Raw genomic sequence first — 72,089 nt, forward strand, 5'->3', positions numbered from 1 at the left:
TAGGGTGTGAGGAGAGAGCGTCCAAAACAATAAAGCTTACTGGTCGCCGCTTTGAAAGCTGAATGGCGGAAAATATCGGAGGACCTATACAAAAATTTGGTGAGTGTTTTCCACGGAGAATAGAGGCAGCCATAATAAAGGCTAAAGGTTTCAGCAGACATTAGTTTTCCTGTAAATAAAGGTTACTCGTAGATAGATATGCAGGAGTCCGGATATTAATAGTAAGGCAGTGTATGAAAACAGTTGACAACTATACGTACACTAGTAATGTACAGATCGTATATCAATTGTTCAATTCGAATGCGGGAAGGATCTGACCAAATACACCACTATCACTGTTGTGTGACGTCATTTCGACATGTCTTCATCTCTGTAGTGTTTAGAATATATTTTTACTGAAAGTGTATAAAATTCATACGTTTAATGGTGCTTTCTCCACAGTATTTTTCTTTAATCTAAACAAAAGTTTAGCTAACATTACAAAAGGAGCAACTTTTAGGTTATTTCACGAAAATTAACTCAGTTGCTTCCAGTTATTATGATTTGATTTTAAATCTTACTCACCCAAGGAAGTTCAGGGGGAATCTCATGATAAGAGCGCTGTAGAACGTTATTGCATATTGTACATAATTTATTTAAAACAGCGAATGGCATTCATTTTAAATTAATAGCGACAGCTTGTTTTTTGAAAAATATTCTTTCTATGTGCCCACTTCTTAAATATGACTTATGATAACGACTTTTTAAATAAATTTTGCGTTTGTATTTAACTCTGCTAAGGGTGTTTAGGGAGTTAATTGTAGAAATTAACTCCCTAACCGAGAGAGACAGCACGCGCTTATCTCAAAAAAGATAAACTATTATCAACCTTGCTGAATGATATTCAGAATTCAGAGAACGTGTAGACATGTATAGTATCTTATGTAGGACGGCACCTGGACGTCAGTTCATCTCTGCCTTTGTACACTGTGATGATTACAGAAAACACTGTAAAAGGCCAGAAATGTGTGCAATATTATGTTCGTGTAGTGTATGTGTTGGTTAGTTGTTTCTGGCCGTTTTGTCACCAGGCAGGCGATCACCTGGAAGGCCTGTCCAGTGTCCGTTTACACCATGGGGAGGTAGGCATGCATCGCGGCCGCCCTCCGAACTCTCTGGTTTACCAGCTCTTACTGCCCTAATATCAGAGCAAAAAAAAAAAAAAAAATAAATAAATAAATATATATATTATATATATATATATATATATATATATGTAAGTAAATAATAAAATTAGATAATAAAATCCTGTTCCTCGGGCAGCCCAAACCCAGGGTACCAGCAAAAATAAATAAGTAGATAAATACAAATAAAAAGTGAAAAAAATAAAATAAATAATAAAAAAATAAAATAAAATAATAAAAAATAAATATATATGTATATATGTCTGATCCCGCACTGGACAAAGGCCAGCAGGAATCTCCACTAGGAAGGCTAGGAGGTACAATATTCCGTAGTTGAGTGAGAAGGCGCCTCCGGCGATAAAAAGCAAGTCCAGCAAATTCTTGCAGGGACTGGAAATTTTCTCTGGTGCTCAGGAAGTCCGACTCATTTCCGGGGACAGTGATACTAGAAGGGGGAAGAAGGTTCTTTCGAAGATCTAGGTATTGATGGCAGTGGTATAAAATATGTTCCCAGTCTTCTGGGGTGCCACAAGAACAGAGGTGATTCAGCAAGGTCGAAAGTTGAAAGTTTGGCATTAAGGGAGCCATGTCCAGAGAGTAAGTAGAGAGTGTACAGACCAGGGTGAAACCATTTCTGTGTGGGCTCTAACGTGGCAAAGGTGACGTTAGGGATGAACTTTAAAGTAACAAGACCCTTAGAGGTAGCGGAACATCTGTCTTGCCAGCTCTGCATCAAAATATTCCAACAGCATCTTTTCTCTGCCTTGGGATCCGCAGTGACATCGATAGTAATACCAAGGAAGGTAGGTAACAGGGACAGCGTGCCTAATGTAGAAGCACAGGCTTCGGTACCTAAGAAAGAGTTCGAGGGGCAGACAGCCGTTAAGGACCTGCAAAGCAGGAGTAGACAGTCCTACTGGCTCTGCACATTGCTAAAAGCATTTTAAGTTGATTGCTATGAAGTTTAGTCTGGACTGAAACCTTCTTAACATGCCAGAACCAGGGGGCGCGCCACAGGAACAAATTGGTAGAAACATAGCTTTGTAATATAACAGTACAGTATACAGCGAGAATTAAGACCCCAAGATTGATTGTTTAGAGAGACGCAGAAGTGAGAATGTCAGTTTTTTTATTTTCTCTGAGAGACCTTCCAAGTGTTTACTAAACACAAGTTTACTATCAATGATCAGACCAAGAAATTTTAGAGAAGAAACCATGGAAAGTGATTTGTTTTGAAGTTTTACAACCGTGAAATATTAAGCGAACCCTTAACCAGCATCATTTTAGTTTTCGTGGAGGATATAGATAATTTATTTATAGTGGACCATTTGAGAGATCTGACATGACTAAATTAGCAGTACTTTCAAGGGAGGAACGGGAGAATTCAGAGAACATTGGATAATATAGGGCTCAATTGAAAGCTGAATCCAATTATCCTTCATTTGAAACTACGTATGATTGGATATTCCGATACGAGAGCTGACTTAAAATAAACTTAACCTCAAGGTTAAGTTTATTTTAAGATTAAGGAGAACCACTCTCTTCATTATTATGGCCATTTTAAAAGTACGAAAATTTAAAATCATAAATACTAGCCACTATTGAACTCACTGTATGAAGAGAGAAATACTACAAAGGAGAATATTTTAACCGTTATATTTTCAGCATCTCTGGAACTATTTGGCAACACAACCCTGAGTTTTTGTGATAAGCAGCTGACCTTTGTTGAATCAAAATATTCGAGAAGTATCTTAAAGTTAGAAATATTAAGGCATCGTACAGTATTTTGGACAGTTTCTTTATTGATTTGTGGGGGGGAGGAATAATGTCTTTATTTTTATTTAGTGTAATGTTAAATATTCTTTGTTTATTATTCTTTATTTTGTTCCCAATTATTTACATAGACCTTTTTTTTCTTATACCCCCACTTACACATCTGACTTAGACTTCACAGGAGAATTCAGGTTCAAGGGAACTTCTCAATTACGTATAATTCCCTTCTGAAAGGCTGGATGTTCAAGAATGACAAAAGCACACATTAATTTATAACATAACATAGTGTAAGACACAAAGTCTTACAAATTAAATTAAATGTCTATATAATTTATGATAGAACGCTAGATTGAGTGATATTATAGACCTTACAAGAAAACACTTAAAGTCACAAATATTGTTTAAGATAATGGGTCTCGCGCTAATGGAATTAATTTAAGAGAAGGTTAAATTTAATGTACAAGCAAATATACCTGGAAGATAAACATTAGAAACAGATATACGATCAGCGCCCACTACCTGAAGCAGCAAGTGAAGATACGAGACGGAACAGTGGGGGGGTTAATTGATGGCATGGCAAAAGGGACGGACTGCTCCAGAGATTACAATAGGGGTAACAGGTGTAAGCGTTTTTGTTTACTGCAAACAGAGCAGGGGTGGTCATTTTATAATAAGGCGAGACGAATCAAGAAAATGGACGCAGATGTTTTCCGGATGGATTCTGAGCTCCGAAATTTCTGGTCATTTCCAGAATATTCGAGAATTCTCTAGAAACGGAAGTTCTTTCTACACCGGAAGGAACTCGGCCTTCCTGTCATGTGTCATAGGCAAATGAGAATGGAGACGATGATGGTCGGATAGAAGTGATTGGTTGAGGAAAGGAGGGGTGTTACTAAATTTTGGGAAATAAAAGGGGAAGAGCGCGCGCAAAAGGGATATGTGATAAAGTTTTTTCGGAGGTGATAAAGGTTTTTTTCGGAGAGGTAGGCTCGGGAAACAGTCCCCGGAAGTGATCCACCAGTAGAACCAGTTATGGTGAGTTGACTAAGTTCTGATAGCTTTAGTAAAGTATAGATAAGTTACAGAAAAGGGAACTTTCTCGAGATGGGACATAGAAGTCCGAAAGCGTCCACTGAGAGATATGTTTAGGAGCTCAGCGAGATAATGCTTATGGAAGAACACTGGACCGTCCTGTAGCCTACAGAAAGAAATAAAGTAATGGGAAGCGACTCCTATTGAATGACCCGGCACAGCAAAGAAGGATATGATCGGCAAAGCGAACAGTGTTCCTGGCAGAAGCTAGCAGTCCGGAATCGGAGAAGAGCGTTTCCAAACCAATGGTGGACCCCGATGCAGAGCAGAAAGTCACAGGCCAAACATTGTATTAGCGGTAGGATCCAAATCCCCAGAAGTAAGTGGTTAAACAACGAATATACCTCTATGTAATTGCAAAGGACCTCAGGGAAGATTAGATAAATATTAATTGAGATTTAGGGAAACATACAGTTAATTCAATTCATGTTGTATAGATAAGCAAGGAAATATCATAGAAATAGTTTAATGAAGGATTGTTTACAGGTGTGGTCTATTTACTGATCAATTAATGGAGGGAAAGTAATAATTTTGGACGGGTTATCCTATAGAGTAGGTACAGTTGTATGTTACTTATATAATGTCACTGAAGTAGAGAAATTAGTCGCTAAATGCTGGAGTTTACCTGAGAGAATGAAGAAATAAATAAACCCATGTATATTTTATTAACATGTAACTTTAAAGTGTTGGGGTGAGAATAGAATAGAATAGTTTGTAAAGTGGACATTAAATTCCAGAAGAAGAATTGTGTTAACCATGAAGAAGAATGTAGGATTGTGCTAGATAAGTATGATTAATAAATAAAAAATGTCAATTGTATTTAAGAAAGAGTTAGGTGAAACTGATCCTAGGAATGTGTTAGTTGCCGAATATTAAGAAGATGATGATAGGAGAGCCTAGTGACCAGGAACGTAATCCATGCCATGTACCTATATATGAAGTGAATAATGTGTAATGAATTGCTTGATCTTTTATTTGTAATTATGTATAATAAACTAATTGTATTTAACTTAATGCAAATGGTGTTTGGTCATTTCTGAACACACAGCAATATCCAAAGGAGGAGTGCACTAATATAGGAACTCCCACAGAACCAGAATTCTTCTGTGAGATAACAAGTCAGATGCAAAGTGGGGATTTTTAAGAATATAAATAATAATAAATACTAAAGTAATAATATAAACAACAAAAAAAAATAATAATAAATATATAATAAAACGCCACCCCCACAATAGTTTATTTACGTATATATATATATATATATATATATATATATATATATATAGTATATAAAACAGGTGAAAAAGGTAAAGAAAGGAGAAGAAAAAGGTAAAGAAAGGAAAAGAAAAAGAAAATAGAGAATAGATGTACCTGGACGCGCAAGGCTACAGAACAGGATACAACTATAAAATAAAACAGAGATAAATGATAAAGGACATAGTAAGATGGGAAAGTTATTAACAACAACGTGCCATGCCTAATGGAAGATATGAGAAGAAAAGAATGTTAAGATCCTAATGAATTAAGTGGAAAAATTGGCTGAATTGATAAGCCAAATCATATTTACAAAAGCTAGAAAAAAGTGGTAATTAATGCATATTAAAAAGTAGTAATAAATAGAAATGAAAATAAAAATTGGTACATAGATCAGGTATTTCATCAGGGGACTACACCCGATCATGTACCAAAATACTGCGTTTCTATACAAACCCATGCCGATGGAGGTAGCAATAAATTAAAAAAAAAAAAAAAAAAAAAAAAAATTAAAAATTAAAATTTTATGAAACCTTCATAGACATGAGTGAGGTAGCCCCAACGCAGTGTGTATATTTTAAGTAAACCGTTAAATTTGTATTCTTTTTATTAATCATGTTTATTATGCATTTTACTAATTGATCCTACATAATTTTACTAATTGACGCTACATAATTCTACTAATTGATGCTACATAATTTTAAAGGTATGTAATTTTATACTAGTTTTTTTACATGTGACATTAACAAAATATTTCACAGGCTAGCAGTATTAATTTTCCTCTTCTACTAACACCTTCACAGCCAAGGCCCTCTCTAAGAGGTTGGGTACTTACGAACCCAGCTTGCCTAGTATCTTTAAAATCTTTTCCTTCTCTTTACGTCTTTATACTTTCTATTCTGCTTTTTCCGTCCGTTGAACTATTAGTGCAATACGAGGGTGATTCGGACATTCCTTCTTTTCTTATTCTCGCTATTTCGCCTCCTTTTTTTTACTCCTATCTTTTTTCCCACCCATACCTTGTATTACTTCCCTTTTCTATGCTGCTGCCTGGTACACTTTTAATTACACCTTTTAATTTAACGGTTTACTTAAAATATACACACTGCGTTGGGGCTACCTCACTCATGTCTATGAAGGTTTCATAAAATTTTAATTTTTAATTTTTTTTTTTTTTTTTTTTTTTTTTTAATTTATTGCTACCTCCATCGGCATGGGTTTGTATAGAAACGCAGTATTTTGGTACATGATCGGGTGTAGTCCCCTGATGAAATACCTGATCTATGTACCAATTTTTATTTTCATTATTTTCATTTCTATTTATTACTACTTTTTAATATGCATTAATTACCACTTTTTTCTAGCTTTTGTAAATATGATTTGGCTTATCAATTCAGCCAATTTTTCCACTTAATTCATTAGTATCTTAACATTCTTTTCTTCTCATATCTTCCATTAGGCATGGCACGTTGTTGTTAATAACTTTCCCATCTTACTATGTCCTTTATCATTTATCTCTGTTTTATATATATATATATATATATATATATATATATATATATAACTTGAAAAAATGATCAAACTCAGGCACATACTAGTATTATCCAAATTTGCCTATGTAGCATCAGATATATATATACAAATTTTGTATATATATACAATTTAATACATTGGTTTTGCACTAGAAGGGTTATATTCTTTCTACACAACAAACTTAATATCTTTTACAAAAACTGCTATAGCTTCTTCTTCACACATGAACAATAATTACTTCAGAGGATTAGGTAACACCCTTTTTCCTATGTAAATCAAATTCTTACCTTATAAATTGATTTAGGAATTTCACTTTTAACTTCCGTTTTAATTAGTGCCCCATTTTGTCTTGGAGAATATAATTTCACAACTTTCTCTAATCAAGACAGATAGTACATTTGACATCAATTTCTGGACTAATTCTGGTCCCAAGGGTTAGCTACATTCATAAGGCTATTTCTTTCTCTGTATTTCTCTACCCTTCCCTTCCAAAATATATCATACCTATATGTTAAACAATAACAAATATCAAATTTCTCTCCTTTGCCTTTCTACATATGTCTAATTATACATTAATCAAAACCCATAACTATCATCTGACTTATCTCTATATTTATGTATATTTTTTTACCTTTGTACAACCTTCCCTTGACATCTTTCTAAATTTCTACTAATCTGATATTAGAGTTCCTACAGTCCTTTATATGTAAGTGAGAATACCTTATAACTAGTCACTTACTTAATTTTTCGAATCGGACTTCTCCGTTTTGGGGCCTTCAGCTCCTTGTCTGGGAATGGCATCATCGTTTGCCAAGGGCATTCATCTCAGGACTTCTAGTTTCTCAATGGGCTGTAGTCTACGTCTGGATAGGGCATCGCTGTGTCTCTTAGGAATTTATGGACTCGTCTTCGATACTGCTACTTAACCTTCGGTTCAGCTATTCTGGCGGACTAGAGATTACAACTTTATCTTCTCAGCTCACTTATCTGCGCCTTGCCTATATCACTGCCTTCAGATGATGGACTAGGGTTATTTTTCTCCTTACACTACTTATTTTCACGCTGGCCACTTTCTCTACCTTCCTATTATGGACTAGGTGTATTTCTCCATACACTTCATTCATCTGCAAACGGGCCACTACCCTTGCCTTCCAATTATGGATTAGGCTTATTCCTCCATACACTTCATTCATCTGCATATGGGCCACTACCTTGGCCTTCCAATCACGGACTACTCTTATTTGCATACGGGCCACTACCCTTGCCTTCCGATGACGGACTACTCGACTGTTCTCTTCTATTATGAAACTCCACTAACTTTTCTTAACTTACTGACTGCACTTAAACTTATCTAACCCTTCACTACTCCATCTTAACTTTGTCGGATCTTTCCCAACTGGCTGACAGGACAGGACTTATCTAACCCTACACAACTTATTACTCATTTTCCCACCAACACTGTCAAAAACTCAACTCTGTCTTTCTTAACTCATCTTCACAAAACCCAGTTATTTTTAACCCATTTTCACAAAACACTAACAAAAAATCAACTCAGTGACTTTTAACTCATTTTTTCCCTAACACCGTCAAAAGCTCAACTCTGCGTTTTTACTAACCCATTTTTACAAAACACTAACAAAATCTCAACTGTGTCCTCTAGCTCATTTCCATAAACACACACACACATAAAACTCAACTCTGTGGCTTTTTAACCCATTTTCATAAAACACTAAAAAAACTCAACTCAGTCTTAAACTAACTCATATTTACCGACACCGACAAATACCTCAACCTTCCCTGTCTTTACTAACGCATTTCCACAAACACCGACAAAATCTCAACTGTGTGTCCCCTAACTCATTTCCATAAACACCCACATAAACTCAACTCTGTGACTATTTTAGCCCATATCCACAAACACCGACAAAAATCTCAACTGTCTCCTTCTTGGCTGCGTGCGCTCTCTTTTTGTTTTCCGAATTTGTGTACCACCCTTTTGTGTTGGCCCACCTTCGCTCAGAAATTTAATCACTCATACATCAATATTTAAATTTACATCCCGATTATTCGCTAGTGTGGGTTTCCCATGCTATGTTCATCCCCTCTAGATTCAACCTCCCATTTTAAAATCACTATTCCTTTCCCAGGCCGTCTGTTGATTTGAAGTTCGCCGCCATCTTTCTGTTTCACTTAACACCTTTACTTCCTAAGATGCCAAAACTTGCTATCACCGACAGCCAGACGCCAATCTTAAATCTCATCGGAGCATTTGTCCCGTATTTACTACCCGTCTCGTCTCCAGATGTCACCGATCAAAGGAATGTTCCGACAAACTCAGTCCTTTGCTGTATTGTTCTTTCAGAGCCATAATTATTCACACGTACTCACTATCTGCTACCTGTGTCCCGTTGTTATGGTTATTCCTGTGTGTTGGGAGCTGAAGCGCACCCCCTTCTGCTACTAGTCTCTCATGCTTACCCGCCTACATTGTAACCTTGTCTAAATTTAATCCCTTGCGAGTGGCCCATTATCTTAGTAATATTTGTGACTGTTAATGTTTCGCTGCCCCATATTGCTATATCATAAGCTTTACTTTTAATAAATCTCACTCTTGTATAAAATATTTTACTTGTAAGATTTTATATCTTACAGATTGCAAATAAGAGAGTGCGTGCATTTGTACAATGATAAATTTTCTGTTTATACTTTGGGATGATCACACGGTCAGAGGCGTTTACAAGATAGAAATATACAAGAAACAGCACCGTATTTAGCAGTTATGGGCTTGAACTCCGGTCACTCAAGGCACGTGTACTTATGCACCCTTTCATTTAACCACTCGGCTTCAGCGTCCTTTTGTCATTCAAGTTTGGACATATTCCTATCGTATCTAATGTACGTATTCCTCTGGTCGTTTTGCATATAATTTTTATTTAAGAAATGCACACCGAGGGGTGGCAATATCATGTTATTTTATATATAAATTTTGTATCAAGATCTGTCTTCCTTGAAAAAGGCTCTAGTTGGTAAAATGCTTTACATTTTTGTAATCAGACTATGAATCTATTAGGATGATAAACTGTCCATGCGGTTCTGGTTGCAGAACGTATTGCATCCAAGGGATGACAATATTGGCAAATACTGCAGAGCTAGGGCACATTATGTTTAAGGGGCCATCCTGACCGACACCTTTTCCCAATTTTGGTTAGGCTCTGAAAAGCAAGTCTACATCTTTTTAGTAAGATTTCCACTATCTTTAGATATCAACAAAAAGAAACTTTTAAACTTAATAAACACATTCGAAAGACTTGAACAGATGCAAAAAAGATTAATAAATATTTACTAAATATATGAGTGATTTCGAATTGGCCTATCTTACTGTAGATTCTCTCAACAAAAGCTTCCAAAGAGAATGGATTACTATAATTTTGAAAGGATTTCGATATTATCATAATAAGATAATACTTCATGCACGAACGTGGACACTGTTTTCGATTAAAATCGGTTCTTCCAATAGTATCTAATTGAAAAAACTAAGTCAGACTAATTAAACTAGGAAACTACGTCTATATGATACGAAAATAATCATGATGAACAATGTATGGGGGTGTGAGAGATAGAGCCAGATAAATAACCACTTATTGCTAAAATGATGTACAGAAACAGGTATAGTACTTATCACTCTGACCCTTCACGGCCCCGGGATTTTGTACGAATTGGCATAAATGATTAGTAGGAAAAATTAGATATAAAATAAAATAATATGTTGAATACTAAGCATATGTACAATACCAAATAAAGAAAAAAACAAGTATATAGGATGACATCGAATCGAATAAGTTAGAGTTTCAGATGAAGGCCAGAATTGCTGAAATAAATATGACTGACGATAATCGGCAGAGCTGGTGCAGCAAGAGTTTCTCAAACAAGGCTCCCTTGAAGGTAGCCTTAATTGAGAAATTTGTATTATACACTGTGTATGTGTACAATGTCTTTCTATTATACAGTATCTAGACAAAACAAAAATGGAAAATAGCAATAAGAAGGTGATTTACCTTCCTGAGCTTAAATAACTGGTCCTTTAAGGGGTGACACTGAACCGATAAAAAGTCGAACGTTGTATACGGGAAATCAGGATCAGGGGGGTCCCAGGATTTTCTAAAGGATGGAAGATAAAGCAGAGCTCAGGGAATCATTAAGCTTCAACTTTCGTGTAGAAGTAAAAAATCCAAATTCACATTTTTGTCACAACAGAGGCTTTAGCCCTTACCTGGGATTCTCACTCCCCTGTCCAGAGTTTAGTACTCTGGACAGGGGAGTGAGAATCCTGCAACAATATATGACACAAATGAGATATCAGAGTAGGGGAATTTTTCAGCTACCTGATTATTTTTTCCAGGATGTTCTACATATGCACATTAGAATGGAGATCAAACGATTACATGTCTTAGATTTCACAGTCATAATCTTCGACTATTTTTAGAACTTTTTTTGGATCGATTGGTTTGCAGCATTAACGTTCTGAAGACTCCATCACCGGCAAGATAGAGGGTTATCACCATAGGGCGCATTTGGTCAGATAAGATGTTCGGTTACGATCAGGGAGCGACCAATCAGGAGGTACTGAACATAGTGGCTTTATGAACAAAGTCATCCCAAATCATTTCAGAGCTACCTACCACCTATCTAAACTTTGCTGTAGCACATTCTGGATGCACACTTTCATGTAGGTTCTCCACATTTTGGCCCTGGATTAGCGTGATAACATAAATCTTGATTCGTCAGACCAGATACCTTACTTCCATTTGTCAGTAGTCCAGCCTCTGTGTTTCAGGAAACAGTTTGGCTGGATTTCCTATTTATTTGCAAGATGAGTCGTTTCCGAATAGGACTACTGATGTGAATTTCCGTTTATAGAGTTCTCGACATAATGTTCTAATTGAACTAGTCTCTTTGGATTCTCTCTTAAATTCTGTAGTCAGGATTGCCTTGGCTTGCCTGTTTCTAGTGGCAATTGCGCTAGATATCTATTGTTCCTGTCGTCACGCTTTGTCTTTTATGTGAAAGTTGTCCTTGCGGTTGCACCTTTGTCCTTCCGTTTCCACTTGAGAATCGCCTCATAGGCTGCCTTCAATGATACACCAACTAAATTCGCTGTAGCCTGTAGGATTTTCCCAGATGCGCCAGCATCATTATATGTATTGGTTAGAATTTAATACTTTTAATATCAGATTTCTTAGAGTAAACAATTACTGTACAATAGGTTTGGAATAAAGTAAAAAAAGAAAATGTGTAGTATACAATCTGACAGGAAGCCCCTCTGACGGTGTAGACGGGCTTTCAGAACAAAACTTTGGATTACATTGCATTGATTACATGCAAAACTCTATTTTGCTTTTGATATACAGATTTTTCTGTATTCCGCTTCCTCAACTAGTTATTCTGTAGTTTTACCAGAAGAGACAAACTTATAGTATTAAGTGATCTTCAGGTTATATCTTCTGGTTCATAAACTGCATTTCAGAATGCAGACCTTCTGAAAAGGATACAAAGAAGAGCAGCGAGAGTAATTATAGATGTAAAGAAAGGTGGTCACCCTCCATGCACAAGTCCATGGTGGGTGACCACCCAGGTGTGAACCAACGTAAGCAGAGGTCGAGGTGTGGCGCCTACACCACATGGAGGAATGTCGCCCCTCTATGTTACAAGGCAGTACTAGGTGGTAGATGACGCTAATCAACTGGTGCAATACCACCACTTTGCTTATTGGATGTTTGAAGTGGTGGAACCCATGTTTAGTCTCTAGAGCTAATTTCCAGTCAACCCTTCCCTACTTCTTCCCTCATGCAGTATGATTGATGACTTTTTAGGTTATGATGACATCGTGGCGAGATCCAATATTTCTTACATTTCCGAAGGTACAGCTCTAAAACGGTGTTCGCAGGCCGGCCGCTAGTTAGTGCACTGGACCAATCCTATTGATAACTCTCTAGGAGGCTTCCAGATCAGCTAGTGTATAATCTTGATACCTCTACTCTGCCAGATAGTGACTGGAAGGAGTCCGAGTAGTGTCTATGCGGGGAGCATTGTCGAGGCCACATTATGTCAAGGATCTGGGTATATTCTTACCATGTGTACGCCATATCCAAAAATTTCATTACTTCATACAGTATGTCCCACTCACTTTTTCTTACTATAAAATACACCATGAATTGTCAAACTAAGAGAGAAAGCTTATCTGAGGAAAGATTTAAACCTCCCAAGCACTTTCTAATTCATTTCACAGATATACGTGGTCTCAATTCTAATCTCAACGATGTCCATTTCCACTTGCAGTCTGACAAACTCCATGTACTTTTTCTGATAGAATCTCAGTTATCGGTTGATTCAACTACTGCTCATCTCAGATGCCCAAATTATTCACTGTATGATTCCTTTTGCCACAAAGGTGGTATTTATGCATATGTCCGTTCTGATATTCCCTTTCAGAGACTTGGGAATATGGAATCTCCTCTCTTTGATCTTCTCTGGCTTAAAATCTATCTCTCTACCTCATTGTGTCAAATTTATCTGTTGTCTCTACCGTTCTCCCAACTCCACTAATCACTTGGAGCTCTTTGACTTCCTCTCTTTGCAATTTGACTTTCTCCAGTCCAACTTTCCTAACAGTGAGGTAATTTTCCTTGGTGATTTTAATGTTCACAACTTGGTGATTGTCTCTTCTCTAACTGAGCCTTTATCTCATGGCTATTCCCAACCTCGTGTTGTTTGGCATTACAAGAATGCAAAATGGGACGACCTGGGAGATTTCGTTTCTTCTTTTCCTTGGTCGGATTACTGTTTCAAAACTTCTGATGTCAACGTTTGCTCAGATCGTGTCAGCGAAATTATTCTTGCAGGAATGGAATCCTTTATCCCACACCCAACTTTAAAATCTCGTCCTTTATCTAAACCTTGGTTTTCCAATAAAAGTGCTAAGGCTGTTCAAGAGAAGAATGTTGCATATCGTAATTGGCTTGTTTCTAATTCTTCAGTTTCATTTTCTGCTTACATCAAAGCTCCCAACAATTGTAAAGCAGTTATTAATCAGTCCAAACTAGAGTTTCAACAGACTAAGAGTAGAAAACTTGCTTCTTGCCCTAATGGTAGCCGAGCATTCTGGTCTCTTGCCAAAGCTATTGGCCGCAACTTTTGCCCATCTGTGCTCCCGCCTCTCTCCAAACGAGATGGTTCTGTTGTCACTTCAGCCAAGGATAAAGCTGACCTGCTAGCATCCCATTTTTCTTTCAACTCATGTATTAATGATCTTGGTAAAACAGCTCCCACCATTTCCAACACGCTCCATTCAATGCCTCCTCTGGTCTTCCTTCAAAAGGATGTCAGAAGGATTTTGACGAATTTTGATGCTAAGAAAGCTCCAGGTCCAGATGGTATTTCTCTACTTGTTCTCAAAACCTGTGCTCCTGACCTTACTGTTATTCTTTGCCGCCTTTTTTCACTTTCTTATTCCAAAGGTGTTTTTCCTTCTGCTTGGAAATTTGCTCAATACCAGCCAGTTCCTAAAAAGAGTGAAAATCCCTCCCATTCAATTATCGTCCCATTGAAATTACGTCTACTCTTTCTAAAGTAATGGAGAAATCAATTAACCGCCAACTCTTAAACTTCCTAGAAACCTTCCGTCTGATCAACGATCGCCAGTATGGATTCCGTGAGTGTCGATCCACTGGTGATATTCTGCCTTATGTTACCCATTTATGGACTCATTCAATGGAAAGGTTTGGGTAAACACAAGTAGTTGCTCTTGGCATCTCAAAGGCTTTCGATCGTGTTTGGCATAAAATGCTTCTAAACAAGCTTCCATCTTATGGTTTGCCAACTGTTTTTAGTAATTGTTTATCCAGTTTTCTGTCTGATCGATTACTGAGGGTAATGGTAGATGGCTCTCTGTCTTCTAACTATTCCACTAATGCCGGTGTCCCCCAAGGTTCAGTTCGTTTCCCCACTCTTTTCCTCTTCTATATTAATGACTTTCTTCCATTGACTGGAAATCCTATCCATAGTTTTTCCGATGATAGCACATTGCATTCTACTTTCCATTTTGAGAATCCTTGCCCTGCTCAATCAGCTTCAACTTCTTGAAAATATGAGATTCAACTTCAACTCATCGAAAATCTATCAATTCCTTAAATGCCGATCTTCAGGTATTTCTCCAGTGGGGAAAAGACAACTTAGTTGGTTTCAACTCTTCTAAAACTAAGTCTTGTCTTATATCTCGCAAAAAGGAATCTTCTGCTTCTCTGCTTATCTTTAGTGACACTCCGATTTCTAGGCAAAATGATATATCTCTTTTGGGGATTACCCTGACTTCTAATCTCTCTTGCCACAAGCACATTACAAACATTGCTTCCTCTGCATCTAAAAAACTTGGGTTTTCTCTTTCGCTCTCGGCGTTACGTTTCTTCCAAACAGCTGCTCACACTGTATAAATCGGAAATCCGCCCTGCCATGGAATATTGTTCCCACATCTGGGGTGGTGCCCCCAAAACCTCTCTGAGGTTTGTAGATTCTATTCGGAAGAGGGCAGTTAGGTTAATTAATGATTCATCTTTAACAGTCTCTCCACTCGCTTTCTCATAGACGTACTGTTTCTGCTGCATGCCTCTTCTAGAGATACTTCCATGGCCACTGTTCTTCTGAATTGGCATTTATAATTCCCGCTCTCTCTTTCAAAACAGTCCAAACACGTGCCGCCACCAGCCAACATCCATTTACTGTCCAACGTCAAACTCACAGAACCAACTTTTCATCTTCTTCGTTTATTCATTCAACTGCCGTTTTCTGGAACAACCTTCCTTCATACGTATTTCCTGAAAATTACAGTCTACAGAAGTTCAAGTCCAATGTCAACAAATATCTTTTTTCGCCTTCTCAACCTTCAACCCAAGCACGGTACTAAGTACTATAGGTTCTAATACCCCTCGTGTTTGGCGTTTACATAAAAAAAAAGTGAGGGGGTCTCTTACAAAAGTATTTTTCTGTTATTTGTATAAAGCGTGGAAACAATTAACAATAAGATTACTTAATAGAAGTATTTAAAGTTTGAAAAAGGATTAACGACGTATTACGAGAATTTCTTATATTTTTCGTTGGCAGCGAATTCCAGAGGATTTCGATTTAAACTAAAAATGGCGATTGTTTTCTGTAAGTAAGCTTTCAGTCAAAGAGCAAGAAGCATTAAGAACAAAATGCCATTAATATTTTGGAACTGGAAGGATTATTCAACGTAAAGGAAGGATTACGTAGATGAAATCAATTAATGAAAGTGACATCGCTTTCAATACAATATATTGAAAGAGTATTTTTTTTTTTTCATTTTTGTTCGTTGCTACAAGGCTTTTATTTCCATGTGTTTCGTAGCTAATATTAAAATCCTATATTTAATTGCATAATTTTTTCATAAAGCTCATTTAACGTGTTCTTAGTTTTAATTTCTTTTATTACTAAGTAAATAATTAAGTTTGCAATCTATCTTTTCTTCTAGTTTAATATACTCCATGAATTTTTTATTTTTAATCTGGAGTCTAGATAGCTTTTTTTTTTTTTTTTTTTTTTTTTTTTCAGTGAGAAAACAATTCAATAAAATGTAGTAGAGTGGGTTCCGCTTATAAGAATCATTGGTTAATTGAATAAAAACTTGAAAACCCGAACCCTTTATACGTTGGAGTGTGTAAAACTCTTCTCTTATTAGAATCACAAAATATGACAGAGCTATATAATCTGTGATATTTTTTCAGGTTTTATTTTTGTAATATAATTTTATTGGACTGCACTCTTGTAGTAGTAGAGTTTACGAGCATCAGCGACGAAGGCTATATTGCTCCGTCTATATTGGCTGTAAATTGCGTTTGTTCCGAGGTCGGTTTGCTGGACGAAAAACCCGAGTGTCCGGGAGAAAAACCATGGTATTCTCGCCTGAGAATGACTAACTCCGCTACTTTGTGAAAAAGGCCCATAAAAATTCCTCCTGTCATCGACAGGACTCAACTCGGGTCTTTCCACCCGGTGTGGGGAGGACAGCGATCCTACCAACTGCGCTACCCACGAGGGCATACTGCGCTCTTAAATTATCCGGTATATGCATATTAGCGCTGTTTGTGTGTGTTGTTTACATGTAGGGACGCAAGCAATTTTACCGGACATCTGTGGGAAGTAATCACTTGATAATTATGTCGTTTGCATATTGCTTGTTGTCTGTCCTTTGTGAGGCGCCTCCGTAGCCAGGTGGGAAGGAGCAGCAGTGCGTAGCACACGCTTCTTGATTAGACCGGGGTTCGAGCCCGTCACCACCAAATACGGAGGATGCGGAAAGGTCATTCAGGGAATGACCACCGCATATCCCGGAGCAATATGGCCTTAGTTGCTAATGCTCCTAAAAACCAAATAACAACAACAACAACTGTCCTTTGTGCGAATGAACTGCACTTTGTTGTATGTATGAACAGTAACTGGGTTAGTTTTAAAATGCCAGTGATAGTAGCACCTTCAAAAAGAGCAATTTTTAAAATTCTGACTAACCCTTTATTACTCAGTGAATGTTGTAAGTTGTGTACAATGATTAAAAAAAAAGTGGTTGGTAAGTAATAATTTAAACTTCATTTAAATTTATACATCTTAATAACAATTGCAATACCAAAAAAGTAAGTATTAAAAATTTGCTTTGTTCAACAGCTAACATGCGTACTTTTATTTCAGACCGGTACGAATCCATTATAATATATCTATGCTGTCCTGTCAGAATATTTGTTGATTTTTATTATTACTTTCATTTTTTTTTAAATTATTATTTCTCTATATTATTATTGAAATGAAAAAAATATAATTCCTCAGAGCGGTTAATACTAGAATATACACATAGAGAACGGTTGGTATATAAAAAGAGCTTTCGGCTGAATTATAATTTTTTCATTTCAATAATATGAATCCGGAGATCATAGGCCTCTTTCACCATATTCTATATATTATATATAAATTTTATTATAAATGAATACCGTATATTGTACTGTATTTGCTTCAGTACAGGTAAAATAGTATTAAAACTATCCCCAAATTATCTTCGTAGGATAACGGGTACGCCGGAAATACTAAACTCTCGAGAGGTGTACGTGATTATTTGTAAGTTTGGGAAACATTGATCTAGACCAGGGGTGGGCAACTTTTTTCGTCAGCGGGCCAAAAGAAACTTTCGTATCATGATGCGGGCCGAATGAAATTTTCGCATCATGATGCGGGCCGGAATAGATTGAACGATTTAATAAAAAAAATCAGAACCTAAAAAATGTTAAATTACTTGAATTTCCAAATTATTAATGTATTTTTAAAAAATATATCTGAATGTCCAATTATCATTGAAAATGCGGCATTCGGCATCAATTTTTCTTTTTTTTTTTTTAATTGGCTCATTTTATGGGCTATAAATTATATTAAATTAAAAATTGTAATAATTAGAAAAGGCATAAAACATAAAATATCTCGCACCAATATTATTTTTTTTTTCAATAAGAAGTCAAACCCAAAGGAACTTCGTTCGATCGATGCTACAATAATAATTAGGAAATAACTCTTTGACGCTGCGTAGAATCACTTGGTTACTGTTGTACTGGCCGCGATTCCCGATTGAACCGAATTAAGCCGAACGTTTACGGCGAGTGTAGTCAGGTATGGATTTTCTATATTTATGCATTTACCGAGGGGGCCGGATTCAACATCGTCGCGGGCCGGATGTGGCCCGCGGGCCGGCTGTTGCCCACCCCTGATCTAGACCAACGGTTCCTAACCGGTTCTTCGCACAAAAAAAAATCAGTAATGGCATCTGCTTAGATTTCCATAGGTATATTATTGTAAACTACAAAATATGACTAATAATACACAATAAAGTGAATCAGAATTAAATAAAAAGTAAAGAATTGCCAAAGAAAGAAACCACATGTCCCACAATTCCTTAGAATTATTTTACTATCTTATAGTATATCACGTTAAATAAATGTTTTCCATACTAAATTTTTTTTTCATTCTCAAGGACCATTGTTATGTATAGGTGCTTTTCTTTTTTAAGAACTTATAGTACTTTAGTACTATGCATTTGTTGAGGGTTGAAAATTTGAAAGAAGATACTTGTTGACATTAGAAATGAACTTTTGTAGATTGTAATTTTCAGGAAATACGTATGAAGGAAAGTTGTTCCAGAAAACAGAAGTTGAATGAATAAATGAGAAAGAAGAAACGTTGGTTCTGTGAGTTTGAACTTGGACAGTAAAAGGATGTTGACTAGTTGCAGCACGTGTTCGGACTTCTTTGAAAGAGAGAGCGGGATTATAGAAGCCAATTCAGAAGAACAGTGCCCATGCAAGGTCATTTATAGAAAAGGCATGCAGCAGAAACAGAAATTTGTGTCTATGAAACAGGGAGTAGAGAGACTGATACAGATGAGACATTAATTAACCTAACTGCCCTCTTTGAATGGAATCTAGAAGTCTGAGAGAGGTTTGGAGGGTACCGCCCCAGATGTGGGAACAATGTTCTATGGTATGCCGGATTTGCGATTTCTACCGAGTCAACGACTGTTCGAAAGAAAAGCAACACCGAGAACAGAAGAGAAAACCCAGTTTTTTTAGATGCAGAGAACGCAATATTTGTAATGTGCTTTATTCCAATAGAGATTAGAAGTCAGGGTAATCCCCAAGATCTTGCCTAGAAATCGGAGATAAGCATAGGAGCAGAAAAATCCTTTTTGCGAGATATAGGACAGGCCTGAGTTTTAGAAGGATTGAAAGTAAGTCATCTTTGCCCACGGGAGAATTAACTGGAGATTAGCATTTAATGATTTGGCTGTGGATACTCGAGAAGTTGAAGCTGTTTCTGCAGGGCAAAGTTTCTCAAACTGGAAGGTGAAATGCAATGTGCTATAGTCAACAAAACTATGGATAGGATTTCCGGTCAATGGAAAAAGGTCATTAATATATACAAGAGGAAAAGAGTGGGAAAAAGAACTAAACATTGGGAATACCAGCATTAATGAAGAAGTTAGAAGACATAGAGCGGTCAGAGAGAAAACTGGATACCCAATTACAAAGAACAGTGGCAAACTAAAGGATGGGATTTTTATTTAGAAGGCCTTTATACCAAACACGATCAAAAGCCTTTGAAAAGTCAAGAGCAATGGCTTGAGTTTCAACAAACTTTTCCATTAAATTTGTCCATAGATGCATAACGTACACTGCCCTACCATTAATATCCGGACACCAGCCTTTAGACAATAAAAGAGCTTTTATTGTGTCATTTAACATTTTGTGCTGAAAACTTTTGCTTTTATGACGGCCTTCAATCTTCGCGGAATATTCTCAACCAGCATTTTATAAATGTCGAGTGATATGTTCCTCCACTCGGCCTTTATCGCAGCTACTAGTTCGGCCTTGTTCTTTGGGCAGTCTCGAGATGCACGCACCCGACGATCCAATACATCCCAAAGATGCTCGATAGGGCTCGACTATGGGCTGGCCAATCCAACTTTACCACACCCATTCCTCAATCCACTGTCTTACGATTCGAGCAGTATGACATGGAGCGTTGTCTTGTTGATACAGGCATAGGCTTTCCCCGAAGTATTACCATAATATTGGAAATGAATAATTGTCCACAGCATTCATCGTTTTGTCGATAACGACTAATGGACCTAAGCCAAACCACGAAAGAAGCCCCATACCATGACACTGCCTCCACCACGCTTCATTGTAGAGAGGATACAATGAGGAAGAAAGTGTTCCCCTAGTATTCGCTACAACCAGGAACGGCTATCAGACTGGTAGAGTGAACCTTGACTTGTTTGTCTATAGCACTGTTTTCCACTTCTCTACAGTCCAGGATTTGCGCTCCTTACACCATGTTAATCGGTGTCTAGCATTTGATGAGGTGATCAATTCTGTTGAACATGTATTCTTGCATTCCCACTTTTGCAATTGTCTGTTCGAAGCCCAGTGTGCATATTTATAGCAGGTTCTGTGACGTGTTGCATGCATAAGACCTGTTTCCCCATCCATAAAGGGGTGTCTGGATATTAATGCTATGGCAGTATAAGCCAGAATATCACCAATGGAACGACACTGACGGAATCTATACTGGCGATCGTTGATCAGATGAAAGATTTCAAGATAGTTTAAGAGTTGGTGGTTAATTGATTTCTCCATTACTTTAGGGAGAAATGGAGAAAGAGTAGAAATAATCGCAATGGAACGATAATTGGATGGAAGGGATTTGTGACCCTTTTTAAGAACTGACTGGGTATGAGCAAATTTCCAAGAAGGAAAAACATCTTTGGAATAAAAAAGTGGAAAAAAGACGACACAAAACATGAGTAGGTTCAGGGGCGCAGGTTTTGAGAACAAATGGTGAAATACCATCAGGACCTGGGGCTTTCTTATCATCAGATTCATCCAAAATTGTTCTGATATCCTTTTGACGGAAGACCACAGGAGGCATTGAATGGAGTGTAATGGGAATGGTTTGAGGTGATTTACCAAGGTCATCAATACAAAACAGATGTTGGAAGAAAAATAGGATGCTAGCAGGTCAGCTTTATCTTTGGCTGATATGGCAACAGAACTATTTGGTTTGGACAGAGGTGAGAACGGAGATGGACAAAAATTGCGGCCAATAGGTTTGGAAAGAGACCAGAATGCTCGGCTACCATTTGGACAAGAAGCAAGTTTTCTACTCTTAGCCTGTTCGAAATCTAGTTTGGACTGAATAATCATTACTTTACAAAGTATAAATAATACTTAAAAATAATTTTTATTTCGCTTATAAAAACGAAGTATTGGAAATATTTTATAATAAAAATTCAGAAAAATTATAAGATTTCAGAGAGTATAGGCTGTGTTTCGCATTAAAAATATTATGTTGAAAGGGGTTCGCGATAAAAAAAAAATATTACGTTGAAGGGGATTCGCGAGTAAAAAAAGGTTGTGAACCGTTAATTCGAGACTATGTCCACGTTTCAGTAACTATTGAAATCTGAACTTTTTTTTGGCCATATTATGGCACCAACAACACCAAAATTACCGAATATTCTTAACCTTACCTGCATTGTTTTACATCTGTTGCCTTGATGTATGCAAATTATTGAATCGCAAAATTCTGTATTATGGAACCCTGGTGCAGTCTATTTTATTTCCTTCTCGGTACTCTTATGGAAATGTTGTTATCTGTTGGCTAAAATATTGTTCTAAGGCTGGACTGTGGACATAGTATGATACGAGAATGAGAAAATAAGACTGGTTTATAGGAATTAAGGACATCCGAGACACACACACACAAGGTGATTCAGGAGTAATAGTAAATACTTTGGGAGGTTATAGTATCGATTATTCTGAGTAAAAGAGTTCATATAAACATGTGCTCAATGGATACGGAGATACAGCTGTTTTAAACTGGCGCGCACAAAGCCATTACGAGAGGTATTAAAGAACGATAAGTGATTTATTATTTGTCTTTATCGACTTTTCGAATGATACCAAACACAAATAATTGACAATTTTTTTTACATGTTCGAAAATCCCATCGCTAACCTCAATGCACTTTACAACTCTTGTGGTAATATGACGTGTTGTTCTTCTGAGGTCGTCCTGGCTTTCCTTTACGACGGCAGTAGTATCCAAAATGCGTGCCAGTAATTCGTCTCTTGTATTTACCTTTTCTTTGTATTCTGCCCTATTCATCTATCCCCATAAACAAAAATCTAACGGAGTGAGGTCTTGGTGGCCAATGAACGGGACCAACGCGGCCGATCCAGTGTGCTGTAAGGCAAGTTCGATTTAGATATTGTATCACCAAACGGGTATAATGTGCAGGAGCTCCGTCGTGCTGAAAGTACATACCAATCGTTTTAGCCAAGGGAACATCCTCCAAGAGTAGTGGAAGTTCATTTTGTAGCAATTCTAGGTTAATGGGCCCTGTAAGACGATTTTGTAACACAACAAGACCAATCAACTGATTGTCGATGTTGGCATGTGGATTTTCGTCTGACAACTTATGAGAGTTACGGGTGTTGTTGATACCGTTACGGGTGAAAGTAGCTTCATCGTTGAACATGAAGCTACTTTCCTTTAATCGGCGATTACCGTTTACCCACCGACAAAATTCCAATCGCTGGGCCTCGTCTTCTGGTTGAAGGTGTTGCACCCGCTGTATGTGAAATGGATACAAGATATGCTCACGTTCGCTATACTCTTGTCGGTGGAACACCGATACGCGTAGAAATTCTTCGTGTGCTAATAGTAGCACTACGTTCTACCGACTGATGAATGCGTTCTATTTCATCCACATTTGTTCATTTGCACGTTCATAAGAAATATGAGCGCTGGGACCTGTATCAGTTTCATGCAAACACTAGTAAACGCTCTTGAATCCGGTATCCTGCCTAACCGCAGAATACCGTCGACAGTTAGGAAACCGTCGACGGTATTCTCTACAAACAGCAGTAGCACTTCGACCACACAAACCGTGGACAAACACGATACCGGCATAATCAGTGCCGGTATCGTGTTTGTATCTGAATCAGGGGGGTGTGAGCGCCAGCTTCAAACAGCTGTATCTCCGTTTCCATTGAGAATTGGACACATTTTATGAACTTTTTTACTCAGAATAATTTATACTATAACCTCCCAAAATATTTACTATTTCTCCTAAATCACCCTGTGTGCCCACACACACACACACACACACACACACACACACACACACACACACACACACACACACACACACACACAGGGTGTTTCAAAAATGATGGTCAATAATTTAAAGCTGAAAAGTACAAACTAAAAGAAACAAAAAATCCCAGTGAACATCGGGCCGCAAATTAACCGTTTTCGAGATAATGCACATTTTATGTTAAGATCCACCACCAACTATGGGAGCTCTAGTTTAGCAAAAACCAGTGAATCCTTTGCTAAAGGTGGTTTTATTAAACATAAGATAATACATTTTTAATTTTTGGTTTCAACACCACAGGATTTTACAGATGTTACAGGTTGTTAAAAAGATGTTCAAAATGCTGTCCTTCTATCCACACGCAGCTTTGTAGTCTTCTCTGCGTGCCGACCGGGCTAGCCGAGTGGGTAAAGTACCTGCCCGGCAACCTAAAGGTCGCGGGTTCGATTCTCGCCTCGGGCTTGGATCAAAGTACTGCAAAAACCTTGGGAGGTGCAATATGGCCACAGAAGCCGATGCGCCAACAACTACCAAATCAAAAAATCAAAATCTTCTCTGCGTTGGGGTGCAAATCTATCTCAGGCATTCCTGGGTCATTTCTGATTTGCTGAAAGCATCCTTCAACCCCACGCTGCAGTTCCTCAAATGTGTTAATGTCAGAAGTGTACACCAAGCTTTTTACATGACTCCAGATACAAACATCCATAGGATTTAAGTCTGGTGATCTGGAAGGCCACATTACAGGCCCACCTCTACCTATCCACCGTTGACCGTAACTTCTAGTTAGATACCGAGTCATAACTTGAGCAAAATGTGCCGGTGCACCATCGTGAATAAACCACATGTTCTTGCGTGGCTGAAGTTGAACATTATTATCATCAAGGTGGTCTGGAAGAACATTCTGTAGGAACTGAAGGTACAGCTCTCCTGTTAGTCTGTTTGGCAGAAAGTATGGCTCAGTTAGACGGTCTCCTAGTAGTCCTGCCCAGACATTAAATGAGAAACGTTGCTGATATCGTGACTCGTGAATTGCATTAGGATTTCTGTCGGACCAAACGTGACAGTTATGAAAATTAAAAATACCATCACGAGTAAACCTAGCTTCGTCAGTGAAGAAAATGATTTTTTTTTAAATTGGGGGTTCAGGACACACTGTTGTTGCATCCACTGGCGTAAGTTCACTCTGGGAGGGTAGTGTATTGCTGAGACCTTGTACACGCTGGATATGGTAGGGGTACAGTAATTGGCGATGTAAAATTCGCCACACTCTATGACTCAGTACACGCTCTTGCAGATCAATCCTCCTTGTCGAAATTCCTGGATTTTGTTCTATTCTTTCTAACACCCTTTCCTCAACATCATGTGTTATGCTTCTGGGCCTACCTGCTCGTACTCCACGTGCGAAGCACCCATGTTCTCCAAGGCCTGATGAATGTGCTGCCTTCGGCGGAGAAATGCTTCTTGGTACAAACGTGCAGCCTCGAGTGCACTGCCGTTGGCTTTACCATACGTGGGGGATGTCCGCCTGCCACGTCTCAGAGCATTGAGAGAGAAGAAAGGGAGAGAATGAACATAACCTAACTTAAACAAACAAGTGAGTGGTGGAGCCCAACTAGAAATGTGTAATTTCTCGAAAACGATTCACTTAAGGATCCATGTTTACTAGGGTTTTCTTTTGCATATTGTAGTCTGTACAGTTTACCTTTAAATTATTAACCATCACTTTTGAAAAACTCTGTACATAAAAGTATGTATACCCATACCTAGCTTATTTATTTTTTTTATCCATCAACTGAAAACTACATCTTTAATGCTATTTTATATTATATTTAATATACTGTGTATATATATATATATATATATACACACACAACCGTTTCCTCTAAACAAAATTTAGCATAGTTTTAGAGTGATTTCGTTTTGTTATGACAATTATCTTTGAATTCAGTTACCATTATATTATCATGAAGTTTTCCAAGAGTGAAAAAAAATTTCCTTGCATTTTCTCCTTCTGTTCTGAGGAAGGGGATACAATTTCTTTGATATAATGTTTAAAGATTTAAAAATTATCAGTTAGTGATTTCCATTAAAGTGCACAAAGAAGCTTTCATATTTTCCCCCTTTTTTATATAAGAAATATACAGTTGACAGGACTACACACTGCTGTTACTGATTATATCGTATTCTTAAGTAAAGCACTTTAATAGAGTGCTTCTTACTACCAGTCTCTCTCTCTCTGATTTTTTAGCGTGTCATGCTAAGTAGGAAAAACATTTCCTTTAGGCTTTTCGGTTAGTTTTTCTCCATTAGCTTGGTTTAAAAAAATTATTTTATTTCTGTAGAGATCGAATTTGCTATAATGCTCCTTTATTTTTATCGATTCCGATGGATACTGAACAGATAAGACAATTGGTTAGCAGATAATTAAAATTTGACTTCTTACAAGTTGAGATACTAGCAGTATATCTACATGAGCGCAATAGGAAAAAATGACATCCGAAATCTTCAGTACAGACTAACACAACCATTCCTGGGAACTAATAAACGTCGATCATCGAATACATAGTTTTTTTTAGAAAACCATCTATTCAGTGAATAAATGTATGAAAGCAATTGAATGTACGCGAATGTACACACTTTGTACACATTCATTCATGTACAAAGTTTGTACATGAATTTTTCCTTAGTACACTGCTGCAAGAAGGTTTTAAACGTTTATTCTCCTGTCTTTTGTTGTATTTTCTTATTTTGGACTCCAAGTGAGTGTATAAAGTGATCATCACCATCTCTTTATTGGCATTTTTATGATTGACTTGTTTGTAGCTCTACAGGATTAACCATGAGATTATTTTAGAATTTCTTCTGGCGTGTATAGTATGCGAGTATTCCTCTGCCCAAGTATGAAAATCGTACGGGTTCAGTATTCAGTCATATTTGGATTTGTGGTGAGCATAACAGCAAAGTATCCACTGCCGGAAGGTGATTCTTCTACTTGAAGATCCTACACACGTGTACTTCGCCATCTCTTTCTTTCTTGAATTGATGGTTGGACTGTAATGCAAACTGTTCGGGAGACTCGCTGTGGCCTGATGTATTCTTAAATAACACCTGCGATCAATGATATTATGTATGGAAATTGCCCTCCCACATAGTCGGTGAGCTACAGTAAGAATTGTGCATGGGCAGATTGGAATTCCTTGTTGTATATTGCTGCTCTTCCTCTTTTTGAGTTGTCTATGACATTTTTCAAGGATGTGATTGATGTTTCCTGTTTGCTTAAGTGCATTTCAGGACTTGCCATAATTACTCTTCAATATCGTATGCTTGCTGTAACACTGTATGAGCAACAAGAGGGAACTAGTCAGTAAATAGCGCAAGCTTAACAGTGCTACGGTCCTTCAGGGCACAATGTTCAAAATACTGAACATGGAGCCCTCAAATATAATAAAAATACCTAAATAATACTTGCGTTGGAAATATTTAGAAACGTAAATCTTAAAAACGCTGAATCTAAACCATAATTTTGCTTTGAGCAGTAACCGCATCCTATCTCGGTTACATAGGATAAGGGAAGCATTTACTGATCCTTGGAGCTCACTGAGTAATCATATACAAGGGTGAGTCTAATGAAAACAAGAATTATTTTTTAACAATAACTGGAGCTTTTATATTTAAAAAAAATCTCCATCAGAATGCAGACCCTATCCAACAGAATACAAATATTGAAAATAATGAAGTAAAAAATAATAAAAAAAAAAGAACGCGTATAAATACAAGTAATAAGAACACACATGCGATAACACTGTCCAATTAAAATTCACTGTCCAGTGTTCTAAGTAGCTGAAAATTCAAAGTAAAATTTAAGTTAGAACGTTTATCGATTAAACATTTTAAAATTTAGAAAATTATTCAGACCAGGTTATTTGTACACCTCATTGCTCCTTTTAAAGAAATTGTTAATTTCCAATTTATATAACTCAAAAAAAAAATAATTAGGTGTTCTGCGTTCGTTCTTAAAGGACAGTTAAAAATTTATCTGTTGCAATAAAGTGCAATTTTCATAAAAGCACTGACTATTTCAAATAATATTCAAATATATAATACTTCTATCTTTAAGCGCATCATCCGAAATGTATGCCATCTTCCTTGATAGTTTATTAGTGTCATGTCTAAGTTGCAACAAAAGCATTTTGTAAAGCTGTTGAGTTTATTCAGTTAGATGCTTTCTGCAATGTTTATAAGAGTTCCAAATGTACTGTATTATAGGTAACATTGTCATTTTATAGATAATGATTAAGAAACCCAATTATTAAAATTCAACAAATTCTTTTCATTATTCTTATCTGCCTTGTAGTCTGCTTGAAAAATGCAATAACAAGATTTCCTGTGTACTCAAATCTGACTCTTAAATCTCTTATAGATTTCCTTTCAGGTATCAAAGTTTAGATGTATAATTAAATACACCGTTCGACAAATTTAAAGTAGAAAACGTGGTGTTACTCATGTAATAGAAAACATGGTGTTACTCATGCAGTTTGCGATGAAGCGGGACAAAATTTGGTATGGTGGTGTACCTTAGAATAGCGATGAAATGAGAAGACAACGAGAAACTTCGGACAGGTATAAGGGATTTGATATTTACCAAAAAGGTCACATTACAGAAGTTAATACAAGATGCTCTAAAATATGATCTCTCCAACGGCTAAACAGACCTAACAGCAGTGAATCATGCTCCTCGATGTAAGGGTTTCTGTAAGATTCTGTGACAAAAAATCCCATTATTCATGAAGAATGGGATTGTCAGCGCAGATATTAGCTGACCAAGGAGTTGACTGTCGGCGTGCAATGCGACTCCCAAGGGTGTTCCTACAGGTTCGATTGGTTTTAAGTCTGATGGTTGGCTGGCCACGGCAATCGTTGGATATCTTCAGTTTCAATATTTTCCTCCACCACTTGAGTTCTGTGTGTAGCGGTAGGTTGACGTGCATGTAAATAAAATCGGGGCCGACCGCACTCCTAATAAGTCGCACATAGGATTCGAGACTCTGTCTCGATACTTCTGCGCAGTACCCCTATCCAAAAATTTGAAGGGGGATGCGGCCGTTATTCATTATTCCGTCCCACACGAGAACACCGCTTCCACAGTGTCCTTGTCTCTGATGTTGAAGGGATGGTACCGCATTTCTCATTGTCTCCAGATGAAATAACGTCTAGGAGCTGTTTGTAGGCTGAAACGACACTCATCAGAGAACAGAACTGTATCAGGGCTGCAATGGCACCAGTTTCGACGAGCTCTACGTTGGTTTGGGATTAATGGCATTTATTTTATTTTTTTTTTTTTTTTTGCACTTTGTTGCGGCCTCCAGGATATAGTATCCCATTAATCCCCTATACGCCGGGGATTAATGGGATACTATCCACTGACTTCCTTGCGTAGTTTACACTTGAATTGAGCCTTCTGAATACGTCCGCTTGGAAATATTTTCACCTCTGGTCGCAGCAACCTCAAGAGACAGTTGATGAGTGGATATCGTAGGGTTTCCTGTTGCTGTTAGAGCCAGATAACTTTCTGTTCTGGTTGACATATCCCTCGGGCGACCTTGGTCAGCCCTACTGCTTCCATAGTGCCGAGATGACACTGCGTGATACATTAAGCCAACGTGCCACTTCCCCTGTCCTGCTTCATGTCGTCCAGCGGCCTGTCATCTAAAAAGTTCATCTAGACGGTGATGACTTGCCATCCTGATTACTGGAGATATGGCTATCTCGATGAACGAGCCAAACAACGGGAATGAAGTGATGTGATTGTAACCAGTGATTTTAAAGGCATGAGTAATTTGTATAATTTGCGGACCTCTAAGGTGGTGGATTGATTTCTGTTGGAACTCGGAATTTGCATCCCAGCATGCCTATTATATGAAATATTCGCTTTCGGCGACACTATTCACAATAAAATATTCAAGAAAAACATTTTCTTCTCTTAATTTTGTCGAGCAGTGTATTACTGACTTTTTTTTTATTAAAACCATCATGCGAAATTACAATACATTTAGCTGGGCTTCGCTCAGACTTTCTGTGATCTATCATGGATAATAGTGTAGGCAGATCCATAATTGATATCCAGCTCCCTGGTTACATTTACCATTCTGCTGCGATTTGCTCAAATTGCATTACCTGCCAGGACAACGTTTTTCTCTGTGACAACGGTGTGAGTTGATCTGGGCGAGGGTTACCGTCCAGAGTTTTTATATCTTCACGGTAGCAATTGCCTACTCACTCGTACACTCTTGGGCATAATATACATTTATCGACGTACGCCTGTTCCATAACCAATGAATTTCTTCTGTAAGAAATTGAATAACACTGAGTTGTGTTTTGGCTTATACGACATGTCATTGCGAACTGCCACTTCTGAATTTAAACGGATAGCAGGGCCTAATTTAAATTAAGACTACAAATTTAGAAGTTTCATTTTACTTGCTCTCGTATATTAAAGTGCAGTACAATGGAATTTCGGCTACTTTTTTATTTTGTTTTTTTGGTGGGAGAATATATGAAACACCTGTGTAGTTACTTCTGCACTCAAAAAGCCATCGACGTTAAGTCGAGTGCAGAAGGAACTACAGCCGCGCACACTGCAACATATCGGAATCGAAAATGTTGCCTGCCAGCTGGTATTCAAAAAGGTAGACCAATGTTCCATAGATGTGGGGCTTCTGAGCAGTGGGGCGTTATCCTATAGGCAAAAAAAGACATCTGCCTAGGGCCCCGATCAGAGGGGGATCCAAAATCACTGTTTCAAAAACTCGTTGCTGTGTTTTTTTACTAATATTTTTATGTGATTTTGATCGGAAAAGAAACTTTCTACCCCAAGGTCAATGAGCTTTACTTGAAGATTAATTTGAAAATTGTAAAAAAAAAAAAATTGTTTATAATCCGGCACGACCAACCAGGTCAGTGGAGTTTAAAATAAATCTTCAATACAAACTTTAATCGTATTTAGCAGTCACGGGCTTGAACTCCGCTACACTCCAAGAGCGCGTGCTACTGTACTCTCGCTCTTGACCACTCGGCTACGTCAGGCCTACCGGCTTTGATGAAATTTTATATTTAGTTCTTATGTCATATGCTTTTTGTTTTGTTGTCACAAAGTGAAATTGAAAATGTTCTTTAATAGTTTTTTTCCTTTGATGGGGTCCCCAAATTCCATTTTGCATTGTGCCCCATGAATAACTAAAGATACAAAATTTAAATTTTGTGCGTTTATATATTATTGGGCTGGCGTTTTTGGGCATATTGGCAGTGGGTCTAACTGAAAATTCCCTGTTGTTTCATTGGCACAATCCGCCCCTGCTTGTTTCCTACCGTGTTACTACGCCCCCTTCCCCCAAATATTCAGGATAATGTTTTCCGCCTGCCACCCATAGAAATCGATACTCTTTAATACTCATCCCTAAAAGTGCCTACAACAATCTTAAACCGATCCTAGGTCAGCTTTCCGGTCCCGGCACTGTATTTGTTTGAATCTACACATCAGAAAATACAAAATTCATTATTAATTGAACACGCTTTGTGGCTCCCATGAGAATGACTATAGCTGCGACCTCCTTTTCCTTGTGGAAGCTTTCCTCGATTATACGTAGAACTTTTATTATGTAGGTTCTCCGATAGATGTAATTAGTAAATTGCTATTTGCAAGTGAATTTTGGTTTTAATGAGCTTCATATTTGTCGTGCTAACTTAGTATGAAAATTAAATTGACTTGTATTATTGTTAATTCCGGTAGCAAAGTAATTTTTAAAAGCATCGTCGTTCACTTAATAGGTTCGTTTTAATGATTCCACAAAGTATTTTCATCCAATGAACGCCTATAAAAGAAAAGTTATGGCCCACATACAGAGTTCTTATGATAAAAATTAAAAATTGTGCGAGAGCTTACTAGCTCCATATTTAGAAAAGTAAAGGGAAGTGAGATTTCACTAACGAGAGATAAACCGCTTTCAGAAATTTTTATTTTTATCATAAAGCTGATATATATCATGTTTTTATTTGTTTGTCGTGTAATAAGATGCTTGCACTGTTAATCTAAAATATTCTCATCTCAAAAATGGAGATCGGTTTCTGTAGATAAGTCTGTTTGATCTTTTGAAGGAAAAGGTTTACACGCTGTTCAGAAACTTACACTAATAAGTTTTATCAGAGTTCGCTGCCCTATCCTTTGTCCTCGATTCACGAAGGAATTCTCTGGTTAATTAGAGATAGACGCTTTCTGATCGTAATCAGAGAAATGCGCTTGCAATCGTGGCTGCAATTAAGGATATGTAAAGAACTTGTTTGGGCAAGGGAAACGTTATCACGCAAGCACTGATATCTGGTGCTTCATTGCTGACGAGTTTAACTGATTACTTTAATTTTTTGAGCTTTTTTGTTTTCTGTCAGCTTTGTTTATCCAATTGAAAATCCATTAGCATTTTACCACTGCTTTAAATGCACGAAAGAAATCTCGGACGTATATGAGGCATTATCCATTATCTATCACTCAGTAAAAATGCATGGTAATAAACATTGTTAACAGTGTAATGTCGCGTTATAATTTCTCTGTTTCGAAATTTCTCTACACATTTATTACAGTATGAGTCATTGCAGTTTTTTATGATGAAGATGTACTGTAATTGCACAAATCTCTTAATAATAGGGGATAAAAATGAACATTTATTGAACATAATCTCTTTTTCATGGGCTTCGTGGATAGCACAGTTGGCAGGATCCCCGTCCTCCCCACACCGGGTGGAAAAGACCTGAGTTTGAATCCCGTCGATGAGGGACAGGAGGATTTTTATCTTTCTTTTTTTCGCAACGTGGCTAAATTAGTCGGTCTCAGGCGAAGGTAGCATAGTTTTTTCTCCCTAAACTCGAGTTTTTTGTCCAGCAAACAGAAAATCGACCTCAGAACATACTCAATTTACAGACAATATACATGCCGATGGTACTAAAACCTAACACGAACCACAACCCATCTCTTGAGAGACACAAATGACGACCAAATCCATTACTGCTTTGTGCTTATTTCATTTTTAAGAAACTCTTAAAACTAGACATCTCTTAAATCGATCTATAAAAAATCATGAAATATGCTGTTATACTTGCTTTTTTTATGAGTTTTTTCTTTCATATAACTAATAATCTCATGTAAAATACCTTATTAAACGTGTAAATTCTACTCAAACTTTGTACCAACTCAGAAGTACTATCCACTTTCGAAGGTTACAGACTTTGTTTTGAATAAGTTGCTTTACTAATTAGGTAATAATCATCATATTAAATAACAGCTTAAACAAACTATTGCTTGATAAAAAAGGAGCTCATTTAACAGCTATGAATATACGAATAATTCAGTAATGTAAAAAATTACTATAATCTTACAGTAATTTTTATGAAATGAATAAAATGTTAGGAATGAGCGAGTTAAAGTCCTATGCCATGTTGAAACTATTCAAACTTCCAGAAAGAAAAACTGAATGAATCACAAAAGTACTGCATTTTACGAAATAATTAATTAAAATAAAATTCCTTTTTATTTCTGTATTGAAATTTTATTTTTTATTCGTTGCTTTCGACGAAGGTCATTTGTAAGTGTCTGCAAACAGGCTCTCTCTCGAAACATTTTACTTATGAAAACTTCTGTTAAATAAGTTTTATACGAGTTTCTTATAAACTTATAAACAGAAGTTTTATAACTTCTGTTTATAAGTTTTATACGAGCGGTTCTTAGTATGTAAGTTTGTTAATTGCAGAGTCCACTAAACATTTGATCTTAAAGTTATTGCATAAAGTTCTTTGATGCTGAGACGATATTAAATTCAGCCGTCTGGTAAAACGTTCAATGTCAAGGTTGCATTGAACTATCGCATTGTTCAGTGGCATTTCCCAAGAGATGACTGAAACATTACTGTTGTTAGTGTAGTGTGCCTGTTACGAAGGGACCTCTTAAAAGATTTTTTTTCCTTTTGCTACATGATTTAACAAGTGCTTTCTCATATTTTTGCAGATTATCTGTTTCCTGGAGAGTAAAAAATTCAGCGCATTCTTTTTTCAAACTGAATTATTTGGAGTGAATTTTAACCTTTTCTTTTACCTAAGAAATGCATTCAAGTCGTCAAACAAATGTCCCATCATACAAGAACCTACATTAACATAAATTTGTGTGCACTACAGTAATTTGACGCAATGTCTTACGCATATTACAGTAATTCTACGCAGTATCTTACGAAATAGTATCTTCAATATTCTCCAGTATATAATTTGTCTTGAAAAAATTCTGCCGTTTGCCTGAGAAATAAGTATTAATTTGTTCAGGCAGTATGGTACTTGTGAATAATATATGCTTTATGCATTATAATTTTTATTCCTGTCTTAAGTGTAACAACACTCTTTTTTCTAATTAATTTGGGTTCAAAATATTTTTACACGGTTGCCAAAGCAACCATTTTTCCTTTTAGAAAATAAAAAACGCTTCAATAGTTTCCATGCTCCTATATTTTGAAATAACTTTATTGGCTTCTACATTTCCACTAAACGTATATTCTGTATTTTTATTTTATTATTTTTATTTTTTTGCTGATCCACCAGGGCATTTTTCAGGGAAACCCAAACTTTATGGAGGTATGGGGACCGTTTTTATTTTTTTTGCACTACTTTGCTGTCAGAAAATATAAACGCGCTTAAAAAACAAGAAAAAAACCCAAACATTTCACTCTTTATTTTATCTTATAACAATAAATCATTTATTATGTGTTCACTTTACATTTTTTAAACAAATAAGAGAAGTAATTGGAACGATGTTGCTGTTAAACATCACATAGCAAATTTATATCAGCTGAAAAAGAAGAAAATTTTATCCTGAAATTTGGTTCGATATTCAATCTATTTTACACTTATTTTTGAAGAAAACCAAAAACAGAAAACTAATTTCACACTTGTATATCGCGACTTTGTGCTTTCATGAATGTTGCGCGACAGCAAAGGGATTATGCAATTATGTATATTTTCTAAGGACCGGTACTGCCACAGATCAGAGTTTAGGGGGAAATGCTGCTCTAGTTCCCTAATTATTACTTTAAACAAGTCATTACTTTCGCGGGTTATTCCATTCGAGATGAACCACTGTTACTCTTCGAAACTTACCGTTATAAACAGCATCACGTTCTGGATCTTCTATAAGAGTTTCGTGATTGCATGCACTACTGTTCTCTGTGGTCAATGAAGCAAGTGATGGACTCCATAAGAGAGTGACTGATTACTGAGTCACTCTCCTATCAGAGATAAGAGATCCATTGACCGTTCCTATCCTCAAAACATCAGTACTCTTATAAAGAATAACAACAGTTTTATTATAATTACGTACATTGATTTTTAACTTGAGTAAAAAAAATGAAGAAAATAGAAGCGGAGAAAATAAAAATATTTTTATATTGTAAATTTATATTCTGTTGCCAAAAAGATACCTTCATAATGCATATATATATATATATATATATATATATATATATATATATATATATATATATATATCCCTCCCGTATTTTTATTTATTGTCTGATCCTTAAATTTCTTATATACTTAATTTTATTTTATTATATCTTCTTGTAATTTTCTTAAATTTAATTATATTCGTCTTTAACTTTTCTTTTGATAAAATCCATTTTCCCCAATAATCTGGAATTTTTTTTACATAAAGCATGGTACGTTTACAGGTGAGTTCTTCTATATCAGATTTCCTGATATTTACCTTTTATAGATGCTTACAACTTTCTGCAACTGTACTTTAATGTGAAATATGCTCCTCGTTTCGCGGATGCACATTTTCCTGCAACCACGTGTTTTTGTATATAACACGTGTATCACTGTTGGGGGAAATTGTTTCTCTTAGGATATTTCCAATTTTGTTTATTTGTTTAATTAGACATCAAGTCAGTATTTTGTTACATATCGTAGTTTTCCCTCCTGTTCCTTTCTATGTGTGGACTGCTTTTCTGAATTTTTCTATATTAAGTATTTCTTTACTTTTCATCGAAGTAACATTTCCAAAAATTTTCCATATATTTGTGTATGGTTTTCAATCGTGCCCACGGAAAAAAGTAATTATTATTATTATTATAATCCATATGGTGCAAGGAAGTCTGAGGCTTATGCTGCACCGACCAAAAAAAAAAAAAAAAAAAATTGAGAGAGAGAAGTAGTAAGGAATCACCAAGAAAGAGAAGAATGATGATATCCAGCTCGGGACCCTGGGTGTGCCAAGTCCATACTCACCAGATGTGATCCCCTTGGACAATGGAGGTGTGTTAAGTTTCACTTCCTAATTTTTTCTGATCACAAACTCTCATTGCTCTACACGTTAGCGTTCTGATATGGCTCTAACGTCTGTTAATTTGATGGACTCCATACTTTAAGTTCATTTTTTTATTAACGATGTAAAAAAATTAGAAATATTGTGGAGGGAAAATGGATTTTATCAAAACAAACGTTGAATAAGTTCTGCATATAATAATTTAAGGATAAGAATTTAAAACATGGGGAGGGATATAAGCCTGTTGAGATGCATCTATTCGGCAAAAGAATATAAATTTATAATGAAGATTGATATATACAGGGTGTTTCAGTTAAACGTTTCAGAACTTCTAAGAGGGGTAGGGTACATCCTGACAACTCGAATTCATATAGCAATGTGGGGTCGGAAATGCTTTCCTGAAGCGGTGTTGTACACAGAAGCACCATAAAGAAAAGAGACCGTAAGTGAGAAATCGTTTTAATAATACATGAAAAGAAGCAAAAGGTACATGGATTAAAGTAAGTGTTCGAAGTTTCTTCCACGGGCTACAATGCACGCCTCACATCTCCGACGCATGGACATCCGAACATTCTGGAATACTCCAGGCGAATTTCGAATTTCTTCGGCAGCTACTGCGATTCTTGCAACCAGCTCCTCAGCATTGCCAACAGGGGTGTCATAAACTAGCGATTTCATATGACCCCAGAAATAAAAATCAAGACATGATAGGTCGGGTGACCGAGCAGGCCAACGCACGGGACCACCACGTCCGATCCACTGTTGACCAAATGTGATATCCAGGTAGTTACGAACATCTCCGCTATAATGGGCAGGGGCTCCATCATGTTGGAACCACATTGTCTGTTGCGTCGATTCATAAATCTGTTCATCTCTCAAAAGTTGTGGCAATACTTGCTGCAGAAAGGTCAAGTAGATAGGTCCGGTTAGACGACACGGTAACAGGTAAGGTCCGATGAGGTGATCTCCCATAATACTGGCCCATACATTGACTGAAAATCGAATCTGTGCTGCACGACGTCGCACCACGACTTCTGTGTACAATACCGCTTCAGGAAAGCATTTCCGACCCCACATTGCTATATGATTTCGAGTTGTCAGGATGTACCCTACCCCTCTTAGAAGTTCTGAAACGTTTAACTGAAACACCCTGTATATTTTTTTGTTCAATAGTGTTTCATTTCATTTTTCTGCAGGAATTTTTCGTGTTTTCTTCGTATTAAAAATCAGTGTGCTTTCATCACAAATGTACTGCTCGTTTGAGGGTAGGGGAGATTACTGAATCTCGGAAGTCAATCGTTCAATTACTGACAAATCGATACCCAATCATTCTCTTATGACGTCATTAGCTTGGCCATCTTGGACTGAAATAGGATTATAACGTGATAGTGTTTATAATGATAATTATCGCAGCATAACAGTGGTTTTAATTGTAGTTATCTCTTAATTACGTACTAGATAAATTTTTTTTTCATAATTGATATTCAGTTATTAATATAAAGATACATTATACTGTATTTAAGAAATAAATTTTTAACATTTAGTTGTCACTTTAATTTATTTTTTTTATCAGACTTTTATCAGTTAGGAAAAAAAAAAGAATCCATTGGCGAAAAATTTATGCCATTAATGTCATTGGTGAACTGCGCAGTTCAGAAATCCAGTCATATTGAAAAGAGACTGCTAAACTTGATCATCCAGCTTGTCTGTTGAATAGTCTTCGCGGTAGCACAGTGGTTATATTCACCGCCCTCCCCACACAGTTTGGAAAAGCACCATATTCGAATCTCGTCAGTGACGCGAGGAACTTTTATGGGCTTTTATTATTCAGTGTCTGAGTCAGTCGGCCTCAGGCAAGAATAGAATTTTTTTTTTGGAACACGGGTTTTTCGTCTAGCAAAGCAGGCGAACCGATCAACGAATGCTCGCAGTTTACAGACAATTCGCACAGATAGATAATTCTCCGGTGGCCCTATATTATAACAGCTTTTTTATCTGTTAATTATGCAATCAATAGCGAATAATTAATAATAGTGCACACTAACTGCATAGAATTAATCACAGTATGAATACAGTAATCCATAGCTCAAGGCATAATACGTTATGGGTTGAAATTAACTGTATAATATCGGTGTAAATACACCATAGTTTACACATAAATTTAACTACATACGTAGTGTAACGGCATCGTTTACATTTTATCTCATATTGTGGCTATCTTCACAACCAGATAGCTTAGTATTGCTACTACAAATAAATAACGCTTCTCTAGTAGAGGAGACTACTGTTATTTATTCTCAGTGGGCATCACCACCAAGACGCATTTCAGAGCTTGTTTTCGGAGTCAAACTTATGTGTGTATTTATTATGATGTATTTACACCGATATTATATAATTAATTTCAACCCATAACTTATTATGCCTCGAGCATTTAGTCTTCGTAATATTATCATTATGTTCACCATTTGGCATCTCTCATATTGTGGAATTAACTTCGCAACCGTGCCTGCTCACTGATGAGTGAGCGAACAAGCTGCGAAATGCGTCTGGGTGGTGGTGCCCACTGCGAATTAATAACAGTAGTATCCTCTACTAGAGAAGCGTTATTTATTCGAAGTAGTGCAATACCTGGTATCTCGTTGTGAAGGTAGACACAATATGAGAAAATTAAACGATGCCTTTACATTACGTATATAGTTAAACTTATGGGTAAATTATGGTGTATTTACTCCGATATTATACAGTAATCCATAGCATACATAATCAGATATTTTGTAGAGCGTCGCCGTCATCTTGTGGATGGCCCTGTTCTCTTTGGTTACGTGGCACGTCTTGGTTGGGTTGGTTCTCTTGCTCGCTTCAAGGCGCCATCTTGTTTCCTCTCGTTTCTGTGGGGCGACGCCCTTTTTCCGTCTAGTCACTCAACTCACTATCTTTTAGGACAAAATCCCCGCCCTCGGTCTCCAGAAATTATATAACCCCTGTGACTGCAGCAAAGGATTAGCGCTGTGTTAAAGAATCGACCAATCACAATGCGTTGATTCGATTCCCCGCAATAACTTATTTTAGTTGGTTCTTACCTGCTGGTGTGATTGGATATGGGCAGAGAGGATGAGACTTAATGAAACACATAACAATATTTATTAACACATAACAAACTAAATATACAACACTTGCACTCTACTTAAGTGGTCAGTTTAAATAGTGGCATTCAAGCATCATTAGTTACATTTCATAATGTCAATGTGTGAATCAGGTATTAAGCTAGTACATTCTGCTCTTCATAGAAATCCTGTAATTAAATTTGTAACATTAACTCTTCACAATTCTTACCTTTTGTAGTGTACTAGATTATTCTAGGTTAACCGTCCAGAATGCTTATAGACCTTTTTGGTACTCCTCATATTCTGAGGCTAAACGCGGGTGGGTGTGTTTAATTCTCCTGGCTGCTAGTTATCTCTCAGTGCATCCTTCATCATCTTCCGGAGCTTAGCGCTTGATCACGCTCGATTATGTTGCACTTTCTTATGAACATCAGGATGGGGATTTTCGTGTCTATGGGAGCATTCTAGTCGTTTAACCTACAGTGTATTAACATGTAATTCATTTGTGGATAGGAAAGAAGCATTGAACAGGTTATCATTTTAGTTTCGGATTGTTACATTCACACGAATAATATAATTGCTTACCAGTTAATTCGCTCGCTCCTAGAATTCAGTGATACGGCCTCCTTCTCTCCAGCGAAATCTGGGCGGGGTCCTCTACTGGTTTTTCGGGCGACTTTTCTGGTGGCCGCTCTGCTCCTTCTCAGCCTTTGTCTCTCGCTGCTCTGGCGATCTTTCGACTAGATGTTCATCTGCGAAGAGCCAACTCTCCTCTCTTCGGTGTCCTGTCTCCGTCCGAGTCTGTCTCCTTCTCTGTCGTAACCGTCCTTCTGTCTGACTCAGCCCTCCTGTATATATCTCGGACTTGGGCGCTACTTTCCCTCTTTAACTGTTTTCTTCGTTGATTACTCAACAATGAGGAATTCTTCGCTCCCTCCCAATGACAGTGGGGAAAGTCGTAAATATGACAGAGTCCTGTTCTTTTAGTTGTCCAAGTCTGCGTCACAGGCAGGTGTGAGCCTGGTTTCGCTATCAACCTAAACCTTCCTTTTTGTTTATTATCGTTAGCGCGGGGTCGAAGTTCTCGCTGACTCTTTCTACCCCCGTTAGGATCCCCTGTTCAAAGCGAAAGTAAGTTTGTGTTAGTCATGGGCTCTTGCCTTCTCATAGGCTCGCTCACATCTTCTCTTCAATACTTTCAGTTTGGCTTTCCCTAACTTGAATATTACGAATTCTAATTGAAAACTGTTTTTCGATAATTTCGCCCTAATATCCTGAATATCGGTTTTATTTATTGAACAAAGAATTAGATTTATCTGATCGTCGTGAGCTGAGAATTTATCAGTCTCACAATATCTCGCTGAGTTCAATAAATGCAGAGGCAGAACTACACCGATTTTGGTAAAATGGTTTCTCAGTAATCCAATTGCATTACATATTCATTAATTAGTTCATTTCAGTCTCTTTTCATTTTTATTTATTTCCATTAAAACCCGAAACATAAAGAGTAAACAAAATACTGAAACAAATATAGTGAGGTGAAATTGGCTCTGATTTGCCGGCATTACATTTTTAAGTAAACTTTTCCGTCGCTGCCCTCGAGGCTATGAGTTTTTAACATTATGATCCCGATTAGTTGTACGTGGTGAATGTTTCTTATTCCGGAAATTCGAATAAAAATGTCTCTACTTTTTACATAGAGATCGTGTTGATGTGTCCTCGACTTAGACGCTCAACCCTAGCGTATCTTTGGACTAGCAGTGCTTTTAGATGTGGCTTTGTGTGACAATCCCTGCGGATCATCTCCGTTGAATTTTTTTTTATTTCCTTTGAAATACCCTTGGAATTGACAAAAACTGTATTTAATTTTTTGTGATAGCTTCACTAACTGAAACTTGGAGGATTTTTTTTTTTGGAAATTATCTGTTAATCTCCCCGCTTCCCATCTCTTTTTCCGTTCTTTCTTCTTCTTCCATTTTATTTACGTCTTGGACTAAGGTAAGGCATAACAACACAAAAATATTTCATAACGTTAAATGTTCACCATTGCATCGATGGGCCTTTACCATGAACGGTATGTCCTCATTTACACGAGGGATTTTCCCGATGGAGCCTAAACCGTCTACATTATAGAAATAATTAAATGTTCAATCTGCAGTCTAACCGGGCTAATCTCATTATTCTTTTATTTAGTGTAAAAGAAAGTTTTTCTGAAGAAGAAAATATTTTCACATTATTTAACTAGTGCAAAACTACAACCACTGAAGGCAGAATGTTGATAACACGCATTGCTGTGTGTGTTCATCTCGAAGGAAAGAGGGAAGTATATTACTTGTTAAAGCAGTAAGCTGCTTAAAGAATGTGATCCTTCTTAGAAGATTTTTTCTCCCGGTTTAGCATTATATTTTCTAATTATACATTAGCGTCTAAGGTTCGAAAATGCAGATCAAAATCCTTCTTTGTTTTCTTGAATGCTAAACTGTTAGCATAAAAATGGTCGTTTGTAAAGGTTCAAACACAGAATTGTATGGTTTGATAAATTCCTAGTCATATCAGATTGGAAAGTTGAAATGATTACAAAATACATACATATAATGGCAGACTGCCAGAGAAAACTAAACCAAACGTTTTACGCAGCTTTCGACGACCTTCCATTAGTGGCATATCACCATGAACTTGGATCCTGGTACGACATCAATTAACGTTTTATGTAATTTTCTCATTTTCTTTCTTTTCCGTTTGGTCCACCCTGAACTCAGGGCTCTGTTGCCACTGTGGTACAGGATGATACGCCACAGTCGGTAGCGTATAGATATATAAACATATATAAAACTAGCATTAGCATTAGTTGAGGCATTGATGCACGAAAGCAAGCTTATAGTGCATCAGCCAAAAAAAAAAAAAAAAAAAAAAAACTAACCGTTTCGCCCATCTGGTCACTCCAAATGTTTGTCTAGTTCTGCCTTAAATTCATTTAATCTACCAACTTCCACAACAAGAGATGGAAGTCTGTTCCAGCAATCAGCTGCCCGCTGGCTAAAGGCAAACATCCGCACATCTATTCTGCAACTATCTTTCCTCAATTTGAATCTATGCCCACTCAGGTTTTTAATATCACAAGTGGAAGTATCCCATCAGCATTGAGCTTGTACACCACTAATATCTTTTTATTATAATATGCACTATAGTACGGTTTACCTGTCCATTTGCAGGGAAAAGCATGCCACGTAGCATAATAATCCCAATAAAATGAATAGATTAGTTGCATTAAGCTAGGCAAGTACCAGGCAGAGTATATACTGTAGAATGGAATAATGTATCCATTGATTTATTTTTACCTGCTGAAAACACTCTTATAACGACATCTCAATTTCTCACGCATCGTCAACTTCGCGTTTTCAACCGGCACTGATATTTTCGCACTAGTTTTAAAGAGTTTTTTTAAAGAAATAGCACTTTCCATATTTATTTATTCACCATGTTTAAAAGTTATCATTGTCCTGGCAACAGTTTCCCCTGATAAAATGCTATAATTTTTGAGACAAACAGCGCCACATGGAATCTTTCATAAAACTACTTACGTTCTGAATCCTTTTGTTAGTTTCTGCTGTCTGGCGTCTACCCGTTCTCTAATGAAACGACAAGAGAGAGAGAGAGACTCTTTATTGCAAAATTGAGATAAAAATAGAATTATATACAGTTTATGTTGCAACCTACCCATGAAGGCAGCAGGATTCACTTATTTATCCATTACGCAATGAAAATAATATATTATATGTGTTTAGTTTAGGCCTGGAGTAGCGTTTACATAGAGAGTATTATGAGTGGTTTACATTTAAAAATTGTTAAATTACAATAGGTAAAAATAGAGAAAACAATAAAAGAAATCTCTATGCATATTGATATAGTAATACATTGGTACTTTTTAAGAAAAGTATGCATACATATATACATACATAGGTTGTACATTCGCTGGCGACATCTTGGCAATGCACCATTATGCTTCTCGAAAATGCACCAGCGCAAGAAATATGGTACTATCCCAGAAACCTTTAGAAGTTTGCAGACAGCATGACTTGACCAGTAGTGTGGACGCTACGTAGATAACACTGCTTTTCTGTAGTTTTACTCAGTCTCAGCATTACTGGGATTAGCATCGAAGTTTTGATCTGAGACAACATGTGAAACGAGGGAACACGGCCCTGCTTAGTAAAACCGGGTTAAACCTTGGGTCGTCCTCAAAAGCTAGAATAAGAATTCTCCACCAGCAGGTGTTCTCTAAGGATGGTGTAGTTGTAATCCCACAACCATTTTCATTGTGATCACTAGCCTCGGAGTCAATAAGTTCGGAGAGTCACGGAAGCCCGATTGCATTTTTCTAATGCTGTGGTACTGTTTCGAATCGGCAGACTGGATTTCCGACAGGCTTACTTAAGTGGCCAATATTCAGATGCTGTGAGAGGCTTTTTTTATTTTTTTATATACGTTAGGGAATTTGAATTGTCCAAGGGAGATTCCTTGTCTAGAGGGGAGTTCATCTAACTCAGCGGTTCCCAACCTTTTTTGACTCGCGAACCGCTTTCAACACAATATTTTTAATGCGAATCACTAAGCCTATTTTCTGAAATGGTATAATATTTCTTAATTTTTATTATAAAATATTAACAGTACTATCTTTTTATAAGCGACATTGCGTAATAATATTTTTTATTATTAAGTATTAAGAAGAAGAAATCTTTATTGTACAATCAAGATACAATATGTGCCCGCCACGGCCAGAGGCGGGCATAAAAACATGTATGACAAATAGATGAGAATAAAACCATGACATTAAATTAAATTTAGAAACTCTGTATCACAGGTATGCAATGGTATTTGACTCAATCAAAGAACCTTCCGGCGGATTCTTCGCTTTCCTATGGCCACCACACTAGCTCGAGTTCAACCTAATGATCATATGCCGATCTCGCGGAAAGGGTTGTCAGGCGCTTGGACGCAGTGCCATCGAATACCTTGAAATGTGGAAACAGAGTGGTTGGCATGTATTACTATATCCGTGGACACCATCCACAGTTATTGTAACTGTGATGGAAGATTTGAGACCTGACTGCAATGGCACACCGATATCTGAAAGAGGAAGAGATTTATTTAAGCTTTTCATTACGTTTTACCTGCCATAGCTCTGTTTAAGCAACTTTATTTATTATAGTACTGATTAATTTAGACATTTTGTAATTTTGTAGTTATTCTGATTGCAGAATATACTGTTTGAAAACAATTAAAATTAAATTAATTTTAATTTAAATGATTCATTTTAATTTAATGATTGATTAAAGCGATTGAGAGCTCGCCGTTTTAAAAATTGTTATATACCAAAAATATTTTCGGTATCTCTCTTTCCGCACCTCGATATCGGGGCGTAGGTTCGATTATTATTATTATTATTTTTTTTTTCTCTCCGTTGGGGGAGGAGGTGGCTCTACCCCGTGACGAATCCTAAGTTGAGGAACTCATTGACTATCCTGCATGTTATTCGTGATTGCGACTTTCTCGAGTTCCTTGTAGGTGTTCTCTGGGAGGCCTTATTGCTGCTAGGCTCCTGTGTAAGAGATTTAGCACCTTGCCGGTAGTTGACACGGTGATTGGAAAGGTCGTTATTTTTTTATTTTTTTATGTGAACCCCATACCACATCGCTTTGACCTCCTGTCTTAGGTCTTTGTACTTCATGATCTTTTACTCGTAGGGTTGCTGGTGTTGGGTAAGTCGCCTTTTCCGTTTTGTTAACGAGGGTTATATCCAAGCTATTGTGCGGGATCGTTTTGTCCGTTAGTATCGCACGGTCCCCCAGTACAGCTTGTAGGTTGGAGTCTCTAGTACAGCATGGTGTTCGCACTTGTAATACGGTACAATTTCTTTGATCAACGGGTATTCCCTCGATAGCTTCTGATGTTTTATCTCGGCGACCTGGTCGTGTCTGAGAGTATACTCCTCTGGCTGATCACCTTGCATCTTGCTGTGACGCATTGAATGGTCTCTGAGGTCAGGTGGCATCGTCGACATGTCAACACATCACCCTGCTTCCTGCTGTGATGTGTTGTACTAGAAAGCAGGAGCGTGTTATAGGACCAATGACTCTGATGAGTTCAACGAACAGCTATACAGATAAATAGAATGGGCCAGTAAACCAAAATGTCATATAATGAGGATTTTAAATTTCCAGATATTGACTGGAATTTGTGGGTTAATCACTCACAGGCTAGCAAGACTTTTGAGGATTTATTGGATGATTGTTTACTACAGCAGCAGGTTAAAGAGACAACAAGAGTTAATATCCTTGATCTGATTATCAGTAGTGGTTATTCATGCATTAAGAATTTGCAAATAAAACAACCACTAGGTGGCAGTGATCACAGTGTACTGATTTGGAATTTACATAAATATGTAACTACTATTAAGGGTAAAGGGAAGAGTTTTTGCTTTCGTACAGGTGACTACAGTGGTCTCAGACATTTTTTAAATTCTATTCAGTGGAACCAACTGATGCTGCTACCATCAGCAAATTCTAAATGGGAAGCGTTCAAGGTTAGAAGCTACTAGGCTTTTCTAAGAACTACTCTTCAAAGTATTGGCGCTTAAATGGATGCCAGATGAACTGATGAGACTCGTGGCAGAGAAGAAAAATGCATGTTTGCATTTAAATTATCGAGCGACACAGACGCCTGTGATAGATATAAACTAGTCTGTAATCAAGTCACAGAGGATGTTAAGCAAGCGAAGGCAGATTGCGAGATTTCTTTGGCGATGGATGCCAAGAAAAACAGCAAAGACTTCTTTACTTACGTAAACACTAGATGTAAACGGATAAATCAAATTGTGTCACTTGATATCGATGATTCGCCTATTGATGACCTTGTTCAGGTTGCTGACAAACTGAATTGAATATTTTCTATCCACATTCAGGCGTGAGTAAATCTTTAGGGAAGAGAACGACGGAAGTTGACCAAAACTAACAGGGAGCTAAATGATTTCTAATAAATTAGAGGAAAGTGGAAGAGAAATTGTCGATTTTATATATAACAAAGGCACCTGGGGTGGAATGAATCTATTAAATTATATTAAGGAAGGCAACAAAGGAAGTAAGCCCTCAGCCATATTTATGAGCGCATCCTTGGATTCAGGGGAGGGTTCCCGCGGACTGGAGATATGTGAATGTATCCCCAATTCACAACCGGAAATCAAAGGTGACACATAATTACAGACAGACCTGCTGTTACAGACCTTTTTAGTTTAACTTCTGTTTCAGAAAAATAATAAAGTAACTAGTAAAAGAAGTAATGCAAGATCATCTAGACAAGAATGCTGTTCAGACACAGCATGAGTTCGTTAAGGGGAAATCTTCTCTGACCAGTTTGTTTGTATACTACCATGTAGTCACAATGGAACTTGGGTGAAGAAAATAATTGTGATATCATATACTTATATTTCAGGAAAACCTTTCATACTGTTGCGAAAGACTGCTGTGCAAATTGGAGCAGTTGTGGCGTTAAGGGCAAATTTCTGCTATGGTTAGTTGAGTGGGAGAAGACTCTGTCTTCTCCCACTCAACTAACAGACAGAGCAGACAGATCAATGGACATTGCTCTTCGTGGACTAATGCTATTATTGAAATCTCCCAGGGTTCTACGTTGGGCATATTTTTGTTTTCTCTCAATAAAATTGATGGAGGCATATCAGACTTAATGTCCAACTTTACAGATGATACAAAGGTTGGCAGGCTGTTTAACGAAACTAATAACAGTATGCTACTGCAAAAAAGATCTAGAAAAGTTAGGCAGATGGGCTGAAAAATTGCAATTGAAGTTTAACACCGACAAATGCAAAGTACTTCATATGGGTAGCAATAACCTCTGAGTAACGTACCAACTGTGTGGTACTACACTCAGGCTAGTGGAAAATGAAAAAGACCTGGGGGTAATTGTGCAGTCGGATATGATGTTTTCTGAGCAATACAGAAAGGTTGCCAGGACAGCTCAGTGTGGTTCTGTCAATGATATATAGGAATTTTGCTAGCAGGGATAAGGAGGTGATTATCTCATTATATAAGCCTATAAGACAATGGTCAAGCCACATCTTGAGTACTGCATACAGGTCTAAAGACCTCATTTTAGGAAGGGTATAGAGCTGTGGAACGAGTATAGAGAAGGACAACAAGATTGGTGGGGGGAAACAAAGGGGTGTATTACCAAGAAAGGCTTCAGTTCTGCAATGAATTTCTGTATTCATTATCTTTTTAACATAATCTTATATATTATTCTTCTTATATTAACGTATTGTTCTATTAATTATAGAACAAAGATGGTTGATTTTACAGGGATTGCGTAGTGAATATTGGGGGAATAAATATTCTTTTACCTCTGGAAAATATAGTTACTGTGATTCCTCAGTAATCTCTTATTATGATTCTGATTTATAATCTCAGGCGGAGGGAGAAGGATTTCCTTATTATTAGTTATTCCTAGTATTTCAGCCAGCACAATATACAAATCAGACTGTGAATACACGCACACTTGTAATGATATAATACATCCCAATATGATCTTAGATGATAATAAATTATAAAGAACAGTAATCCTGGTTGACCATAGAATACATAAAATCTATTCTGCCGGTACATATTATGTACACACAATATGTACGGGCCAAACTCTAAACGATCTAATAATGTGTACAAACCTTCTTGAAATTTATTCAAACTTCTTATTTCAATAATATTAGTGATAACTATATCCACAATCAATTACGATCGGATTTAAGGTAAATTTCCACACATCTATCCTGCAGGCATTCTTTTTCAATTTCTTTCCCATTAATAATTTGATTTTGAAGAATAAAACAACACAAACTGTTCGAACGTATATTCTTTTAAATAATAATATAAGCACGGTTACTCGCTGGGGATATATATACTCCAACTGGCAGGCGGTAGGTTAGGGAACATTTCTCATACACGGAAGTGTTTTTAACAATAAATAACATTGCATGATAAAGTCGATGTGTCAAGCTGCACTAAAGCTTACCGTTATGTGAAAATGGTAAGAGTAAATGCTATTTTATACATGTCACCTCCACTCTACTTAGTTTTTGTTTTTATCGTAGGGAATATTTGGAAAGAACACGATGACAGCAGAATGCTGTCATAATGGAGCGTTTTTGCGATCATCTCATCCAGTTAATCATATAGGCCGTTCAGGTGACTCAAATTTCTTAATAAAGATTACGTTACGTGAGAGAGAGAGAGAGAGAGATATCTCTCTCTCTCTCTCTCTCTCTCTCTCTCACTCACGATGATGACATATCTCAGAGAGAGATATGTCATCATGTTACTCCATAGGTAATAACACATTCCCTTATAATCACACTCTGTCAGCCCTGTTCAGATCGAAACATCTATGCATTTTAGCCATTGTGTGAAATCATGATTACTATTGCAGCTTGATAATGCGGTGGTTGATGCTATATAAAGAGCAAATAAAAAGTATGAGAGGCGTGGCAAACTTATGTTGACAGATTACCTTGTGGATTTTAAATAATCTGCCTCACTTGGGAAGGTGTCAGCGAAAAAGAGAGTTTGTTAGTCACTTTCTTGTATGTAGTAGTTTTCATTTTCTCTTCATGAGGGCTAATTACGTTCACGGACGTGTTTGCAGTATCAACTGTAGACAATTATTTCCCCCCTCCCCATCTTTTCTGCGCTTATTTGGTTACTGAAGTTATTTTAATGATTAATTTATTTAAATGAACTGAAGGTACACTTTAAGAAGCATTTTGCAATTTAGAAGTAGGCTGGCAGCAGAAAAAGACTTGTTTGTAGTAAGCAAATTTTAGTGAAATGATTGGTGACAAATATATTTTAATGAAAAGGAGAATATTTTGTTACCTACTAATCCACCGAGACGACGATATTTGACATTAATTGATACAGGAGGATCATGAAACTGATTATTTGCCTGCCTACATATCAGGAAATATATTCTTACACTGCATATGATTTGAAAGTCAATTAGTTTAAATTCAGATTTTTAACGATGTATACTTTATACAGTATGAATTATAAACTTAAGAACTGATGATATAATTATAAAAATTGTATCATTACTTGGAATGATACAATTTTTATACATTTCACCTTGAATATTTATAAAGAATTAATAATTCAACTGAACAGATACTATATTGGAATTGATCTAGTCAAATAATCGTTACAGAGCTGTGTGTGTGTATATATATATATATATTTTTTTTTTTTTTTTCTCTGTATACTTTCGTGCGGCCATGTTGGACAAGAGATGTTTACAACCTTCTATATCCTTTTCTAATTATGAAAAGCTTTAATATCGTTCGCAGAATGATATTAAAGTATTGAACTGTATAAAATTGTGTCACTATTAAAGCAATGAACTGTATAAAATTGTCACTACTTAAAGTCAAATTTTATTATTACAGTTGGCGTCCAGCAGCATATATTGCCCAAAATATCTGAATACAGATTTGTCCATCTTCCTATGCTTCTGCTGTCTTAATCATAGTAACTATCTTAATGAATTTCGCGTTCAGTATGTTGCTTTCCTCACCATCCAAGTGGTTAGCATTTATCCCAATGATCGCTTCGTTCAAAATATGCAATATCTGTCCTCATTCAAAATATTGGTAGAAAGAACACGTGCAAACTTCAAATGATCTCCAGCACAAAAAAAAAATTCTCTTACACTCATGCTAGAAAGTGTCTTGCATAAGGAAAAACAAATAGCAAATAACTTTTTTTTTTTTTTTTTTTTTTTTGAACACTTGCTAAAGGTTCTATCGGGCAATTATTTGAGGGAATAAGGCGTCTTTTCCATTAGGCACTGTGCCTACGAAAAATTACAATTCAAATAGATAGAATTCGGTGATTTTATTCCAACAATTTTAAAACACAGATTACACTGCTCTGCGTTTTGAAAAACTTCACTGAAGTTTTCTTAGGAAAGGGTGTTCCTCAGTCATTTTGTAATACTGATTTCAAAAATTCTCTTTGTTTCCATTACGTCAGGTTTCTTGAAAAATCACGAAAGAAAATTAGTTTTTTCACAACTTTTATTTAATTCTGGCAGAACTTGTGCACGGAAATTATAACAAAATGCTACTTTTATCAGATTTTAGATTTAAAAGACTATTAAACGTAGTCTTTTAAATATAAAAGACTATTTTTGGTAAAAAGTCCACTAAACACTCATCATTTTAAAAACTGATCTACGACGGATCAAATTTTCGTTTCTTTGGTTTTCTTGATGATACTTCTACTATACAGTCCCTCTTCAGCATCCAGCAACAGTTAGCCATCACGATGACATTACATCTCCACTGGTACCTCATCTCCATGTTTTCAATGTCCTGGTGAAACCTCTCACCCTGTGTTTCACTAATACTTCCCAGATTTTCTGGGCAGTATCCGATGTGGTAGTTTAAAAAATGTACCTTCGCACTCATATTTCAGCCCAGCTGCTTGAAGTTTTCCACCATATTTTCAACTATATTCGTGTAGTCTGGATCCTTGTTCCTTAAGAAGTTCTCAAAAATCGAGATGAAGCTAATCCATTCCTATTTTCTCTTTTATTCATAGTGTCCTCAAAATCACTGTCCCTCATCAGTTGGCGAATTTGAGGTCCAACAAAAATACCTTGTTCCAGCCTTCTCTTGGATGATCGATGGGATTATAGAACAGAGATAGTGGAAGCAAGGACCTTCCTGAGGTAAAGATTTCACAAACCATTTAATCAAACCCTGTGTGATGTGGAAGGTGGACAGTTTGAGGTATTCCAGTGGTTTATGAACTATATTCTTTGGTCCTGGCAACAAACTTCCTCTCTTTGGTCAGACCTTTCATACAAAACGCAAGGCATTTTTGTGTAGCTAGATTGATGACCAGGTAACATGCCTATCACTTTAAAGTCAGCACAGACCACCCGGTGTGCGGTGGTCTGTGCTACGAATATTACGTATGAACTTTTACGTTCTATTACGTAGTAGTAGAACGTAATAGAATATTATGTTCTGTTACGTAGAACTTGAAGTTGTTGTTCACAAATATTAAGTATGAAGAACGTAGTTCTTTATACTTAATATTTGTCAACAACAACTTCAAGTTCTCATAGGTTTCTTTCAAATGCACAGAGTGAGCTGCTGAAATTGACCTATGTTTATTTCCATTGTGAAGGATTGTAATTAATTCCTAAATAGTTCATTTAGTCATTTATATTATTGTAGAAAATCATAGACTCGTCCTCAGAAAAATTAGGGGGCTATTTCTCGTTCTCTGCGTCTGTACCATGTGAGAAACGACCCATGTGCTAGAAAAATTTTTGACTTAACTTTAGAAACAAGGAATTCTACAGATTCCTTTAGTAAATTTAAATCTCTTACTAGATCATTGGTTTCATGCTGTGAAAACAGTTGACGGCTGGATTCAATGTCTCCAAGCGTTACAGGCTTTCGACAAATCATGGGAATTGCAAATGGTATAGCCTTCTTTTTATCATTTGCCCACAATAGATCTGTGTTCGTCATCTAACTATCTATCGCATTTGCAATAGATCTGTGTTCATCATCTAACTACAATTTACTGATGAGAATACTTTTCTGGCCTGACTGCAATTTACTGATGAGAATATTTCCATGGACATTACATTGAGATTGTATGCAATTTCAATGTAATGTCCAGCAGTTTCTCACTAGCTTCTTTCCGTAGCAGGGACTAAAAATTTGTTCCTTGTGGTGGTCACAGACATTCTCTCAGATATGCCAGACAAGCTGTACTTGCTACCTGGAAGTCTAAAACGCTGATGGAACTGATATTCGGGTGACACTCAAGTCAAGTGGACCCAATTTCGGCGAAGTCCGGACGATCTGTGACAGCTAAATCCTCTGCTTGCACCTTCACGATGGTGGGACTGTTAGTAATCCTGGATACAACTCACAAGCACACTGTGGGTGACCACCCAGGTGTGAACCCAAGTAAGCAAGGGCCGAGGTGTGGCGCCCACACCACATGAAAGAATGCCTCCCCTCTGTATGACCAGGCAAAACTAGATGGTGGATGACTCTCATCAACCGGTGCAATACCACCACTTTGCTTATTGGAGGCTTGAAGTGGTGGAACCCATGTTTAGTCTCCAGAGCTAAGTTCCGGTCAACCCAACCACATCTCTTCCATCATGTATTATGACTGACGACTTTTGAGGTTATGATGGACATCATGGCGAGATCCAATCTTCCTTACATTTCGATGGTACAGCTCTAAAACGGTGTTCGCAGGCCGGCATCTAGTTAGTACACCGGAATAAACCTATTTGTAACACTTAAGGAGGCTTCTGGATCAGCTAGTGTATAACCTTGCTACCTTTACTCTGCCAGACAGTGACTGGAGGAAGTCCGAGTAGTGTGTATGCGGGGGGCATTGTCGAGGCCACGTTATGTCAAAGATCTGGGTATATTCTTACCATGTGTACGCCATTTCCGAAAACTTCATACAGCATGTCCCCCCACTTTTTCTTACTATTGAATACACCATGAATTTTCAAACAAATAGCGTAAGCTTATCTGCGAAAAGATCTAAACCTTCCAAACACTTCCTAGTTCATTTCAAAAATATAAGTGGTCTCAATTCTAATCTCAACGATGTCCACTTGAATTCTGCCAAACCCCATGTACTTTTTCTGACAGAATCTCAGTTATCGATTGATTCAACTACTGTTCACCTCAGTTGCCCAAACTATTCGTTGTATGATTCCTTTCGCCTCAAAGGTGGTACTTGTGCAAATGTCCATTCCGATATTCTCTCTTCCATGAAAAGAGGAGATTCCAAATTTGGTAATTTGGAATCTCCTCTTTTCGATCTTCTCTGGCTTAAAATCTCTCTACCTCATTGTGATAAATTCAACTTCTGTTGTCTCTACCGTTCTCCCAACTCCACTTGGATCTCTTTGACTTCCTCTCTTTGCAACTTGATTTTCTCCAGTCCAACGTTCCTAACAGTGAGGTAATTTTCCTTGGTGATTTTAATGTTCACAACTCCAGCTGCCTTCTGTTTTCTAGTCACTCCTACCCGGCTGGTCGAGATGCTGAGGCTTTTGCAATTACTAATGACCTTACACAGATTGTTCATTTACCTACCAGAATACCGGACAATCCTAACCATACAGGCAACACGCTTGATCTTTTTTTCACAAACAACCCTACTAAATACACGGTCGAAATGAGAGGTCCTTTAGGCACTTCAGATCACAACTTGGTGATTGTCTCTTCTCCAATGGAGCCGTTATCTCATGGCTATTCCCAACCTCCTGTTGTTTGGCATTACAAGAATGCAAAATGGGATGACCTGCGAGATTTCTTTTCCTTGGTCGGATTACTGTTTCAAAACTTCTAAAGTCAACATTTGCTCAGATCGTGTCAGCGAAATTATTCTTGCAGGAATGGAATCCTTTATCCCACACCCAACTTTAAAATCTCGTTCTTTATCTAAACCTTGGTTTTGCAATAAATGTGCTAAGGCTGTTCAAGAGAAGAACGTTGCATATCGTAATTGGCTTGTTTGTAATTCTTCAGTTTCATTTTCCTGCCTACACCAAAGCTCACAACAATTGTAAAGCAGTTATTAATCAGTCCAAACTTGATTTTGATCAGGCTAAGAGTAGAAAACTTACTTCTTACCCTAATGGTAGCCGAGCATTCTGTTCTATTGCGAAATATATTGGCCGCAAATTTTGCCCATCTCTGCCCCCACCTCTATCAAAATCAGATTGTTCTGTTGTCATTTCGGCCAAGGATAAAGCTGACCTGCTAGCATCCCATTTTTTTTCCAACTCGTGTATTAATGATCTTGGTAAAACACCTCCAACCATTTCCGACATGCTCCATTCAATGTCTCCTGTGGTCTTCTGACATCAGAAGGATTTTGACGAATCTTGATGCTAAGAAAGCTCCAGGTCCTGATGGTATTTCTACACTTGTTCTCAAAACCTGTGTTCCCGAACTTCCTCCTGTTCTTTGCCGCCGGTTTTCACTTTCTTATTCCAAAGGCGTTTTTCATTCTGCTTGGAAATTTGCTCATATCCAGCCAGTTCCTAAAAAGGGTGACAAATCCCTCCCATCCAATTATCGTCCCATTGCAATTACTTCTACTCTTTCTAAAGTAATGGAGAAATCAATTAACCAACAACTCTTAAACCACCTAGAAATCTTCCGTCTGATCAACGATCGCCAGTATGGATTCCGTCAGTGTCGATCCACTTGTGATATTCTGGCTTATGTTACCTATTTATAGACAAATTCAATGGAAACGTTTGGTGAAACAAGCAGTTGCTCTTGATATCCCAAAGGCTTTTGATCGTGTTTTGCATAAAGGTCTTCAAAACAAGATTCCATCTTATGGTTTGCCAACTGTTCTTTGTAATTAGTTATCCAGTTTTCTCTCTGATTGCTCACTGAGGGTGATGATTGATGGCTCTGTCTTCTAACTTCTCCACTAATGCCGGTTTCCCCCAAGGTTCAGTTCTTTCTCCCACTCTTTTCCTCTTGTATATTAATGACCTTTTTCCATTGACTGGAAATCCTATCCACAGTTTTGCCGATGATAGCATATTGCATTCCGCTTTTCATTTTGAGAAATCTTGTCCTGATCAATCAGCTTCAACTTCTCGAAAATCTGTTACCAATTCCTTAAATTCCGATCTCCAGGTAATTCTCCAGTGGGGCAAAGACAACTTAGTTGATTTCAATCCTTCTAAAACTCAGTCTTGTCTTATATCTCGCAAAAAAGGATTCTTCTGCTCCTATGCTTATCTTTGGTGACACCCCGATTTCTAGGCAAGTTGATATATCTCTTTTGGGGATTACCCTCATTTCTAATCTCTCTTGGCACAAGCACATTACAAATATTGCTTCCTCTGCATCTAAAAAACTTGGTTTTCTCTTTCGCTCTGGGAGTTACGTTTCTTGCAAACAGCTGTTCACTCTGTACAAATCGCAAATCCGCCTTGCCATGCAATATTGTTCCCACATCTGGGATGGTGCCCCCAAAACCTCTCTCTGGCTTCTAGATTCCATTCTGAAGAGGGCAGTTAGATTAATTAATGACTCATCTCTAACAGAGTCTCTCCACTAGCTGTCTCATAGATGCACTGTTTCTGCTGGATGAGTTTTCTACAGATACTTTCATAGGCACTGTTCTTCTGAATTGACTTCTATAATTCCCGCTCTCTCTTTCAAAACAGTCCGAACATGTGCCGCCAGCAGACAACATCCATTTGCTGTTCAACTTCAAACTCACAGAACCAACTTTTCATCTTCCTCGTTAATTCATTCAAGTGCCGCTTTCTGAAACAACCTTCCTTCGTATGTCTTTCCTGAAAATTACAGTCTACAGAAGTTGAATTCCAATGTCAACAAATATCTTCTCTCATCTTCTCAAACTGCAGCCCAAGCACGGTACTAAGTACTATAGGTTCTAACACTTTTCGGGTTTTCTAAAAAAAAATATATATATATATAAATATGAGCTGCAACTCTTCAATGTCTTATAGTGCTGGAACATGAAGTGCAGAACTTCAATATCTTGTAACGGAACGGGAATTAGTGATGTAACGTCTGCAAATATCTGTACAGTATTGTGATTAGTGGCGGGTATGTCAGGAAAGCTGGCTGGGACCGCCTAGTGAAAAAAAAAAAATCTCAATGTTCCAACAGAGGTTCGACAAACTTTGTGGACCCTATGATTTTTTCTTGTTCACTGAATTTCACTCCAAAATAAGCACAATGCACATTTTTTTACAAATTCTGTAATACCTTGTTTTTGCTTTAGAGAAACACGACTTCCACAAATATAACAAAATAAGTTTGGATTTTTCAAACACTTTCGTTAAGATATCTTACTCACTTTTCAGACAGGTTTGACGCGATTACCTCAAAAATAAACTGAGCTCACGCTGCTGAGTGGAGCTCTCAATGACAATCTAACAAATGATTGAAGGCAGTGTTGTCAACATGTGATCATTTAGTTTACAATTTCCTAGCAGAAATTCCTGGCAAAAAAAAACAAACAAACTAATAACATTTTTGAAATCAGCGTTTTTTATTTAATTTGCAAAATCATTAACGACGTTATCCAAGTTCGTACTCCGAGTAAGTTAGTATTGGAATAAGCGCCGTGGGAACAATTTCAATAACAAATTCATAGAAACGCTTTCGAATTTGTTTAAAATTAAAAAAAAAAAAAATTAACACGAGCATTTTACTTCCACAATGATATAATGTATGCCGCTGAATGAAGAGTACTTAGCACTTACACAAAAACACCAAAAGGTGACCCTGACGGGAATTACCTCCCACCCCTGATGAAAGAGAATGGAAACACTATGTATGAACTACTGAAGTTTAACGTTATGTGGACATGGCTCCTTCAACGAGAAGCTATTCTTATTTGGACTGTGCAACACTGTTTGCTTCCGTGGTGAAAAAGAGAACTAGTGTCACCCTCTCTTCCTATGTGATATATAGTGACTTCAGGTCTAGCCTTCTGCACCCTGTCCTAATCTTTCTTTTGGTCAGGAACCAATTTTTCTGCAGGACCAACGTAAATTCTCTGCTCTACGCACTTTTACTGTTAAAGTTTTTAAACTCAGGAAATTAATGTACCATAATGTGAATACTAATTCCCATTAATGATGCGAATATAATGTTACCTCTTTTAATAATTAATTTCATATAATTTTAATTTGCTATCTTTAAACTTATCTTGCTATCTTTAAGCTTACATTTGTTATCTTTAAGATTTATTGTTGAGTTCAAGTTTTGTAAATACTGCTTTTTTAGATGTGGGAGAAAATGATGTTAAGTTTTGTTTGATGAGATCCTTAGAAGATGAGTATATTTTATGCACAATAAATATACCACTGGATTTTTTTCACTCTGGAATGGAGAATATTGCTTCACCCACTGGATGGCACTAATTCTTGTAGGTGGAGTTCACCTCAAAAATTGGACCCTGAGAGCTATCTGCTGGACTAGCCCATCTTCCCGTGGTAATAACGAGCACTCAGAAACAGTCTTCCAGGTGATTGCTGCTTCTGGGTAGCTTAGTGGCCAGAACAACATAACGCACACTATACACACAAACAACACTAAATGATACGACTGGCTTATTGACAGTTGTACAGTACTGTACTTCACAGCGACACGAAGCGGAGTTGAACTGATTTCATCAAAGGCAGCTGCCACTTTCCACACATGTCCACATAGCTTATGCCAATTATGCACTTTCTGCAGTAGGAGTAACAGGCTGATGATTCCTGTCTGCCAGTATTCGTGAAGCGTGATCTTTCAGCCTAAATGGCTCACTGTGCCATTTGTATAGCAGGAATTACAGGTTCATGGAGTCTGTTTGTCAGTATTCGTGAGCTTAATGTTTCAGCTGTGAAGAATTGTCATATTATACTATCAACATCAGATTCATGACGCCTGCATGGAACTTAGTCTTCCAGCTGTGGAGACCTATGATGCAATGCTATCAACATCAGTAATGGTATCTCATATCAGGTATTTCATAACAGTTGTTGAGGAGACCGCTGACTCTTTTTGGCCTGCTCATATCGGAGAAATTGAGACTTCAGTGGAAGGACAGACCAGTGCGTTGTGATTACTTCCCCGATGGATGAGCTGCGGTGCTGTGGTATTATTGTGGTCCCAAAGACAGTACTGGAAACTGATCGTGGTATTACTCTCTACTTTTAACTGGTGTACTGTTGGGACTGCTTAGGTTAGAGAACGAAGTTGACTTCTGCATTGTATCAAAATTCCTGGTTTAGATTTCTTCTTCCTGGATTGGAGTTCTAATGATTTTGAGTGTTTGTGGTGGACCGACTAGTGTCACTTGGATCCTTGGAAGTCATTACAAACTTATGTTGGAACTTTTATAGATTCAGATACTTTTATCATATTGTGTTTGCTGTGAATATTACATTGAGAACGCCTTGTCCCTCAACGAGGAAATCTACGATAACGTACACCAACTTGTTCAGTAGTTGTATATGTACAGTATTGTAAATAGGTGGCTGGGTTGTCAGCAAAGCTGACTGGGAACGCCTAAATAAAAAAAAAAAAAAATAGCTTATGCAAATGATCTGTTAGTTTTGAATCAGGATAGTAGGAAACAAAGGGAAGATAGTCTTAATCATACTGTGCAAAAAATGACTGAATGGTGTGATACAATATTCTGTTAATACTCCGATAAGGCCACACTGGGTCGAGTTTAGAAGATAGAGAATACAAGAAAAGTGATTCAAACACGCGGCAAAACGCTGTACTGGCATGCCAACCGTTTGACCACGGTTGCCTAAAACTGTAGTCATGTTATTAAAACAAGGGAATTTGATCGTTTGTAAATAAAATTAAATACTTAAGCAGCGATTCTCGATGATAAGATACCTTGTGTAGAGCATGTGAAATGTATAATGATATGAATATTACATTGAGAACGCATTGTCCCTCAACGAGGGAATTTACGATAACGTACACCAATATACACGTACACGATAACGTACACCAATATACACGTACACGATAACGAGCGAGGTTTAGAAGTTCCTGCTAAGATAGAGTCACGTGAGTAGAGTGGGTGAATTACACATCGATGAATCTATCTTTCGGCCGCCATTTTTATATTTAGAATGTTAGATGAAATAGCTGCATAAAGGGTAAAAATACGCAAAAATCAGAGACAGTTAAGTCATATTCTGTATTGCTGCGTTGTGCAAAGACTAGATAAAAGACTTGAACGATCGTTTGTGCTCTGGCTGCCTAAATCCTAGTAGATTCCTAACGATCGATAATGATCTGATGAACGAAATTTCGAACTTTTCTGTCTAGTTCAAAATTACACATCACTGGTCTGAACGTTCATCGACAAATACCAACAGAATTTTGCTTTGGCTTAAATGTGCAATTTTGAGAAAAAAGAATAGGAAGCATCTCCCATACCCACTGTTGAAATAAGCCACCGCTATGAATCTGAAATAAAACACTCATAAATGCATATTCAGTATTTCTAGTGTACGGATCTTGTTTAACTTGTTTCACATAAGAGATAGACACCCTTCAAGCATTCAGTTCTTCAGATCGAAGATAAGAAATAAACTGTTTTACGTCCGTGTTATTAAACTGAATAAAACTGTACAACATCAAAACAGTATCGAACTAACCCTAAGCCGTTAACAGCAAGCACTGATAGGAAAACGCAGAAAACTGGACAAATAAAATGTTTCGAGATCCTAAATAAATAAATGTTTTCCATTTCGAAGAGCGCCTTCAATATTTCATATGTTGAACCACTAAACCAAAATGCAACGTTACGCTGTTAGTTATCTGAAGAACCACTACTGTTGCTGCCTGTAAGATTTATGCCACAATAAAACGATGTTTGAAGACAAGCAAAATTATATTACAGAGGCCAAATGGTCGACCAAGCAATATCGTAAAGGGTTTAGTATCCATTTTTTATCTTAACTGGATTACTCTGTTAGACATCTCGATCATAGGTAAGAAACCTGACCCAGAGGAGGAGGATATTTTGACGTAAAATGTTACCCGTAGGAACTAAACAGTGGTTCATACATGTAGCACACAAATTTTTACTATTTCTGATATAACTTCTTGCATCTTGACAGAACTGCACACAACTTCAATAAGGAGAATTGACCTAGTAATGAGGTTTAAAAAAGGTACTAATCACGTAGTTAATGATATCACGAAGAAGTTTCCTATGACCCTAAGGTAATACGCTGTACCTAGTGATGTACAGAACATGCAAGTGTTTCCATGGGCGAAATTACTTCATTCTTGTACATTTGTATATCAACAATGAATAAGCTTAGTTGCATTTAACCAATGGAACCATTTGCATGTTCTGTACATGTTTTAAAAAATAAATTGTTAAATATTAATAACAAAGTTAGTACCAATTTCTTCGTGGAATAGAGTAATGCTCGAATACTAAGAAAAAAAATTCTGAGAATGTGATGAACTTCGAAATAACGGCAAGCATGCAAACTTTTCTGAGTGCGATATTAAAAATCTCTCATTTTTCTTTCGTGAAATATAAATTTTCAATTCACAAACATCACTTATAAATAATGCATATGCATTACTATTGCAATACATTTGTAATGTTTACACATGTGTAGCCGACCGGGCTAGCCAGGTGAGTAAAGTGCCTGCCTGGCAACCCAAAAGGTATTATAGTGTATAGTGTGTTTAGGGTCTAACGGCACCAGGGGTTTCCCCCATCTCCGCGTAGTGTACATTGTGGTGTGATACAGAACACTGTAGAGGCCAGAAGTTTAAAAGTGTATGGATATTGTGGTGTGTAATGTTTTGTACCGTTGTTCATCTGGTCTTTTAGCCGTTGGGTCTCAAATGAGACCCACCGTTGCCCACACTATACCTCGTGGAGGCAGACCAGGTACATCAGTATTTTAGAGCTTTACTATTTACTCTGGCAGGTCTTGCCACCTAATTTCCTGTGAGATTTCAGTGGCTAGGACCTAAAAAAAAAAAAAAAAAAGGTGTAGGGGGAGAAACACTAGAAATTGGGTCAGACCGAAAGAGATATAAGTTAGGAGAGGTAGAGTTAATTTTTTTTTTTTTTTTTAACGTGTGGGGCTTGTGTAGTTTTGACAAAGGTCAAACGCTAGTCGCAAGATAGCTATAGGGGGAAGGGAGAAAGAAATATGGGGTCAATAGTGAAGGTAACCACAAAAGTCTGTGGGGCAGGGCCATGCCTCACCAGGTGAAGATAGGGGATGGCAGGGGGGGTACAGAGTAACCATTCCCCTGCCAAGGGAAGGGATGAAAAGTGAACCGAGTGAGTGTACCCGGTTCAGATCGCCTAATGACGTTTCGGCAGCAAACTGCATAATGTCTTTGTCGGGTCTTCGTATGCCATTCCTGGGACATGTTGTCCCGTCCATTTCAGTGGTCAAGTCCAGATAATGACTCCAGTTTAAGCCAGTGGTCAGATCCAGGTTAAGTTAATGATTAGTTGTTTTTCAGATTGTAGCTGTTAGGCTTTTGTTTGGTTGACACATCTAAGGATCTTTATTCTGGATGATGAGTGGTTAGTTGCTAGGAAAATTCCTGCTAAGATTGTGGGTATGTTCTTCTAGTAAAAAGATCCTGCGCAAACTGCGTTAAGGCTTTATAATTGTCCTCACTCTCCAGGAGATATTGGTCTTTGTTTATTGGCGAGAAACGTATTCTGGTTATTAAGAGGCAGCGGAGGTCTTCGTATAGTTGGCAGTGGTGCATGAGGTGCTCCCACGTCACTGGCTGTCCACAGGGGCAGAGAGGGTGTCACTCAATCCGAAACTGGAGAGTTTTGCTCTTTTTGCGCCGTGTCCCGTGAGTAGGTAAGATGTCAGCAGTCCCGGTGAAAACCAGTTTGGGCTTTTGGGAAACACTAGTTGATTATCCGGTATGAATCTTCGGGTGACTTCCCCTTTTGTCGAAGTCATCCAGCGGGTTAGCCAGGCCTGCTGTAGGTGGGTGAGAAGGCGTTTTTTCTCGAGTTTACGATCGTTCGCCGGATCAGTTGTGTAGTCTAAAAAAAAAAAAAAAAAAAAAATTTCTGTTTATACTCCGGCACGACAACCAAGTCAGTAGAGTTTACAATAAATCGTCAATACAAATATTTATCGTATTTAGTAGTCACGGGCTTGAACCCCGGTGCACTCAAGAAACGCGTGCTATGCACTCTCGCTCCTGACCACTGGGCTACGTCTAGGCAGGTGATTGCTCTACCTTTGGGTAGTTGATAAACCAACCCACAGCGGACGATCTTCAGGTCCAGGGGGAGAGCGCCCAAGAGGACCTGGAGGGCGTGGGTGCTTACAGTACAGCAGGCTCTCGAGATTGTCAGTAGGATTGAACGTTGAATGGTCTCTAGCTTCCTTTTGTTGTTGTTGTTATTTGGTTTTTAGGAGCATTAGCAACTAAGGCCATATTGCTCCGGGATATGCGGTGGTCATTCCCTGAATGACCTTTCCGCATCCTCCGTATTTGGTGGTGACGGGCTCGAACCCCGGTCTAATCAAGAAGCGTATGCTACGCACTGCTGCTCCTTCCCACCTGGCTACGGAGGCGCCAGCTTCCTTTTGTTTACTGCTGTTACCGCCTTGTGGAACCAGACTCCTGATGCGTATGTTATTGCTGGTAAGAAGACTGCCTTATAGAAGAGGGCTAGGGTCCTCTTCTTAAGCCCCCAGTCGAGACGAGTGACTCTAGCTATTAGTGCGGAGTATTTTTTTGATTTTTCTTCGGAGGTAAGTAAGATGGGGTGTGAATGACAGATTTTTATCCAGCAGAATACCAAGATATTTAAGTTCAGTGGAAAGCTTAATTGTTGTTTCCTGAATCTTTATCTGGGGAGGCCTTCTGATATTAAGAGAACCTTAAAGTAGGATGGAGCAGGTTTTTGTTGGGGATATCTTTAAGTGGTTTTGAGTGGCCCAGTGTTGTAGGATATTTATAGCACGGTTTCCAGAGATCTCTAGTTGTGCTCTTGAGTCTGCCGCCAGCATCAGGATCAGGTCATCCGCGTCGGCCTGTGATCTCACATCATCAAGGTCGAGGTTTAGAAAGCTGTCGAGCGCCACGTTCCAGAGCAATGGGCATCCTCTATAGACTGGTCGTGTGACTGAGCAGTACGGAGCACTGACGGTTACTGTTCTGTTTGCGAGATAGGTTTTTATACAATTGTACAAATTAGCTGGCAGTTTTGTTTTCCGGAGTCTGCCGAGGACTCTTGGCCACCAGAAGGAGTCAAACGCCTCGGCAAAATCGACTGAAATGACAAGGAAGTATTTATGGCTGGTAGTGGTAGCTGCTTTGACGGTATTCTCTAAGCCGTCCACTGTGGAGCATCCCCTTCTAAAGCCGTATTGGTTTTCAGAGTGAAGGCCAGCCTTGGAGTAATGAATTTCTATTCTATTGCTTAGAAGATGTTCTAGGAGTTTGCTTAGTATGGATAGAACAGCGATGGGCCGATAGGACTGCGAAGGTCTTGTGGTTTTGTCGGATTCTTGAGAATAAGCCTTAATTTTGCAGATCTCCATACTGCTGGGAAATGACCTGCTTCAAGGCAATGGTTGAAGAGGTTTAAGATCTCATTTGGGATGGTTTCAACAGCCTTCTTTACGATCTCTGGCTCCAGCATATCTTCTCCTGGAGATTTCTTGTTTTTTATTTTTGCTGCAGCGGTGTCCAGTTCTTCCTTGGTGAAGTGGTCTTCCACTTGGGCTGTGGTGTACGTGCTGTTTTTCTCACATAGTAGTATTTGCTCTGGGATGCTTGGTGGTGTGTGTTGATGGAACATGGCATCAAGGACGTTATTTATAGATTCGGACCATGTCTTTGTATACGTGACTTGTGGCGTCTTGGTGGCTGGGATTACTTCTCCCCTGGGGAGGTTCTTTGTGATCACTCTGTAGACCACTCCCCATGGAGTAGAATTTCCAACTGTGGAGACTAGGTGCTCCCAGGAGCGCTTCTTCCTTTGTTTAATCAGGGCTGTGTATTCATTTCTTGCCGTTCGATACTGCTGCTTGAGATACTCTACTTCCACTTCTGGCCATGTCCCTCTTGCGCGTTGAAAATTTTTTCGTTGGGTGTAAACCTCCCGTCGCAGTTGTTGGATACAACTACTTTGGGTACCACCAAAGTAAGGCTCCAGGAGAAGGGTTCTTCTTTTTAATAGTTATTTGAGCTTTCAGTAACTAAGCTTACAATTGGTGCTGGTCCGGGTTCAGTCCAACTGTGCTGAGAGTGTGGGCGGCCATGATCAGTGAATCCTTAAATTGCTGCCAGTTTGCCTTGTTTGCCAGTTTGCCTTGCAAATCAATGTAGAGTTTGCCTTATAATTGGTTGTCGGCTTACTAATCGGCGCAGTTGGAAAGTTATTACACGGTGGGTCGTGCAACGGATTTTGTGGCCAGGTTGATATCAATTGTGGCTTCCCACATTGTACTAGAGAAGGTCGGTAGGTTATTTGGTTGGTTGAGAATTGAGAAACAACTGTTTGAGAGATATTCTTCCAGTCTTTGTCCGTTGTTTGTGCCTCGTCTATCTTGAATTTTAGTGAACCACGCTGGTGACCTGCAGTTTACGTCGGCGGCATGGATGATTTTCGCATTTGGGAATTCCAGAGAGATGCTTTGAAAGTATCTAATAATCAGGAGAATATCCTCCCCCGGCCGAGAGTAAAAAGAAACTGCGGAAAGTTCCCCCTTTGGGGGAATTTTACGCAGTTTGTACTCATGTGATGATATGGGTGCAAGCTGCCCAGGGAAGGCAGTAATGTGGTATTTTGGTAACAGTGAGATCAGGGTTTCTGACCAGAATAGCCGCCCTTGGGGTCTCCTGGTCCACTTGAACGATCTTATAAGTCAACGGATACCCTCTGACTGCTTTACTATGCGAGTATAGCTCTTGAAGAAAGAAGATATTGAGGTTCTTCTCATCTGCCTTTTTCCTCAACTGCGCTGCAACTGCTTTAGCTCGTTGGGCATTAATTTGTGCAAATTTTACAGTGGTAGTATTAAATGGTTTAAGGTAATTCCCCATAATCGAGCCTTAGTTGGCATGTGCTCTTAGCTTTTGTGTAGACAGGCATTTATTATCCCGGATGGAATGATCTGCCTGCATTTTCATTGATTTGCAGTTTGCGCAAGTGGGTGGGTGGGTCTTCTCTTTTAGGGCACGAGTTAAAGTCATGGCCTCTCTCATCACAGTGTCCACATGTGGGTTGAGCTTGGGTACACATGTGTGTCGTGTGTTCAAAAATGACAACACTTATAGCATTTGAGGACAGCCACATGCTCCTTGAAGCGGTGACTGTCCCAATTTATGAGTACCCTATTTTGTTGACTTATTGTTCTCCAGGCTGCGGGGGAAAGCTCCACTAGCCAGTTGGTAGAATTTCCCACTCTGGCATTTTTTTGAAGTTTCGGGAAAAGGAGGTCATTTGGTCCAACATCGGGGTGGTCGTGCTGGAGGTTTCTTCTGCATAGTTCATCCTGGAGCGTTGCTGGGGTTAGGTCCTTTTCGGTGTCATAAATTATTATGCTGGGCCCCTTTCTTTTCGGGGGTGCAGCCTGTAGGCCAAGTGTTTGTATTTTGGGGTTACTAATGATTTTGTTAGCTTCTTCTTTCGTCTCAGTTTCAATGATGACACCAATATTACGTGTCTTCCGCACAGATTTAATTTTTGTCATTTTCAGGTCTTCTGCTAAATTTGCGAACACTGTATTTTTTACTTCCTCACATGTGTGAAGATCTTCTGTGGAAGTAAGTCTAACAATGACCAGATGTGGTTTTTGTAGAAGAGTTTTCCGTTTGGTTGAGTTTCTTGATTCAATTGTTTGTTCAGCATTTCTGGGAATCCTCAGCACGTCTGCATATATATAGGTAGGGGCGCGCTGTTGTATTTGATTATCCCTACCGTCAAGATATGCCTCGAGTTTAGCCACTGCCTTCTCGCGTTCGAGGTGCGTTGCTAGTCAAATGGTTTCCAATTTCGTCCATAGGGAAGCTGTCTGCGCGCAGAGTTGTACTGACTCTGCTGTTCGTAGTTTTCATTAAAGTTTCTAGTGCAGTTTTCAGGTAGAGAACCTGCTCTAAAACGGGACCCTCAGGTAGAGTGGGATCCAGTGGCGTCTCTTCATCATCATTTTCTCCTTGCTGGGAAGGTTGGTCTTGTAGTTCCTTTCGTGCACTTTGGGATCTGGTTTCCATTTCTTATTTCGGAAATGATTTCTTATTACGCTTCTTGGAGGCTTCCGTATCATCCCGTAGGCCTACAGTTTGGATAGTTTCAGGAGTAATTTCCTGACATTCATCAATGATATTATGGTCTGCAGTGGACATGATTTTCGAAATACGGAAAACAGGGGTTTCCAGATAATCGGGTCACCGTTAGTATTCGCCTACAAAAAGTAGCAAAATGATGGTTGAAACAAGTCTATGATAAATAGGAACCGAGCCTTCTGGTCACGTGGGAAAAATAGGAAGAGCTCCAGTGAAAAAATCTCTAAATGAACAATGTTTTTATTATTATTGTTAGAAGTTTTTTGGGGACGATAAATACGATGACAGTCTTCATTTTCTTGCACGATAAGCCCGGGAGAACCCAAAAGGTCACAGGTTCCAATCCCGCTTCGGGCTTGGATCAGAATAAAATGCAAAAACTTTGGGAGGTGCATTATGGCCACAGAAGCCGACAACTAACAAAAAACAAACAAAAAAAAGTGTAATGAAATGCACTTTTTTAATGTAGTAGTAGTAGTGGCATGTGATGCAACAAAGCAAGTGTATGAGCTTATGCAGCATCAGCCAAAAAAAAAAAAAAAAAAAAAAAAATCACACCATTCCCTCCAAATGCCTGTCGAGTTTCTCCTTAAATTTATTCAACCTATCAACTTCCACAACGACAGATGGAAGTTTGTTCCAGCAATTAACCACCCGCTGGCTGAAGGCAAATTTCCGCACATCTATTCTACATCTGTCCTTTCTTAATTTGAATTTATGCCCCCTTAGGTTCGTAAGGATCCTTCCACTTGTTCGTAATCTGAACAAGTGGAAGGATCCCAACAGAATTCAGCGTGCTCAACCCATTCAAGGCCTTATACACCTCAATCAGTTCACCGCGCAGGTGTCTAGTCTCCAGTCACTGCAATTTGCAGAACTTAAGCCTCTCTTGGTAAGAGGATCCCTTCATTCCCCTCACCAATCTTGTTGCCCTTCTCTGTACACGCTCAAGTAAATTTACATCCTTCCTAAAATGAGGCCTCCAGACCTGTACGCAGTACTCAAGGCGTGGCCTGACCATTGCCTTATACAGAGGGACAATCACCTCCTTTTCCCTGCTAGCAAAATTCCTTTATACATTATAAATATGTATATACATATTTATAATATATATAGATATTTGTAATGTAATGTACTTTGTAATATATATAGATATTTGTATCTATATACATTACAAAGATATTTGTATCTATATACATTATGCATAATGTACATGCATATATTTGTAATACATATACATCATTGTATATGCATATTTGTAATACCTATACATCGTTGTATATGCATATACAATGATGTAGGCTATATCTAACCAAGTTAAATAATACTGCATATATGTATTACATAGTGTTTTGTTGAAGGCGCCACCGGTGGTTTCCCACATCTGCGCCATGGTACTTTGTGAAGAAGTACAGAATCTCTGTAAAAGACAGAAAAAGTGTAATGTCTAGTTTTTCGTCGGAGTAGTCTCTGGCTGCTCGGCCGCAGGTGCCCTAGTGGGACCCCGTGTTGCCCGCCGCCGCCACCACCACTGGGATGTGGATATATGCATTACAATGGCCGAACATCTGAAAAATATATTTTTTATAAGCAGTATGTACATAAGACAAGTTAACCTAACCAGACGTACCGCCAGCTAATATATAGAGTGCTGTCTCGTGATTATACAATTTGGTAATGAATATTATTGAAAAGCTGGCTGCATTCAAAGATATTTGAGAATGCATGTTTATAAATCTTAAGAATTCGTACCATGAGTGCACATTTAGGATTGATACTTCTACAGCATAAAAAAAAAAAAAAATTGACACAGTAGACTGTCGAAATAACGGAACATTCTAGCTAACCGCACATGGAGATCGCGTGTACAGCGCAGATGCCTTGCAGTGCCGAAAAAAATAAAACTGCAAGTCACGCGATTACTGTATTTTTACGTTCGCAATTTTGAAAGTGAATTCTGTACTGATATTATGGATTATACCACTATTTTACATTTGTTTAAATTAAAAAACCCTCACTATGGCTCCTAAAGTTAATAAACCCCATAAAGAGAAGAAATGAACAACATTAAAGCTTAGTCACAAATTTGATATAATCCAAACTATTACATTAAGATTTCTCGGAAAGTTAATTCATATACCCATGTGTATTGTATCTGTAAATTGCGTGCGTTCTCTGGTCAATTTGCCTGTTTTGCTGGAAGAAAAACCCCAGTTTCTGGGGGAAAACCTTGCTATCTACGGCTGAGACCGAATAACCCAGCCATGGAGTGAAAAAAAGCCCATAAAAGTTCCTCGCGTCATTGACGGGATTTGAACCCGGGCCCTCTCCACCTGGTGTGTGGAGGATGGTGAGTGTACCACCGTGCAGACTAAACTTGATTTAATAAAATAAAATAGAACAGGGATTAAGTAGGAGGGTATAATGGCAGAATGTAACATTGGATCGCCGACATGTTTGTTATTTTATGTCCAATTATTATTATCTGTTTATTTCTCTTTCGAGACACCCAAAAACATGTAGCTAGAAGGTGGTTACATTATTTCAGTATTTACAAGCATATTTACATTAACTTATTTATAAAATTTGGAGATGAAAAAACAGAGCATGTGGTTAATGAATTAATTATTAAGTAATTTTAATGAGTTACTAAATAATTGATAAAAGCTAAATATCATTAAATATTTAATCATAAATTAGTGTTCTTATTATATTTGTACCTGCCGGTACACATTACCAAAGATTTCTGTCCTATACATTTTGTCTGTACATAGTTTCTCTGGATCTATATTTAAATTATTAAAATAATTCACAGTATTTGCTGGAAAGAATCTCCACAGAGTCCCACTGAGTCAATTTGCACTTGATACCTGGTTCTTCCCTGTTTTATTCTCGGTCGTATCATCCGAGGGCGAGTGATCACATTTCCCACTTTCGGCCCATCTATTCTCTCCGTTAGTAGCTTTGCCAGAGTTAAGATGTTTCTGGTTATGATGATATACTTCCAGGGTGTGATGTCAAGATTGGCAAACAAGACCGCTCTTGAAATGGTAAACGGTTTCCCGGCGATCTTATTTAACCATCTCAGGAGCCAGTATTCTACTCCTAAGAAGGCTTTGATGTTGTTCTCGGGGGACCGATGACTAGATAGTAGATGCGTACAACGGAATCGGTGTAACGCATTTAAGGATGCATTGAATCATAAGATGAGGGCTTCGTAGACCGGTGAGTTCTTGTCTAGTGCTCTAGAGTGCTGCGTATGTCTTTTTTCTAATGTGTTCGAAGTGAGGTATGAAGTTTAATCCTTCATCCCACTTAAGGCCAAGGTCAACATGTGCGGGGGATTTTTGGACTCTGGTATTGTTCACAAAAATCGTAATTTCGTTTTTCTTCTTTTTGTTGGTGAAGGTCATTTGGGCAGTTTTCTTTTCATTAAGTTTCAGGCCAATGTAGTGTAGATATTCTTCTAGCTTCCTGAGTGTCTTTGCTTTCTCGGATAGATGTAATGCGGTTTCTTTTTCTTTAGAGGTAACAAAAAATTTCAAATCGTCAGTATATGTAATGAATTGTTCACAGTTTTGAGCTAAAAATGGGTTAGTGCTATTGCGAAGAATGTGGCGGACAATACGCGCCCCCTTGGGGTACTCCCCTGGAGATACAGTAAATTGCTGTTTTTTTCTTTATTGCGATAATATGTCTTTCTTGAAGGGTGTTAGTCAGAACACTTAAAGTTCTTCCTGAAATGAGGAAATACTCCTTGAAGGTTACTGTCATAGCTGGGATAGAGACGTTGTCGAAGGCTGCTGCTACATCCAGGAAAACGATGTCCGACTGTTTATTATTTAATGCTAGCTGTATCTTAGTAGTAGAGTCTCCATTAAATTTGTAATAGTCGAACTTTGAGGAACCACAGAATGCAAGTATTCTGGCCTGTTAATAAAGTATTATTATTAAAGTATTCTGGCCAGTTAATAAAATTACATCCTTAATCTCTCTCTCTCTATTTTTTATTTAGCCTCATTATTTATGCATTAAATATATTAAAAATAAAACTTTCTAGATAAAGGAAAAATCGAAATAACACACCTTGAATCCTCGAAGGTGCCGTTATTCTGAAAGTCCACTGTATAATATAACGGACTCCAAGTGAGCTCTCATAACCGTAAGTATCACTCCGATCTCAAACAAATCAGACGAGAAGTACTAGTTTTATTATACTCCGCGCTATGCCAACTTCTGAGATCGACTTGTCTATGATAATTGTGATACAGTTTTTTTTTTTTTTTTTTTATGAAAACCCCAAACACTAAAGGTATCAAAACCTATAGTACTTAGTACCGTGCATGGGTTGAAGGAGAAGTATGGTGGGAGGGGGATGCCGGAAACTTTGCTCTAGAGACTAAACATGGGTTTCACCACTTCGAGCCTCCAATAAGCAAAGTGGTGGTATTTCACCGGTTGTTGGATGAATCTCATAATAACCGTGAGGTTGTTATAAAGTTTGTAATTTAGTCAACATGTTCTTCTCCTGGTGGCATGCTTTTTTAATTTATATCTCATTTATATCACTTCTTTCAATTCCTCTGTCAAAAGAATGAAGGTATAGTTAGAAAGAAATCATAGGTCTGGATGTCACCACAATATACCCGACGTAACACACACACAAATTTATATTACAGGTGTAATATCTTCATTTAAAATTTTAGTTAGTGAATTGCGCAAATGCATAAATTACTTGATTTCATATTTAATATTAACTCATTAAATTCTAGTAAATATTGTAAATTCGTCCTGGTTGAGACTTTCGAACGATATACAAATTATCTTTGTAGAGGCAAAACTCGGGGCCAGTATAGTAAACAAGCATATTCAAGAATGGTGTCATAATGCCTAGTATTGTGATAGCTTCTGGGCTCGATCTCGCAATATGTATAACCGTGTTCGTCTAGGAACGCTCGACAAAATTAACTGAACAAAATGTTTTTTTCGTAAACATTTTATTGTGAACGGTGTTGCAGAAGGCGAATAATTGATATAGTAAGCATCCTGGGATGCAAATTTCGAATATTCAATATAAATCGATCGATATATATCCAATATAAACCTTAAAAAGCCGCACATTAAGCAAATTATTCATGCCTATGAAAAAAAAAAAAGTGGTTGCGACCACATCACTGTAAGATCTTACATGTTGCGTTTTTATTAATTGGCTGACAAAATGAATAATTTTTATTATGATTAAATTCTGGAAATAAAACTAACTTTAGGGGCTTGTTTGATGTAGGGGCTCTTGGTAAAAGAGGCTACAGAGGGAAAGAGGTAAACAATGGATGACCAACCGCAGGGGGGGGGGGGCTGGACAGCTTACCGAAGTAGTGGGAGCTGCACTTCAGTTAATTGAACAAGTAAGAATGGAGGCAGAAAACAAAGTGACTGAGATAGGAGGGGCCATTTTAGAAATATATAGCGGTTATGACTGTTAGGGAGGCATTAAGGATTAGTTTTAAAAGTGAAGAAAAAAGAGCCCGACGTTTAAATGTGCTCTTATAAATTTCAAGGGCGATCACTTCTATAAGATGTGACTAAAGAGGGTAAGTGGAAATAGATTGCGAGTAGGAATGTTCTCGAAGTATCTGAACATAAAACTGTCCTCTGCTATGAAAACAGGTGCCGACCAATCACAATGGGGTCTAGACAAAAGTAGAGGGCCAGAATCGAATGAGGAGGCTGTACAAAAATGGAAAGTGATTGGCCAGAGCGAGGGAGAGGAAGGGGGATTTTTCCTTTTGGTGGGTGGATGGAGAGAAAGGTTGGTCGAGGTGAGGGAAAGGGGGGGCCTTCTTTTGGTTTGGTGGAGAAAGGTTGGTGGAGGTGAGATGGCGAAAGGTCAAAGTATGAAAGTCGGGAGAAGATAGTAGTAGTAATGAAAAAGTGTCGTGTTTTTGGAAGGGAGTGTAGGGTAGTGAAGCATGTCTAGTAAGTAATAGTGGGAAGAGTCCACAGGTAAAGGAGTGTTTAAAGAAATAGTGCCGAGACGAGGAGCACCAGAAATCTTTCCTATGCAAAGAGAAGAAGCGCCCAATAGTAAGAAAAACCTTTGTGATAGC

This window comes from Mastigoproctus giganteus, chromosome 6 (genome assembly GCF_048544385.1).
Source record: "Mastigoproctus giganteus isolate SK-2022 chromosome 6, ASM4854438v1, whole genome shotgun sequence".
NCBI classification, from domain to species: Eukaryota; Metazoa; Arthropoda; class Arachnida; order Uropygi; family Thelyphonidae; genus Mastigoproctus; species Mastigoproctus giganteus.